This window comes from Vigna radiata, chromosome 7 (genome assembly GCF_000741045.1).
Source record: "Vigna radiata var. radiata cultivar VC1973A chromosome 7, Vradiata_ver6, whole genome shotgun sequence".
Classification (NCBI taxonomy): domain Eukaryota; kingdom Viridiplantae; phylum Streptophyta; class Magnoliopsida; order Fabales; family Fabaceae; genus Vigna; species Vigna radiata.
The window spans coordinates 36,876,793-36,938,189 of record NC_028357.1 but is presented as its reverse complement, the minus strand read 5'-3'; the positions used below and the strand labels follow the sequence as shown (position 1 = coordinate 36,938,189).

Here is a 61,397-nt window from a genome sequence, read left to right as displayed (position 1 = left end):
AGAGAAAAGAGAGGATTAAGCAAGTTATAAGCTAAAAAGGAGTTGATTTTGCTACTAAAATGATGCTTAGATAATGGTAAGAATTAGCATTATCAGTACCCTTCAGCCGAGGACCAGTGATCCAGTTTAAAACTCCAAAAGAACACGCACAAGTGTGTCTGACTCAATCTCCTCCACTACCTTTAGCTCACTCTCCTTCAAGCCAATCTGCATGTCCTTGTACATATTGATAAGGGCCTCTCCAAACCACCCAAGTCAACAGCCTTGCCCCTTAGATCGAAACTTCCAACATGGGCAAAGATCCCTTAGTTGTGAAAGGTAAAAGTGAAGAAAACATTTAGGTGAGGGGAAAGATAAAGGGCTTGTAAGACCCCTTCCAGAATGTCACGAGTATAAAAAATTTTCGCAACATCTTCATAAAACCTTCATTTAAAATAATCAAACTTTTTTTGATTCAAACGCAGAAGCCAAGCATAATTATAAACATCGTCTGAAAATCTTAGAATATCACTTTTACATAAAAATACCAAGTCCGAAATAAAAGATCCCAACTATCATTAGCAACTTTGATTCGGTCTTATCTACAACGCCATCTCCCGTACCAGTACGATCATCGTAGGTAAAAACCACAACCACAACATGCAAGGGTAAACAACCAAAACTATCATAACACACAATTTACAATAATCATTTCAAACACTTAATAATATAATCATAAACATTTTCATCACAACATTAACATCACAGCTAAGTCATTCATGATCCAATGTCATTTCCTTGTATTGTGTCGTTATAACATGTTCTCACTAATATGGTGATTTGATTTGTCTTCCATCGCAACTTCAGACTTATCTCTCCAACTTCTCAAGGACTAACGAGTAAAAAGATTTATACTATGTGCACTGATGCACTTTACTTAGCACGAGCCAAAGCCTTTTGGGTGAGACATCTAACCCTCTCGAGTCCTCGCGCAGGAGGAAAGGTGACACTCAAATCTTTGTCTCTACACGAGACTTCAACATCTTTAATGTAGCGTAGTACCAAAAGCTCACACATGACATACCATATACAAGAAAATAAATAGTTACATGTGTCAAACACAATTTTATACACATTCTCAATGATATGCATTTCTCAACCAATCACAAGGTTTCTAGCACAATTCTCATTACCTTTCAAACATAGTCTCAAAAGTATGAATTAACATCAGGAACACAAGGTTTCTAAAAACACCATTATAATGATTTAATTAAATTAGGAAACAAGTAACCTCAAGTGGTCTCCACATAAGCCCACTAAAGTACATCAAACCTCCTTCACACGTGACCAGAAAATTAAGCACGAAGGATCATATTGGATGCATTTCATTTCAACAACACTCCTCGCGCACAACTAAAACGAAGCCATTGGTTTCACTTTAAAAGAAAACATTACTTACTCAAGATCATTTTTAATTCTTTCTCACTTACCACCATGGACCCACCTTATCACTTGCCAACTTTTACAATAAAAACCCTAACCCAAAAAGATATTTTTTCTTTTCTACACAAAAAAAAAAAAAAAAACGACCACGCACTACTCCAATTTAAAAAAGATACTTCATCTTTGGAAATCCTTGACGTGGGACCCATACCTTCCCTTCCAATCCAAAACAAGGATCTTACATTTCTCTTTCTTGGCTCTATCGAGGTGAAATCCTTTCCAATGAACCATCTTCATATTTCTATTCATCAAACCAAAGCACCCACCACATTCCTCACTCATACCACTCTTTGTTGTCATTCACGTAAAAGCATAAAAAAATGTACATCCATGCAAAAGCATTATTTCCTTCTCTTCCTGTGAGCATCAACCTACTTCTATCCTTTTTCTTTCTTTTACAAAGTAAAACATTCTTCCTCCTTAAATCCTTTCAACGTCTATTTTTCATCTTTGACTCTCTCTTTTCCTTTCACCTCTTCATTTTTTCTTCTTCTTATTCTATCCTCATCCACTCCTTGGTCTCTTTCTATCTCACCCATTTTGTACAAAGCAACCCTCTCATCTCACTCTCTTCTTCTACTCTTCTACCACTACAGTGTGAAACTCACCCATATGCACTCTCATTCTTCTTCATTTATATACTCACTCCTTACTTATATCATCAACACCTCTTCCTACATGAAGTCCCAACGCTTTCATCCCTATCCAACACACTTTTTTTATTCACCTTGCTAACAAAGCCAAAGCTCTCACACAATATGCCCCCTAGACAAGAACCTCCTCCTACTCTCCACCATATAATCATCTATATCTATGTGAGATAGAGGTTATTGAGAGCGTCAGAATAAACACCACTACGACGCTTCATACACTCATACATACAACACTTAACACATAATGAGCAAGAAGTCCCTCCTTAGAACTCTTTTCCACACTTTCCATTCATACATGCATATATCAATATATCATAATTCATTATCCATATCTCAAAAATAGTTCGTTCATACACAAACATTTCATAATATCACATAAACATCACATTATACAACATTTTCGTACACATCAAATACATCAAGAACAGAAAATTATTCCTATCAGAGAACCTCAAAAACCTCACCAAACTATTTAACACGACAGAGACGGACCTGTTATCTCAAGCTACTCGCCCAGCGAGAGGGTGCTCAGCGCCCGACTAGCAGCGCTCAATGCTGGCCACTTTGGACAGATGTGTCCAAAGATCTTCAACCCTGCAACAACAACCCAAATTCATCATATCCACCTTCTAATTTACTTTACCATTTTCTTCTAACATTTTGGGCCTTCCAAACATTCAAAATTCACCAACAAACATCACAGATCCTAAAAATCATCTCAAACATCAAGAATTCATGTTCTGACTCTACGAATCGTGTATCCAAAGTCCAATCACGTACAACCATCATAAACATCATATTTATCTCCCAATTCAACTCCTAAAATCATACACATGTTCTACCCAGATCATATCAACAACCTAAACTCATCAAAATCCTATAAACATCTAAACTCAGCACCAAAACCAATATGCTAATGAACAACAGCGGATAAACGATACAAACAACATCTGGTCATAAAACTTTTTCCATAATCATCATCAATACACCGATTCAACCAAAAAAAGAACATAATCTCATTCTAACATCACTCAGTGATTCAGATTACATACCAAAAGCCTAATCTCCTTCTAAATCCAAAAACAATCTCAGAATCATCAAAACATAGGCATATTTTCATTCAAAAGCATTTCACCGATTCAAAACATATGACAATCAAAATCTCACTCTAAAACCATACACAAAATCAAAATCTCGTCCTAAACCCATCAATAGATTCTAAATACAACACAGAAGCATAATCTTACTCTACAAACATAATCAGATTCAAAATCGCCGACATATTCACAAAGAAATAACTCGTAAGAACCAAAAGCCTCAAGGTTAACTCTCCTTGTGATTTTCTCCTTAGTTTGCTTGACAAAAGCTTCGTGGAGACGTTCCCTAACTCAGAATCTAATCTCATGGCTCTAAACTCAACTCCAGGACTTCACTGCTTCAAGATCACGACGCTCTGGTCTCAGGTTATCTTCCAAGCCTTCCCTGAGCTCCTAGAATGTCCTTAAATAGCCAAAATTGTGTTTTGGACAATGAGTTCGCTCGCTCAATGAGCTGCAACTCGCCCAACAACTGGGTTGCACTCGCCCAGCGAGCCAAAAAGTCACCCGACATGATGTCGAGGACATTCCAGAAGGAATCTTGACTTTTAGGGAAAAAAAATCACTCGCCCAATGAGTGGTTCTGCTCGCCCAGCAACGAATGTCTAAATGCAATGAAACAATGCCTTTTGGGTTACTTTCGCAAATTGTTTGTCGTCTAATGTAGGGACAACTAATGTCTAGATGATATTTGATGTTAGGGGCCCCCTAGTCGATGTCTAAAGATTGAATTTATTTACGAAACCGTCACCGATCATTTTTTACGTTGGATTTTTCACTAGTGAAAGGTTAAGGGATTTCTTCACCTCCACAACATCGCCTCGTTTTCTGTGCAACCTACTAACCCTACTTCTTCCATGTCTAATACCGTATGACATTTCATCATTACACCCTTTTCATCATTGTGCTTCTTAAGGGTGGGGGTTAGTATACCTGTCGGACAAAACCAAAATACAAATTTTCTTTGCATAAAATAGACAACTACATAAAAGCAATATGAAGAATGGACTATTGGCATGTCGAGCCTAAGAGGCTAGTTTATCGTATATGTCCAAAGACATATCAACACTTGCCTAGATGTCCTAAAACCTCAAGGTCTGACAATGAACCATGGCGATATGGATTATTACATGTCAATTACTTGATGCACTATGATGACATGACCGTCTATACACTGGCCAGATAGTTTCAGCAGATGGGAGGGCTGGCAAAAATGACAATTAAAGCATGATTAAGTACATGGATTAATCAAAGAGTAATGAAGGTACATAGCTAGATTAGTCAGGTTCATCCAAGTAAAAAGCCTATAAACATAGTATAAATAGCACAAAATACGAAATAAATTCATTAATTATATTTTTTTATTACTTATTGACCACTTGACTGATTTGAATGTCTGAAGTGTCTTTTACAATTACAATCTATTATTCAACTTGTCGAGGACAAGTATCCTTAAAGAGATCAAATACATGTAAAATTGAAAACTTGAAATGTTTGAAGTGATTTTAGAGTCTTTACAATATATATACTATAAAACACTAATCAAATTATAACTTTTATACAAAAATGTTAATATGATATGAATTTTATTTTACTATAAATTTATATGTAAAAAGTATTTAGTATAGACGTGTATTCAAACTAATACGGGTTAATTTTCTCTTACGTTCTGGTGATGAATTCTAGCAACGGGACTGTTTCAACAATCACTTGTCAATTTCGAACTGAGAATGAGAAATCAAATAAGGCACTCAGCTGGAGCTGACTATATTCAGATTGATTATCGTTTTGCGACTCATTCTAATTCCATCTCACAACCGAAGATGGAAACTTTTCTCTTAATTTTTTCGTAAAGTTTTCAACACTCCAGAATATTACAAAGAAAATGAGACGAAAAGTAAGAAAAGTCTGAAAAATATTACATGGTGTCACCATGTTCTACAACAAGATCATGACAATTTAAAGCAATTGAATACAATTTTCTTTCATGCCCTCCAACTCTCCTTCATCAAAATATGTCTTTCTTTTTTGTCATCTTTACTAAAATTATTAGTTATATTATAACTTTTTTTTTTCTTTCTATTTGTTTCATTTCACATCTTTTCAAACACTGGGGTTCAGCTAATTTCTCTTCCTTTCGTGGTCGTGGGTTTTGGCATTGGTCCCCCATGCTTAACTTTTTCTTTTCTTTTCTTTTCTTTAATCACCAAGAGATTCTAGGAGTTCCATGACCATTGGTAGGGTCTGAGGTGCAACATGATTGGGAATTTTTTATATTTGTTTGTCATGCATTCACTCCTTTGCATAAAAATAAAAAATACATCTCTTATACTCATGATTATTATGAAGTTCTTTTTAAAAAATGCCTTAAATTTCCGAGAAAAAAATATTACTCACCTAACATAATTTTATTTCAATACTAATTAAAAATATTAATATAAATGCAATTGAGAGAGACATATCACTCCAGAAACAAACCTTAAAACCTAATTTGGATCGTTGAACATAATTCTCTTTACTTTTCCTTGGTTCTATTTTCACTCATTTTTTAGTCAAGTATATTTTTTCTCAAATTATTATAAAAATTTTCTTTTATTCTTAAATTAAATTATGAAAGATTTATCACTATATAAAATTGTATATTATCAATGGACACAATGTATCACTAGTAAAAATCTGACGACAAATTATGTTTACCAACAGGCTTATGATAGAAAAAATCTTTCAATAAAATGGTCATCAGTAAATTTTACAAACAGATTTAAAAATCTGTCGATAATTACCGATAACCACAAATTTGTCAATAATTACCAATAAATTTTGTATGTTAGTAACATTCATTGGTAAAATACATGATTGGGTTTCTTTTCTCCTCTTTCTCTTCTTTTTCCTTTATTTTTTCATCATCTTCATCATTTGCTTCTCATCCTCATCCTCTTACTTGCCTTCATGTTTTTTCTTCTCTGTCCACCTCTTCCTCTTTCACCTCCTTCTCTAAGTTTAATGACCATGGTCACCATTATTGTCTTTCTCTACCTTTGTGTCATTGATGATTATCGATTTCACCAAAACAAGTCATCAGTTTGTGTCATTATAGTGAGCTTTCGCATCACCATAGAGCCACCACCATCTTACCACCAAGCCACCATTGTCGCATCATCTCCTCCTCTCCTTCTTCTTTTTCTTCTCTTCTTTTCTTCTTCTCACTTATCTCTCCTTAATATGAAAAAAAAAAAAAAAAAACTTTATTAGATTGGACAATATATTTTTCACCCAAATTGATGATGAATTTTTCGACAAAATGGCTCCGACAATCATTGTAATAATAAGATATCAGATTTTAGATTTTAGTTTTTCAATTAATTTTTCTTTTGACGAATTTTACAAAAGGATTTCATACCAACAAAAATATCCATAGTTGACTATAATATAACTTTCACTTACTATTTATTGGAAAGAATATTTTACATAAAAAAAGGCAAAATACTTTTTAATTTAATTCAAGGCTTAAATAAACATATTTAATCTAATTTTTTATTTACTTACTATTTTTTTAAATAAGGTTGGAGTCTGTATAATATGAGAAAGAAACTTTGTAGATATACATCTCATTCATATTTGGTGGAGTGCAAACATTGTTCCTAGTACTATCAAATTTGGAGAACAGATCTAGGCCGAAACTTGCATCAATGACGTACATTTTAAGTATTCAAATTAAGTATTAAAATTTTAATATTGGTTTAGTGTGCTTAATAAATATTGAGGTTCATTTCTTTCTGAAAAATGTTGAAGCTGCACAAGAAATTGGAGATTAGGATTTGTTGTCCAAAGTAAACTTTATATTATTTTCCTGTATTTTATAACAAACTAATTGTTATATTTAACTATTCAATTTACCTTTTTTACTAAAGTTGTGATGTGGGAAAAGACGATGAAATCAAAGATTTTGAAAAAGATGACCAAGCTATACTAAATAGGGACTCAAATGCCATTAGAGAAGCTAAAGGTTGTTAAAAACAAAAAAGAATCTGATATGTCAAGTCTTTAAGCAATTTAAGTATTATTATTCCTATTGACTATTGAACATAGAGACAAACATTGCAAATGTTGTGATATTGTTAATATTTTAAAAAAATATCAGTTTTGTTAATTTTACATTTCTTTTTTGTAGATTTTAGTTTAACAATAAAAATCATATAATTTATGTAAAAATCATTGTAAATTTTACGGATTTGCGAACTGCACTGTTTATGTGAAGACTTTGCGAACTAGATATAGACCTAGAAAACAAATCCATTTAATGATTATGTATTAATTATATATATCTAATTACAAAATTGTTATTACCATAGTTTTTAAATTAAAAATTAATCGTAATAAGGAAGTTTATATATTGATTTACGTGAGTTGATCTAACTTTCTTCTTTTACATATATTTAATTCTTAAAAATAAAAAAATAAAAATCAGTAAATTCATTTTATAATATTAAATGTTTTTAATAATATACACAAGATTCTAAATTCAAAGTTTATATATTAATAGTTAGTTTGTATTTGTAAGAAGAGGATGTGTTGAAAAGTGATGTGATAAACCTAGTTTATAGGGACAAGAGGAAGCAACACTCTAAATTTCCAACAAAAGGCAAGGCAAAATTACTAGACACGACCATGTCAGCGGATCTGCGTTAAGGATTCCCCACACATAAAATAAAGTGAACAACTACGTGTTTGAAGGACAAGCACAGTTCGAAACACATGCATTCTAGGCAGTCAAATTTTTCAAACACTTTTACTCTTTTTCGTCAAATACCTAGTATTTTCTCCAGTCCTGACATTAACCATTGAATTTCAAACTCCAACCTTATAAAACTGGTCGTTAATCAAACCCATTCCTCTATCAACCACCATTTTAAAACCAGAAAGACAAAATCACAGCTCCTTACGTTCATTCACACAAACAAAAACAAAATTGTTGAAGCATGCAACATTTGCCAGCCAAGTTGTGCCGCAAACTGGCTCGTCCAGCATGCGATGTGTTCATAAACCATCGTGGCATCGACACCAAGAGGAACATCGCGGGGTTGCTATACGACAGTTTGACTAGGATGGAAGTGCGGTCGTTTTTGGACAGCATGAACATGAAACCTGGGGATAGGTTGTTCGATCACATCGACAGGGCCATTCTAGGGTGCAAAGTGGGTGTTACGGTGTTTTCGCCACGTTACTGTGAGTCGTATTTTTGTCTACATGAACTCGCTCTTCTCATGGAGTCAAAGAAGAGGGTTGTGCCCATCTTCTACGACGTCAAACCTTCGCAGCTTGTGGTCAAGGATAACGGAACTTGTCCTGCTAAACAGCTTCGGAGATTCTCTTTGGCACTCGAGGAAGCTAAATACACTGTTGGATTGACCTTTGATTCTTTGAAGGGGTACGTATTTCACGTACTAAACATGAACATAAAACTATAAACAATAATACTAAATTAAAAATACCAGCTGTCAATGATGGCCAAAAATTTATCTTACACTATAATTAATTAACAGTATCAATTTTGTTTTATTTTTCAGTAATTGTTAAATTGTTAATGAAAAATGTTAAATTTGATGCGTTTTCAGGGACTGGTCGGAGATACTGAGAGATGCTTCAGATGCAGTGATGATGAACTTGCTGGAGGTAGAAGAAGAGCGAAAAAACATGAAGAGAAAACAGTGAATACTAATTTTTTTTTCTTTTTTTTATAGAATACTGAACATTATAATATTAATAAGTTATTTTGTTTTTTCTTTGGTCTGTATGTGCTCTCAAATGAGATCCATATACGTCCACTAATTAACATCAATCAATTTATGCCCTAAATTAATCAGCTTAATTGATTGGTTTAGGCTCCAACAATTTCCATTGCCATAATCCATTTATTTTTAATTTTTTTGACACATGCAGCAAGCAATAGGTTTAGTTTCCAATGATCAGTTTGCTTTTCAGGGTTCTTTTGTTGTATCCGATTGGACAATGTCAAGATTCAATTCAATAAATTCTAGTTTGTTCTCCTCAATATTATGTCTGCTTCTTCTATTTTCTGACTATGTACTCATTAAGATATAAAATTCATGAGAACTGACATATATAATTTCTAGCTAATATTTTTATTTTAATAAAACTATGGAAAATTTTAACACAAAATTAACACAAAAATTATGGGATGAAAAAGAATTACTCAGATGTATTATGTTCAATACAAACTCCAACACCAATAAAGAAGTACAATAAAAAGTACATGGAAGGTTGTTTTTGTCTCAACATTTTTCACTATAAATTTATATATATATATATATATATATATATATATATATTCTCTTTTAAAAGTGACTTGTTAATCTTTCAGTTTTCTCCATTTCAGTTTTATTAAATTGTTTAAATAATCTGTAGATACTTTTAATGAATTGAAATATTGTTTTAAACCTCTTTAAGGTATCCACATATCCATATCCACACAGAAGATTTGAGTAATAAAAAAATGTATTTATTATAAAAATATTGATTTAAATTATCAATATTATTGAGACCAAGTGATATATCATTTATGATTTTTAATCAAGTGGGGTAGAGTTTCAACCCTAGTGAAGTTATTCTTAGTATGAAATAAATCATCTAAAGTGGAAGTATGAGTTGACTAAGATGTTAATCATTGTATCAACGAAGATAATTCGTATTAATATCAAGATTATTTTAATCGTCTAAGATAAAACAATAGTATAAAAATATTCCAAATTTTATATTTTTGTTTATTCTATAAATAAAATAACTAAAATTTAATAGATAAATTATTGACGAAGTGTAAGAATGTGAGATTTGTTGTGTCTTATTTACAAGAAACCAAAAAGATGTTAAATTTGACAAAAAAAAAATACTTATAAAATGTTAAATTGGAAGATAAAAGAAAAACAAGGTAAGAGATGTGTAGATATAAAACTCAGACACCCAAGAGAGAAAACCTTATGATTAAACTTATATTAATTAATTACTCATATTTTTTATTTAAGTATTAAAATGAAAGAAATTTTGTTAATTTAATAAGTTTGTGTTTTGTGAACAAAGAGCACTTGTGAGACCGCACACAGCATATTCTGTGATATTTCTTAAACATTATTAAACGGGGAAGACGCGCTAATTAATTGGAAAATTAGGCTCATTCGCATATATTCACTAAACAAATCAACAACCATATCTATCTAATTCTCAACTGATACCGATTAATTAATATTAAATTAATTTGTTCTTGAACTCTATGTAGTATAATTATAAATTCTTTTGCGAAATTAATGATTACATACTCTGTCTTTGTTGTGTTAAGGAGATCCTCTCTCACGGTTTAATCATAATACTTTTCAAAAAAAATGTATTCAACTTTTAATTTTAAAGTTTAAAATTCGATTAACATTCAATATATTTAAATAAAATACATAAGATAAAACGAGGATACGAGAGAATCAGAGACAACATAACCATACTAAGGAACCAAGAGATAAGAGGAGAGAGAAAATATTTTAATTTCATGTTTTATATGATTTATTAACATTAAATAATGTGTTTTATAAAAAAAAAAAAGAAATTTAACTAAATACTGAATTAACTATTTATTTTATAATATATTAAGCTTATCAGTAACTTTTTTTAAGGACAAATTCAGAAGAGAGGTTTCAAAGATTTGTCATTTATTTACTAAAGAATCCGTAAATTTAAAAAAGAGCTAGTAGCATTCAATAATAGAGAATGATAAAATATCTCACATGAACTAGAAACTAAAAAGAACTAATTTTGCATAAAAAAAATAGATATAATATATATATATATATATATATATATATATATATATATATATTATTAAAATAAGTTGTTTGTTTTAATCAAATTTGGTGCATTATGAGTTTGTCACTTATTGAGTCAACTCAAATCAACTCAGTTCACTGACTTATTTAATCATAAGATTTCTTTTTAAAGATAATATTTTTTTTTCAAATTCAAATATAAATAAATTCCAATTCAAAATAAAGTTAAACTCTATAGACAATTCAAAATATAAAAAATAGAATACAATCAAAGTATAATACAAAATCTTCTTAAAGTCCAAATACAATCAAAAGTAAGTACAAAAAGCAAAACAAATAAATATCGATAATTTTTTTTTTGTCACTTATCCATCTTAATATTAGAATCTTGAATGAATATATATAATATTTTTCTTTCTTGAAGCATTTTTTTCTCTATCCTCATCTATAATACAGTACAAAAGAGTTTTAACCAATAATATTGAACCAAAAAAATAATAATTAGATAGGTTAGTGAGTAAACCGAATCAACACAAGTTTAACTTGGATGTGTTGAGTTCTTAGTGGGTCGGGTTTAAAATTATAATGTATCAAAATTTCAAATTTTTTTCCAACTCAACCTAGCCGGAATCCGTAATGGATCGAGTTGGCTCATGGGTTTCAACCCTTTTTCACAACACTTATATATATATATATATATATATATATATATATATATATATATATATATATATATATATATATATATTTGTAGTTTACATATAAATAATTTATTGATTAATAAGCTTTTGGATCTTATTTTTTTAAAATATTTTTATAATTAATCTCTAACAAATATGTTAATTTTATTTTTTTACTTATTATTTTTTAATTGAAAATGTTGATGTGTTAATTTTAATAATATTTTGTATTATGAAACACTAATTCCGAGAATCGGTTTCCTCAACTTGGAAGAGATCGGTTTGTAGGAACTTGGTCTAAAAGAGTTTGACCTAAAGAAATTTGGTCCGAAAGAGCTCGACCTATAAGAGCTCAACTTCAAAGTCGACCTGGAGGAGCTCGGATTATGAACTAGGTCTGGACAACTTTTCTTAAAGGAGGTTGGCTTGGAGGAGTTGAGACTATAGGAGCTTAAACAAGAGAAAGTCAGTCTGAGATCTTAGCTTGGAGAAGTTTTGCCTATCCCAAAATACTCATTGTACTTGATTGACACATGTTCTAAACAATGGCTTTTTTAGTCATTTGCATATATACTGATTTGATAGTTCAGTGCTTTTAAAAAATTGGAACACGAAATTTTAATTTCGTGCTCTTAAATATTCATCGATTTAACAGGTTTCCAGTTCACTAATTTTGCAGTTCTTCTCTCATCTCAGCTCAATGATAATCCTTTCCCTTTAAAGCTCGACATTAAATTGATGGATGGGCTGACAAACGTGGCTTGTGGTCGTGCTGATGGACTGATGGGATGGACGATCTAGAATGATTACTAGGTTGGTTGAGTTGGCCAGAATGGTCGGGATGGAAAGGATAGACTACATGGACTCCCTGGTCGGGCTGCACTAGTGCAAAAATAGCATTTAATGTGACGCATTTAACGTATAACAAAAAAAATCCAACATAAAAAATGATTGGTGGCAGTTTTATAAATAAAATGTCATTATAGAATGCGGTTAAATGGGTCCCCGACATCAAATAAGGTATAGACGTCGAATGGTTTGCATAAAGAACTGAAAAGTCACTATTTTATTGTCTTTAGACGTTAGGGTCGATGTCTAATTCGAATTTGGCTTTGGCTCCCCCCTCCACGGACGTCAAAGATGTCTAAAAATATCTCACTTTAGATGTCAAAAGCCTTTTTTGCAGTAGTGCTGGCTTGATGATTGATCTCGCTTAATAGTCAGGTTGGTTAGGATGGCCATGCTGGCCAAATTGGCCAGGGTAAACGGGCTGACGGGATGACCTGTATGGACTGGCAAGTCGACTTGGTCTGGGTGGCCAATCCAGATTGACTGGTTTGGTTGGCTTGATGACCGTGTAGAAGGATTAATTGATCTTGCATAGGTGTTCAGATAGACTAGATAGACTGACTGACCAAGATGGCCATGCCGACTTGGTTGACGGGATGACCAAGTTGCCCGAGCTGGTCGAGCTATCCAAGTTGGTCGTGATGAAGGAGATGGACAAATTAAATGAATGGACAAGATGGATCGACTGACAAATCTTTTCTGGGTGTTTGAGATAGATTAGATGGACCGGTTTGCCCTGATGGCCAAGTTGGCTTGATGGTCTTGTTGATGGGCGGCTGGGTTGGTCGAGCTGGCCAAGCTTGCCAGGTTGGCCTAGATGGATGGGCTGTGTGAATGGCCTTGAAAGATTGGCTAGCCAATATGGCCTGGGTGTCTAGGATAGATTAGATGCATTAGTTGGCCAAGATGTTCGGACTAGCTTGATGATGATGTTACCAGGTTGATGTGATGACCCATTTAGCGTGATGGTCAGGTTAATCATGTTGGTCGTTCTATCCAGGTTGACAAGTATGGTCGAGATGGACAGGTTGGGTGAGTGATCGACATGTACCGGTTAGCCAAATTGACTTGGGTGTCCAAGATAAATTAGATGAACTGGTTGGTCAAGATGGTCGGGCTGACTTGATGGCCATGTTGACAAGCTAACAAGATGACAGATCTGGATAGGCCCAGCTTTGTCGAATGGATTGGATGGTTGGATTGATTGACTTGGTGTGGGTAGCCAGGGTAGACCCGATGGAATAACTGGCTGGGTTCGCTTGATGGTTGTGCTGACAGGATAGCCAATTTGAAGAGACGGTCGGGATGGTCGATTTGGTCGGACTGTAGGAGCTCAGCCTGTATGAGTTCACGCTATACAATCTCGGCTTTGAGGAAGTCAACCTAGAGCACTCAACCTAGACGAGCTCGGCTTGGAGGAAGTTAACTTGTAGGTGCTCAGCTTATAAGACCTCAGCTTGTAGGAGGTCGGCTTGGAGGAACTTAGACTGAAGAAGGTTGGCTTAGAGGAGCTCAGATTGTTAAAGCTCAGCCTATACGAGCTCATATTGTTAAAGCTCAACCTATATAAACTCAACCAAAAGGTGGTAGGCTTGTAGGACATTCTCCTGTAAGAGGTCGGCTTGTAGGAGCTTGACCTAGAGAGCTTGGCCTGGAGAGTCTGGCCTATAGGAGCTTGGCATGTTTGTCGGCCTAGAAAATCTTAGCCTAGAGGAGCTCAGCCTAGAGAGCTCGGCTTGGAGGAGGTTGGCCTGGACAGTTCGACCTCGAGGAGCTCAGTCAAAAGGAGCTTGACCAAACGGACATACCGTACAATTACTTTAATAATAACAGTTATAACAGTACACCCAATTTTTCATCGTATCTCATTACATAATAAATTAACTACTTTATTATTTGTATATACAAAATGAAAACAACTATTAAAAACAACAACAACAACAAAAAACATATGCGTACGAATGGATCACTTAACTAATTGCTATAATAAATTGTTCCAAATTTTATAAGATTATGATATCAAAATTCATGCAACAATTCTAAAAATTAATTGTTAACAATAACAACAATGGTGCACTACAAATTATGCATTAACATGCTAAGTTATCATTTTTCATGATAATATAATAATAAATCCTCAGTACAACAATCAATTTGCACGACATTACATCCTAAAGTAGTTAATACTTTTATTGTCTAATGTTGATTTGAGGTGGGTCCATACTAGGTACTACATTGTTTATCATCTTAAAAAAAAAAAACAAAGTCAGGAAACCTTAGTTAAAATATTTAGTTGTTAACAATTTAAAGACATTAATAACTTAAATTATGAGTTGCATTGATAATGGATTTGGCTTTCTATTCACATTGTCTACAAACATTACTAAATTATAATATATATTTAGATACAAACTTTATCGTATTAAACTAATTGGTTTTATAAGATTCAATTAAGTTTCAAATTTACTTTTTCAAGATAGTATAAAAATTGAATAAGGAATTATCTAAGTTAAATTAGTTTGGCCTATTATGTCACTTATTCCTAAGTTCTTCATTAAATCTTATGCTTGAAGTTTTAACAATATTTAAATATATGACTAAATGATAATATATCACCTTACCAAACTTATTTAACACTTTAAATATAGATATTTTCATTAATTCTTAATTGTGGATTCATGTTTATTCCATACTTAGGGTTATAAGTTCTTTAAAGCCTCGAGAGTCAAAGACTTAAAACTTTTCAATGTAACCCTACTAGGAAAGTGGAAATGGAGATTAGGAAAGGAAGAACCTAGACTACAGAAAGACATCCTTATGTCAAGATATAGGTCATCGAAGAGTATTAAACGAGAGTAATAATCAAATTAGAGGCTTAGGATGATGTCAGATATTATGATAACGTGTGGGCATGGACAAAGTGATAATTGGTTTAGCAGTAGAATTTGCTGGAAAATAGGATCAGGAAATAAAATATGATTTTGGGAAAACGCTTGGTTAGGAAAATTTGCTTAGAGGGATATATATACCCTAAACTCTTTTCTCATTCAAACCTAAAACATGCTACACTAGGGGAATTTGGGTATTGGTATAAAAACCAATGAATATGGAACCTCAAATGGATAAGATAGTGGTTTGAATGGGAAAAACCACTTAATAATGTAATGTAGAACCAATTATAGGAGTGTACATTAGTTAAGGATAGTGATGATGATTAAGAATGGAAGGATGAAGAAACAAAAGGAGATACGATAAAGTCTGCATATAAGAAGTTACAAAATGGAATCAAAGGTGATGATGAAATCATGTGCCATAAGTTTTGAAGAATTAAAGTGTTATTAACATCTAACATTTTGCATGGAGTGATGTTAAATAAAGTCGCAACATACTATAATTTGTATAATAGGTATAGAATTGAGAACTAGAATGTGTAGAAATAATGAGGAAACAATAAGTCACATCTTTTTTAGGACAACAAATTACATATAGAAACTATGTGATAGTTGGATTGGGATATTTTTTGTACATCATAAAAGAGTAAGGGAACATTTTCTATAGTTTCAACTTCCAGGCCTATGTAATAAACACAATAATGTATAGAGATGTACGTGGATGATGATCATGTGAAATATTTGGACTTCAATGAATATTTAGGAATCTTAAACCAAGAAATATTTATCCTAACACAAAGCAAAACTTAGACATTGGATCATAAATAAATATCTAAAAACAACATTCTAATACTCAAATTAGTGTTTTAGCCCAATTATATGCCTACAAAAAATGCACTTATGAGTATGTAAGACAATTTTAACATATTTCCTATGTATGATGATAACTAAAAACTATATTTAGTGTAGTGGGGCATATGATAATAGTATATACAAACATGCATTGTCTTAGCTCTAAATTTTGAAAGTTGTCTTGATAAAATGTAGGATTATTTTGTGTAGCTAACCCTTTCGTAGGTTTCAAGTTTGAGAGAAACCAACAACCATGGTTTACAAACACAATGTAATACATCTAACACTATAAGGTAAAGACATCATGGGAACAAAGAAACTAAAACTCTTTCTATATTGTACTAAAATAGCTTAATAGTACATTTATCATCTTGTCAAGAGTATCATCAACAAAACAAATGAACATTTGCTATATTGTGTTGGATTTTCCTTATTGTGGGAGGACAACCAAATAGTATCTTACTATATTCTTTTTTTTTCTTTATATTGTATACAGGTTGGGGCAAACTAATTATTCGGTTAATATATTTTTTTTTTGTAAAAAAAAATTACCAAAATAATTTTATAAAATCAAATTAAGTTTAAAACTATTTCCTTAATACTTATTATATAGTTAATCATTTCATGCATTAATTGAAATTGATCTTCATGTTCTACCTCTTTAAATTAAATGACAATATATAATTAATCATTTCATGCATTAATTGAAATTGATCTTCATGTTCTACCTCTTTAAATTAAATGACAAAAGAAACCATTTATATAAAAGATCACTCTTCTATAGTTAATTCTTTATCATATATAATTAGATGTATATGTAGATTTAATTACTAGGTGTACCGTAAGGGTCGGACGGTCAGGAAGGACAGTCGGTCACGAGGAACTGTGCGACGATCCAATCAATACAGGTAAGGATCTATCTTGAAGTGGTCGGTTAAGAGGAAAGAAGCAGTGAGATTAAGTTAAGGTAAATCGAGATTAAAAGTATTGGACTAGTTATTGGGCCATGATTAGAACTTTACTAATCCTAGGCCCATGGTAACAACTATAAATAAGAGGTCAAAGGTAAGAGGTGGTTGGTTACATTGAATGCACATTTATTCCTAGAACTCACTTTCTCTCTCCATCTCTACCTTTTGATTATTCGCTGACTTGAGCGTCGGAGTGCCTTTAACAGGTATCCGGCCGGACTGGATAGAAGGAGACCTTACATCGATCAAGAGGAAACGGAACGAGCGACCAGCGGAAAAGGACGAAGTGACCGGACGTTTGGAGGAAATTGTGTAGGAGGAGTCGGACAACAACACCACCGGAATACTAGGTTATAACGGAAGGCACCTAAAATAATTAATTAAAGTGATTAAAAGATAAATATATAAAACATATAAAATCCCAATGAGTTTGTTCAATCAATCATTCATTTCTTTCATTAGTTGTCCTTTTATCTTACCATGTTTAATGATATTGAGAAGCATTTTCACATCCCATGACTATATGGTAAAATATTGCTTCTTTATATAATATTTGTATCACAAATATCCTTAAACATGTTTTCTACATAGATGAAATTCTTAAATGAGATAGCATGGTGGTTTCTACATCCATCATTACACATATCAATATAGAAAAGTAGGCAAATATTATAAAATTGACACCTTATTCTATATGACATAATAAGTGATATCGAATACTTTTGTGAAAAGTGTTTTGTGTAATAACATAGTTCACTTAAAGAAATCTAAGCGTGCTTGGAATTCAACTAGCTTTAATCCATATTAGGAAGAAAGAGATGTGATTAACAATCCCTAATTTTCGACGATTCCGCGCAAAATCACGCGTTGCTTTATTGTAATTTTTGCATAGTGCTTATCCTTTTCGTTTTCTACGCCCAATATTAAATATAAATAACTACCATTCAACCACCTTTGTTGAAATTGAGATGTGATTGCTTTATTAAAACTGAGTTTTTTATTACCTTAATTGATTATATATGTGTGTATATATATATATATATATATATATATATATATATATATATATATATATATATATATATATATATATATATATATATATANCCAACAAATCTTGTTGCATACAAGTACGACATTGGTAGATACAGTAATCGAGTGTGACACCACATCCTTCCCGGGTGGAAAGGAACACAGTAGGGAAGCAACCAAATCTCCGGCTGAATTGGCTTCATGCCGCTCCATTCGTATACGCCAAGAACCTACCAAACATGTTTATCAGTGGAAATTATGGATCAAGTGAACAAAAAATAAAAAGTTATGAATTTACAGAGAGCCAGAGTTTGCCCCATGAAGGAATGTGAGTGACTCCACCACGATGAAGAATCCAGGCCCTTGCTTTCTGCATGCTACCTTCTCCACCCTCCACTTCTTCTCCAAGCAATCTCAAGCTCACATAGTTCAGAGCTGTACAAAACATTGTGCTGTGCCCTTCTATATCCAACCCCCACCCTCCATCTTCCTTCTGCATAACCAAACTCATCCATCTTAATTATATACCATAACTCATCATATATATATATATATATATATATATATATATATATATATATATATATATATATATATATATATATATATTAAGATTCAACTTAATATTTTAGTTAAATTTTTATTTATTAAATATATTTAAAAATTATATTTTTTTAATTAGATTGAGTTATTACTGTTTATTTTTCTTAGTTGAATGATATGATTATTATTTTGTTATGTAATTATTTATTTTCAAAGGTTAAAAATTATGAGTGATGAATTTAAAATGATATTATAATTAATATAAAATAATGAATGACTTTTATTATTCTTATTGAAAATATATTTGATAATAATTCAATAAAAATAATAAGAATTAAATATGTTTTTGGTTTGTTAATTTTTAATAAAAATTGGAATTAGTTTTTTTTTAATTTGGTTTAATTTAATCTTTTTTTTTTAATTGTGTAATTATTTTAATCAAATCTTGTTAATCTTATTTGATTTTTTTAAAAGTATTTGTCAATTAACATTGAATTAGAAATATGTAAATAATTCAAAACAAACACATTTAAATTGTCAAATAAACTTAATAACATTTAACTAAAATAATTAAATTTACTCATTTAAAAAATTAGAGAACTAAATTAGGTCAATATTTTAAAAAGGTAACTAATTTCAATTTTTAATAAAATTAAAAAAATCAAAAACATATTTAATATATTGATAACAATTAAAGACGGTCGCAATAACAATTTCATGTTCTTTGAAAGTAATGATTTGGCCACCTTATTATCTAATACTTTTTCAACAATATCCATAAAAGTTATTTATCATTTTACAATAATTACAATATGTTTTTATATTAATTACATAATTTCTCATAAGTGAAGACAATAAATAAGCAAGTGAACAAATATTATAACAATCACATGACTTAGCTAATAAAAAATTTAATGACATATACTCAATTTAAAAATATGAAAGTTTCAATATCAATAAATTTTTATAAGAACTCAATTATAAAATACTCAAATTTATCACGAAATTTGTCTAAATTATATATATATATATATATATATATATATATATATATATATATATATATATATATATATATATATATATATATATAGTGTTTTTTCTTCGCTCTGAAACGTACACTTCAAAATATGAAGAAGAATGCTAGTTTGGTGATAATAATAAATAATTAGAGTGGAAACAAGTCAGATTCAAAATATTAACTTTACCTATTTAAACTCTAATTAAACTTAAAAGTTTATTTGAGTCTCTTACATACTAGACCTATAAGGCTATCAACCTAAATAAAAGTAAGGAGGTTAATTGAGATAATAGGTATGAAAAGTTTGATTAAAGGACAGCAAAAGTAAAAGCATGCAATTTCAACAGCTACTACCAACATGTTTGGATGTGACAAGGGTCGTTTTCCTTCGACAGACCACGCTCAAAAACTTTTGACGACCATCATGAACGGCTACGTGGTATCATTATTTTTAATTACTCATTTACTTTTATAATTAAATAAATTTTACTCTAAATTTGATAAAATTTCAAAGGTTTAATGTTTGGGTAATTCTCTATTTTCGTTTAGAATGTTAAATAGATTTTTTTTTTTTTATCCGTGTTTTAATTGGGTTCTTGTTTTGTAAAATTAAAACTATTATATGTTTGTCGACAAACAACTATTTAAGTTTAGATTACGTGACATGGTCAATGTATTGATTAATCAGTAGCATTAAAAACGAGTTTGAATTGATTTTTTTTATTAAAAAATGAATTACACAAATGTTAAACTAGATGTACTCAAGGGAAAACTGGGCAAATTAAAAAAATTTAAGCGCCAATTGAATAATCAAAATCAGAATGGGGAAAAAATCGAGGTTCCATATTAGGGTTCGTGGGAGAGAAAAAAAAAAGCGTTCTTTCTTGACAAATACTTGAATCGATCATGTTAAATAAGCAATTACCTATTTTGAGGAAGAGGTGCAAAATGGGGTTGCAGGGTCTACTTATTTGAAGACATTGTGAGAGCTTAAGGGTTTCAAGGAAGCTGGGTACCCTTTCACTGAAGAGTTTTATTCCTTGTTTCAATCAGTTTATGAAAAGCAAGTGTCAATGTTGAAGAAACTACAGACCAGAAAGCAAAAGCTTGATAAGAAATTGAAGACCCTCAAGACACTAAAGAGAATCTTAAATGCTATTTTTGTTGTTGTCATCGTTTCTGTATTGAATAGGGTCTCAAATACTATTTTTGTTGATCCACAATCACAAGGTTATAATAAAACTGATAGAAATTCTGGAAAATCATTTCTTTTTATTTGGAATGTAAGTAGTAAGTGATGAGCTAGAGAACGTTCTGTAATACAAGAGGGCTTCGGCTACAGAAGTTAATCTTGATCTACCCCTTCAACACAATTGTTATGTCGTGCATCTCCAGCGAGGAAAAAAAGAAAAGAAATTAAAATAAAAGGAATAAAAAAAAAGTTCCCTAAAGAGGCCTATGTCGCTTGGGGCCAACTTTACCGTCAGATTTCACAGCACCACTAGAATCCCCTTCAGAAGAAACCTCCATGGATTTGGTACAGGAGCTTGAAAGATCCGCATAAAGTTCAACCACTCTTCTGGTGTCGTTGTTAAGCTCCCTAATAAGGCCAACGTTTCTGCTGAGATTGTCAGGGACCTTGGACTCATGATTTTGGTTTATCTCATTGATGAGTACCCGGTTCTGATCCAAGATGTCCTGGACTTGAACAAAGCTTTTCTTAAACGTTTGCAAGATCTTGTTATCAATCTGTGTATCGTTGCCAAGACCAGGTTTTTTTTCTCTCTTACAAATCCTAATTCGGAGTTCCAATTCTACCCGTAATCAGATTTTGATTTCTCAATTGCAGGGCCACACTTAAAATTTTTTAATTTGCCAAGTTTTCCCTTGAATCATCTGATTTAACCTCTGTGTAATCCATTTTTTAATAAAAAATCAATTTAAACTTGTTTTCAATACCACGTTTGAATAATCAATACACTGATCAAGCCATGTAACCCAAATTTAAATGGACGTTTGTCCAATTTAACGGCAAGCCTCTAATTCCTTCAATTTTACAAAACAAGAACTCAATTAAGACGTCAAGAAAAAAAGGGATTTGTTTGATATTCTAGACGAAAATAAGGACTTATCAAAACATTAAACCAATTTTAGATAATAAGGCTAAACCTAAACTTACTCTAGATCAATTTTAATTACCAGTTTAATCTTTTTGAACTATTACTCTATTGTATATCTTCTTGTATATTTCAAAAGATTGAAATTATAATATTTTATTATTTTAAATAAGTTTGAGTGGTTATTAATAGTAAATATTTATTTCAGTCATTATCATATTTTTTAGTTTCTTTTAGTATTATTATATTCTTTAAGAAGTTTTATTCCATTAGTATAAATGATGGCTTGAGAGAAAAATTATTCAAAAAGTTTTTACTTTTTTCTTCCTTTTATAAACTTTAGGCGGCTATGGTTGTTAAAATGATTAATATGACTTTTTATAAATGGTTTCATTTGTCTAAATATGATTATGTTAATATTATTGGCATCTAAAAATTTATCAATTATTTTTTATTACATAAAAATTTTTAAAACAAAAAAATAAAATAATACAAAAGCATAGAGAACATATCAAACTTGTAAGATCCAGAAAAAAAAAATATTTTCATAGGATAAAACATATAGATAAAGTAATACATATTTAAATTATTATTATTATCATGTTAAAATGTTGTGATAGTTTGTTGGATTTGAAGTCTCGTATTAGAGGGTGAGGTTTTTGGTTCAACTTTTATCTATAATGTTTTGATTTATGTTCATTTTCTTAGTTATGTGTGAAAATGTGAGGCTTTAAAGTATGAACTAAGACACTCTAAAATTAGGGTTAGACGTAGTGGGTGTATAGCAAGGATGTTTCTGATCAATGTTGACATTTTAGAAAATTTTGCGAATTTATAGACATCGATTATAAAATAATCGAAGCATATACCACTTTTGGCATCGATTAATCAAGAACTGAAGCTGAAAGGTACGCCAAAATTTTCAGAACTTTTCTAAAATCCCACTATTTTTTTTAACAAGACACGACTTTGATTATTTGAATAATTGTTGTCGTATCTACTTTATGCTGCGGTTTCCTAAACAACCGAGTCTGAAAGGTTGATCAAAATTTCAAAATTGTCACTTTTTTTTTGGAGGACATATGGCCTCAATTATTTAAACAACAATTATTCTATCTACTTTCGCCACTGGTTCCCTAAAAACTGAGATCAAAAGGTTGATCAAAATTTCAAAATTGTCACTTGTTTTCTAGGAAGGCCATATGGCATCAGTTATTTGAACAACCATTTTCATATCTACTTTCTTTATTAGTTTTATAAATAATTGTTGTCATATGTCTCGTCTAAGGTTATATTAGCAAAAGAAACGCAAGCTACCATTTCACACTTCTCTTCTTCCTTCCTCTGCGAATGAGTGTCACCATCCACTGCTCGACTCACTTCGCCTTTGAAATTGAAGGTTACCCTCACTGCTCGACCGTCGTCACTGCTTCGCACCTCGTTGTCACCGTTGTGCTACGTTAGTTGCTTGTTGTCATCGTCGCTTCATTCGTCTCTGCCATTATGGTGAGTGTGATTGTCATTGTTTTCTTTTTGTGTTTGCATAATAGTGCATATTTAACATATTAACTCACGTCATATGCTTCAGTTTTGGTATGCAATTGTAGATAATGGATTGGTTCATGATTCAGGTAGTGAAAAATTCTACGATGGTTCATGTAAACCACACCCTGTCTTTGATTGGGCTTATTTAGTTTGTTCCTAGGTTGTTTTAGATTTTTACTCTACAATAAAAATAAAACTTAATACTTTTGTTTATATTTTGAAATGTTTTGATCAGTGCAAGTCTTGGGAGCTATGTGGTGTTGGATAATAACATGCAAACAAGAGATGAACAAAACGCACTCCCATGTACTCCTTCATTTCTGGCCTTAGTTATTTCTATAATCGAAGTAGAAAATGATCTATGATAGTCGTTCTTCTCACAACCACTACTGTAGACCCTTAAAATTAAATAATTATATTAAATCAAATATAGTTTATTGCCTGAATTGTTTATGAAATCGAAGTAGAAAAAGGTTTATGACAACACTTCTTCTCACAACCACTGCAATAAACCTAATTTTTTTTATTTTTATTTTTTTGGTTTTTCTAACTTAAACAAAATGTGGACCTTTTTGCTTCGGTTTATAACTGATACTAAAAACCTTCCTGTTTTTTTACCTCGTCTTAATATGTTTCGCTTGTAGAACTGTTATCAATTGTAAAAAAAAAATCTTTGTCGTATCTCTTCTCTGTACTAGTGGAGACTACATTGTGATCATATACGGAACAACTGTACTGGTGGAGACTACATTATGATCATATAAGGAAGAAGAAAAGTATTGTCTATAAAAGGAGTTAACTAGATTTTTGTTTATGATTTTTTTTTATAAACTTCTTATTTAGATTTAAATTTGGTAATTGTGTTTTATTTTGATGAAGTTAAAATGTTTTAACATTTATTGGATTTTTTTTATTTATTCACGTGGGTGTTCTATTAGGAAAGGTAAAATGATTTTAACATTTTAAGGTTTGTTGCTTTTGTATATGAAAATTATTATGTTATTTGGATTGGAAAGTAGTATGTCCCAGGTGTTAAAGTGTATAAATATTATTATTGTATTTAAATAAAATTTTATGTGGTGAATTTTAGTATTATATGTAGTTTGTAAAGTTTAAAGATTATAGAATAATTCGAATGTATCAAATGTAGTTTATAATGTTTTATAAAGATTACAAAATATGTATATTGGTTGTTTATTATGGATAGTGGGATAGATAAAGTCAAATGCAATTTTAGTCTTTTTCATATACGTATTCATAATAAAATTTTAGAGATATTTAGAATTTAGGTGATATAGGTTTTCTTGTAAATGTTTTGGTTTATGATTAGGCATTTCCAATTGGATTATTATAGTTTATATTGTATGTAAAACTTGAAGTTTTGGCTCATTGAGTGATCTGGGGCTTGGTGTTTTAATTATAATTGTTGATAGGAAAAGAAAGTTTATGTCAGATGACTTTACATATATATTACTAATGGATGTTACATGTGGAGATAATTTAATATATATAAAAGTATTATTTTATTTGAAAAAGAAAAGTTGTTTTAAATATTATGTATGATAAAAATTATGTATGAGATTAATTTCTCTTGTCTTAAATATACACATAGGATTTTCTATTTATAATAGAAGAAATATGAACTAAGTCCAAAATATACAAATAAAAAATAATAACAAACTAATTAAAGAAAAAGATAAATATAAAATAAAGATAATATATTTAACATTTCACTTCAAGCTAGTGTATACAAATCGTACGTATCAAGCTTGATACTAATATATTCATAAAGACTTACAAAAATATCTGCTTTTGCACTCAAGTGACAGTAAATTGCTAATGATTTGCAAGACGACATAGAAGATGAAATTCAAACCCAAAGACTCCCCATGAGCAACAAATATGGGAGGTTGCTCCATGTAAATCTCTTCTTGCAAATCGCCGTTTAGGAATGCATTGTTGACATCCCGTGGATAAAGAGGTCATAGTTGGAAAACCACAATGGCTATAAATAAACTAATAAAAGTCATCTTTTTCATGGGAGAAAAAGCATATATGGACAGATAAATGGTGACAAAAAAGAGGTCAAAAGAGACGACGGTGGAAGAACCCATGGGTGAACATGAGCGAGAAACCATAAAAATCCAAGATTCTCTAATCAAGGCACATGAAAAAAGGAAAAATAGCAATCTCGATGCTCTGAATAGCTTCCTGAGAGGAGAAGGGTCGTGTGACAACACACAATGAACCTAAAAGAGGAAAACGAGCAACCTCGATGCTTTGAATTGCTACTACACATGCAACTATGCACGACGGAAAATAGAGCAAATCCACAATTTCAAAAGGTGCTGAGAGCGCGTAGGAGCTCTGATGAAGGTGTCATTGATGGCATTGTGGTCGCCTGGCTGAGATGATCAAAGCCATGTGATTGTTGGTTGAAACTAGAACTCCGGTAGTGACAGCAGTAGACGATGGCGTTTTCGACAGCGGTAGATATCGTCGTTACCGGCAACGGTGGGTGTAGTAATAAAGGGAACAAAAAAAAATTCCTCAAAAGAACCTTAGGCTCTAGATATCATGTTGAATATAGTAAAAATTATGTATGAGATTAATCTCCCTTGTCTTGAATATACACATAGGATCATCTATTTATAATAGAAAAAATATGAACTAAGCTCAAAATATACAAATAAAAAGTAATAACAAACTAATTAAAGATAAAATATAAATATAAAATAAAAATAAATGAGAGATTATTTTGTTTATAAATTTTTTTAACTGTGATGTTGTTTATGTATAGCATATATTAAAGTTAAAAGAGGGATTTTTTTTAGCAACTTGGCTTAAATTATATATATATATATATATATATATATATATATATATATATATATATATATGAAGTTTTGGTTTTGTTTAACCATTACAATGATACTTTGTTTTGTGGCTATAAAGAATTAAAATATATAATATTTTGTAGCTTTTAATTTTAAAAGTAATTATTTTAATTGGGCATGGTTCTTTTATTTTTTTTTTTGAAAAAAAAGTAGTTTGTAATTCAGATTTAACAATGGCAATTCTTTGTAAGTAATATTGTTAAAATGGATGATTCGGTCCGATCTGGCTTGACTCACTACGGGTTGGTCTCTTAGTGAGTCAATCCAATCTGATTCACTTATTAGTAAGCTGAAAAAATTTGAATTTGGTTCAGTCCACCACGGGTTGGAGGGTTAAATGGGTTGACTCACTAAGTCACCTAATTACAAGTTTTTTTTAATATTTTTTTTTTGTAATTCAAATCTAAATATATTTTACTCTAAAATGATGTCATACTCTAAAGACAATTCAAAATAAAAAAAATATATATCATACAATGCAAATGTAATCCAAAAGCAAGCGAACAAATAAATTTGTAATATTGATAATTTTTATGTCACTAATCCATTTATAAGATTAAAGTCTTGAATAGATAAATCCATAATATTTTTCTTTCATCAAACATCTTTTTCTTTGTTTCCATCTACAATACAATAAAAAAGTGTTAACTAATAATATTGAAACATAAAATAATAAATAATTAAATTAAATTAGGTGGGTTGGTGAGTCAACTCAACTCACCACGGGTTCAACCCGGGTGAGCAGGGTTCTAAGTGGGCCAGGTTGAAAATTGGTCTGTACAAAAATTACATTTCTTTCAAACTCAACCTGGTCCAAACCCATGGTGGGTTGGGTTGACCCATGGGTTTTAACCCATTTTGACAACATTATTTGCAGGTTTTGATTATTAAACTTTGTGTTGTAATTAAAGTTTTTTAGTGATACTCGTAGCGAATTTGTTTTTATTTGGTTTAGAAATTTGAATACAATTAGTTTTAGAATATTAATAATTTTTCAGAAAGAAAGTTGATTATTTAAAATAAAAATTGGTTTAAGAATATGTGTATATTAGACATAAGTTATAGTAATGATTTTTTTTTTGTGCAAGTGAACTTTTGGAAATTTGACTAGTGGAGTAAGATGAATTTGGTGATTAATTGTTGTGTAATATATGGTTTATGATAAATAAGTGCCATACATTATTTTTTTTTCATTTATATTTGTACAATAACATTGTTAATATAGTTGTGTGTTAAATTAGGAGCATTGAGTGTCGTCTTAATTGTAATTGCACATTGTAATAATGTGAGTAAAGTTATGTTGTTGTTTGATAATATGAAATGAAATATGTGTTATTATGAACATAATGCTTGCATATGTGATGTGATGGTGCCAATGAGAAGCATGTGCCTCAGTTATACGTGAGGAGGCTTTAGGAGCTAACCCTAAGGACTCCAGTTGTGGTCTATGGAAGAGTAGCGACAAGTGGTGGACTCAACGTAACTATACTAGAGGTGAACTTCATCGGGGAAGTTATCTGGGAGATGGTCGGATGTGGCACGTGTGTACTTCACCTATAAGGCTTGAGGAAGAGAAGGAGAAGTAGGCTCTATCCAGAGACTCCTAGGGAGTTGGAAGGAAGAGTGGTTTTAGCTCTAGTGGTGAGTTAATTTTGGATGTTAAGCTATATACGAGAGTTATGTTGATGATTGAACCTTTTAGGCTAAGTATACATGTGGATTCATTGTATTTGGATGCTACAACAATAAATGTTATTTGATTATGTACTATTGTATGGATTAATGAAAGATTGAATAAGACGTGTTATTACTATATATTTATAACTTTAATTATTATGTTTTCTTTTAAGTTAGCTCATCCTCGCAAGTTTGTGGTTGTGGTTTTCATCTATGAAGATCATATGACTTGTGTTATACATGAGCATATAATGTGCATGTGGTGGTTCAGATGCACAATAACGAGGAGCTTGAGGTTTGCTTTGGGAACGAATGCTCTTTTACTTCGGATGTATTTTGGATTGTTGGAAGTCCCACATTGACTAAAGATAAGACCAATTCAGAGTATATAAGTGGGTGCAAACCTCATATTACAAGACAATTTTTTAGGGTTGAGTTATGTTTAAAGTTCAATTCTTAACATGGTATCAGAGCTAGGTTAGAGTCTATCCTAGCGATATTTGTTGTTTGTTGGGCATATTCCACTGTCGGGCCGTCTTAAAGTACACTTATTAATATGGATAAGTTTTAATTGTTGAATATTATTTATTGTTTTCTTATTATTTGACATAAATTGTATTGAGTGAAACATTTATTTGATGAAATAAGTGAACGTTTTAATTTTATTTTATGATGCAAAATAAATACATGTAGAATATCCACCAAAAGTTTCTATGTTTTTAGTATCACCTTGAAGGGATGTTACAAAACTCATGATAAAATTTATATTTCACAAGACATAGGCAAAATATACCTATTATGAAAAAACATTCTAAATAAATATATAGAGGTAAAACATTAAACCATCTATATTATTCTTTATGAATGAAAACTAAATTAACCAATTTATCAACATAATGAATTATTTTTTCACAAAAAACATGAGAAATTTTGAACCTAATGTGTAGGAAAATGCAAGTACCAATTTCATCTCACTCTAAGACTCTAAGGAATTAATGATTAATCCAAAAAGTCATAATAGACCAAAGATAAATCATTTTCCAACTAAAGCCTTTGAAAGCCTTCCCTCCAAGCATGCTTTAAAACATAAATGTCCTTCATAAACTCAGCATAAATAAAAGCTTATACCCTTAAAATAAAGTTGGAAAACTACTCACGTATGTACCCGAATTTCTTCAAAAATACTAATATATGAAGCTAAATTAAGATAACCCCTAGTTACACTATCAATATTCACCTTAAGCTAATTAGGATATGAAACTTATCAATTATGTCCATAAATGAAACCACCTTATTTTTCCTAATTTGAATACTAAAAATTTTCAACACCAAAAAATTAGAGAATATTAATTATATATTTTTAAATTTATTTCCAATCAAACATAAAAAATAACAAAAAAAAATACAATTAAATTTTAAATTTTACTATAATTTTTCTTCTTCCGAATCATTCAAATAACCACATTATCATTTAATAACCGTAACTTCACTAAGAAACCATATTTTGTTATTATAAATAATGACTTTAGATAAAAATTCTATAATACGTTTGTTCTTATTTCTATAAATGTTTGGATATAATATAAGGTGGTTGAAAATACATTTTATAAATGGGTCACTTTTCTCCAATTCACTTGATACTGAATTTGAGAATTATTTGTCGATTCATAAGAGAATTGTTTATAAAAGAAACCTGGTATCACTTTTTAATATAAAATCTTAAAAATTAATATTTATGAATCTTATTTTTCTTATGTACTATATTCTATTTTATTTTAACTTATTTTAACTTATACTTGGAAGAATTTTAAGAAAAATATAAAATTTTATACTTTTATAAATATTTTATTTTTATTTCATGCATTAAATAAATGTAAAATGTGTCTTATCATATTCTTTTTATAATAGTGTTGTGAGTTTTATTGTCCCGAGAAAAACAGGTAATGTCCTGAAATGAGAATTTTAATTTGTTTGGAAATTAGAAGTGAAGCACGTGGAATCTGTTGTTTCGTGGATTCTACTGCTGCTTTGAACAATGATTATTTTCACAATTTTTGACAGATAGATATTTTTTATTATTTTATGGGTTAAATATGTTTTTATACTTTTAATTTTTAGTGAAAGTTAGAAATATTTTCTCTTTAAAATTTTGGTCTAATTTAGTTCTCTATGAATTTAGTCCTTTTAACCAAATTTTGTTAACTTTATTTGATATTTTAAGTACTTTTCATGATAGCATTTAAGTTGTTTACATTGTTTGACACATTTTTGCTTCAGTGCTAACTGAGAAACGTGCTTAAAACATCAAATAAACCTAACAAAATTTGGTTAAAAGTACTAAATTCATACATTTCTAAAGTTGGAAGACTAAATTAGGCCAAAGTTTTAAAGAATGACTAATTCCAATTTTTACTGAAAGTTAAGGGACCAAAAACATATTTAACCCTTATTTTATTAGTCTATTTAAATTTAGGAAAAAGTTTTTTTAATAATATATTTTTGACAATCTTTTGACAACGTATATGATTGAGTCATTTAACATAAATTCAAACAGATCAATAAAATAACACGTGTTTTATTGTCAAAAAATTATTAAAAAAAATTGTTAAAATATCATCATCTTTGAATTTATATTTAAAAAAATATTTGAAATGTACCAACTATTATGTATACGATGTGAAAAAGTTATTTAACTGTTAAAAGAACTTTTACCGATTTTCCGATTGATAAGCACATGTGATTCTCTTATGTCTGTGTTCTGGAAAATGTGAATAACGCTACGGTTGTTAATAGTTTACTACAACAATATCTGTTGGTGGCAGACACTTGCTTCTAGTTAAAGCTTTTTTCTTTTTTCTTTTTTTTTTTTTCTTTTCATGACCATTCAAAACCAACAAAAGGGAAACAGGTTTTCTCTCATTTCCACTATTGATTTTGGCGAGTCCCCACGTTCTCCTATTGACCTTTGAATGGTCTTTCATTCTCTATAATTTTTTATCTTAATATTTGTAAGGTTCGTTTAATCCAATGTTTTATTTTTTATTTTTTTTAATTTAATTTTCATTTTGTTTTAAAATATCTAGTTTCTTTTTTGTTAAATTGGTTTTAAGACGGTTTTGAAGTGGTAGAAGATGAAAATAAAAAAAAAATCATTAAATCCTTTTATAATAAAAAGTTAAATATGGCTTTAATCTTCTTAATTTTAAATAAAATTAAAATTTATCATTTTTTAAATTTTAATAAATTTTTATTTTAAATTTAAAAAGTGAAAGTCCTTTTAAATTAATTATATTAATTGTTTAATTTGTCAAATTTTGTTTCAAACTAATATTTAAACTAAAATGTATGGAACATTATAAATAAATCAAATATTATTTTAAAATATGTTTCATACGTCTAAAATTTTAATATAATTAAATTAAAAAAAAATCATATTTAAATTGTTTGACAAAATTTAAAAATTAAAATCGTATTCAATCCTTAAATAAAATAGGAACCAAATGAGGAAAAATAAATATATAATCAAAATAAATGAACCCCACCAATAGCGATTCTTATATTTTTTTGTCATATATTAATTAGTGACCATGTAAACGTTTGTCAGAAACTATTCCAATATCTTATATTATTCTAGATTTAAGGATATATGACAATTTCATAATTATTTGTTCCCATTTTATGTTATACGTAGTCTTGTTTTATTATCATCGGTTAAAAGTTCTTAAAACTTAGAATTGATATTATTGAAATATATTTTTATAATTTAAAATTAGTGAGAAATTAAAAATTGTGTTAAAATAATTCTCGATTGGAATCTGAATATAAGCAAGAATAAAATAAAATAAAAAATTTGATCGTATTAAAAGTTAATATGACCCCTTGTACATCTAAAAGTAGCGTAACCAGTAAAGTCTAAGAAAAAAATCACAGAAATAAGCCAGTATTATTTATTATTTTTTATCATAATACAAGAATACACGCTAATGTGAAATTGTTAACGTATTTAGACTTAATATGTACGCTTTCTTTGAAAATAAATCGTCATATGCAAGAACATTAGCTTCTTCTATTAATCTTCACTTGCAAGAAATATAAACCAAGAACATAGTGATAGAATTTTAAGAATAATGATACTTAAACAACATTTTTAGACAACATTTAAACATCATCTACGTGTCATTATGTGAATAGTCCAAAATTACTTCACAATCAATAATAATAATTATAAATACCATCATAGACCAATCACAAAATAGCACGTAAATAATATTCAAATGTTGTCAAAAAAATATTGTCTAAGTATCATTATCTGAATTTTAATTAGTTTTATCATCTAGATTTTCGTAGTCACATCAAGAACAACATAGTCCCCTCGAATTGTCTACATCAGAACATGTAATGTTCAACATTTCTAAGGTATTCCAACCACCAAAAAATGTCTCTCACTCAACTGTTCCAACAAATTTAATAGCCTGCTCCATCTACCTATCAACACAACACCATTTACTATACATTATCTATTCTTAGTCATCACTCATTCAACACACACATATATTTATATATGAGTAGATTACACAAAAGATTTCATACTATTTTTAATATAAAACTTTAAAACTTAAAATTTATCTGTTTATTTTTCCTTATATATCATTTGATTTTTATCTTATAATATGAGACCAATTTTCCCAAGGGGACAGCAGCCTAATTGTTTTATGTGACTTGGACTATACATAAAACGTATATGGTCCTATTACGTAAAAACAAAAAACAAAAAATTTAAAACTACAACATCCTAGGCCCATGTTCTCTGCAATGCTTCACATGTCTTAACATGCCAAACTCAGACCCAATCTTGCTATTTGGTCTGCACTCTTCTTATTCAGTTATATATATTAAAGTTGAGTTGGTGAAGATGGAGACAAGAAAAAAAAATTATTTCTTTCCCTCACATAATATATAGTAATGATTTTTTATACTTATATTTTTTATATTCATTTTACACTATTTTTATTTATTTTTTATTTTTTTTTTCTTAAAATAATATAAAAGTTTATACTTTTATGACTATTTTATTCTTGTAACCTATGTTAAATGAATGTAAAATTGTGTCATAATACCATTATTTCATATAATAAGGCATAAAAGGAGAGGAAGTAGATGGTTTTATTTTTTTTATTATATATTAATTTATACTATGGTTATTTAGTAATTGTGTGTAATTAGATAATTGATGTCGTGATATTAATATTCTTTTTCTTGACATTAGTTTTAGATATTCTAATTATAAGAGAAACTATGTAAGTTTTTTTGAAAAAAAAAAAGATCATTAAAGGTGATGTTATTAAAAGCTAATTTTAAATTTATATGTAAAATAGTATGTGATATTAAAAAAAAAAGATAGAGAAATATAAGTATGCATAAATATTATAGGTCAAGTAAATTTAAAATAAAAAAAAATATACTCATATTTATTTTATCATAAAATAGGTATATTAAACATTTAAAATGTTTTATGCTTAAAAAAGTAGTATGTTCACGTAACTTAAAAATTGTAGTTGTATTGTTCCTTTCTACAATATGATGTAAGCTTTTGATTTAGTAATGAAAAATTATTTTGCTAAAATTATTTTTTTGGAGTCTTTAACAACTGGTGATGGTGATATGTATAGGTAAAATTGACTTAAAAATGTTGTTAGTTAGTGTCAAAATTAATAATTGAGTATAATGGAAAATTTAGTTGCTGACCCATTATCAATAATGAATGATAAAATATAGGAAATTGATCACAAAGTTTATCAGAGACTAATTTCCTTCATGAGCTAAATTTAATTGATATTTTTTTTATTTTTCTTAAGTTACCTTTTAGGTGTTTATTCTATCATTTTCTTTTATGGTCAGTTTACTACAGAAATATAAAGAGAAGAAATGTATGGGAAGTATGAAAATGAGACACAAAATCATAACAAATGAGATCAAATTTTACAAAAACAACTTTTGGTGATAAATTGCCGTGAAAGGAAACATAATTATTAAATACGAACCTTGATCGATGGGCTTGGAATAAAATATTTATCTTTTATTGTAACATAATAAATCATTAAAATATATCAACATAAATTATAAGTAAACATTTACGAATATATTATATTATAATTAAATGAATAATTTAAATAAAAGTATTAAAATAATTAACATAATAAAGTAAAATAAATACTTTGTTAATATATATTTTATATTAAAAGCTAAATAATTAAAAAATATCAAAATGATAAATATAGTTAATAAATTAATTTAAATTTTGCTGATTCATTTTAATACATTTTTATTCATTAAATTTTAATAATATTTTTTATTGTATTTTAAAACTTATTTTAACTTTAATTTACAATTTCAAAGTTTTAATCTTACACTAAATTATTTTCAACATTTATTAAATAAATTATTTTATATATATATATATATATATATATATATATATATATATATATATATATATATATATATATATATAACCAAATTTATGAGGATCATTTCAGAGAAGGTTGGATTATTCTTCAAAAAAAAAAACATATCATTACATTGCAATAATTATCTAATTATATAGTTTATGGTCTAAATAGAAAAAATGGTTTACATACATTTTAAAATTTATTATCATTTACCATTGAATAAACGGAATTAAAATTAATATTAACTGAGATATAAATTCACAACATTAATTCTTTTCAATCTTAAAACTTTAAAATAATAAATTTAGGATCGTTTTTAATTATAAAATATTTAATTTTCTTATTTTTAACTAAAAATTTTAAAACAATAAATTTATGACACTTAATTATTTTATTATAATAAAAATTTTTATATATAAACTTACTTTTATTGCAAACAATCTCTCAATATTAATATCTAATTTCCTTTTAAGATTTGAGAAACAAAAAAAAAAAAAAAGAATACAAATTAACCACTCTTTCTTTTTCATTTTCTCGATAAACCGAGTTAAAGTCAAATTGGACTGACAAAAACTAATATTAATAAGGTATAAATCCTGAATATTGATTTTACTTTACAAGTTTAAAACACGAGTCTCTTATATTATATAATACATAATTTTCTTATTTAAATTTCCAAGAATATAAATTCTGAATGATATCGTATTGATTTCTTATTTTACATGAAAAATATAAAAAAGAAAATAGGGAGCATAAATTAATGAGACATTCTTTTCCATTCCCTTTGTTAGGTTAATTATGCTGAAATGAGTGTGATATAGAAATATATAAATAGGACAAAAACAAACTTTGAGGTTTCTGTGCCTTCTTTTCATGAAGCCATGCACATGTGAAGCTTTCACAATCATAACAACTGGATGAGATTCCCTTATAGCATCATCTGAATGCCATGGTTGCCAGAAATTAAGTTTTTCTTTTTTTATTTATTTATATATATATATATATATATATATATATATATATATTTATATATTTCTTTTTTTATTACCTATTAATAAATCCTCGTTTTATTTCCATATTTTGTTTAGGTCATTTCCACTTTATTCTAACAAATTTTCGAATCACATAAATGGATATTAGGTTTTGTAACTCTGCCTAAAACATAGTTTAATCATGTGACTTCTATCAAACAAGAAAGTTACCTTTATCAGAATTATATATATTCCAATTTCATTTTCCATTTATTCATATATATACTTATAAGTTATGTGCAAAACTTTACTAATTTATTCTTGCAATACATGCATATGACAATATGTTGTTTCAATATACATTATTTTGTCATTTTTGCATTCTTTTATCTTTCCTTTATATCAGAAAATATAAAAAGCTTCTCAAATTTTCAACATACTTTATTGTATGCTTTAAAATTTCTTCATCTTGTCTTTGTATGGGACAATATAAAATGCTTGAAATTTTGAATTATTTTCATTTAGATTTCCTACATATATATTGAATTAATTCAATTTTTTTGAACTTTTTAAATTCTTAATTTAAAATTAGGTAATTTAATTTGTATTTTAAATTGATGAGGCCTCACCATTAGTCAAAACTGCTCAGAATTTCAGTTTATTTTAAAATTCTTTATTGAGCAATGTATTTTCTATAAATATTTTAGTTTTTTTTTTTCTAAAAATAAATTACTTTCTAAACTTTGCAAAACAAAAAGGCTGAGAAATGTTTTTCTTTAAATTAAAGAAAATGATTCACTGTAGTTATTCCGAGTCTCTTTAAATTGATTCTGGGTTTAAATTTCTCTTAAGTAGTTTTAGCCTTCATTTTAGATTTTGTTGTACCAAACGTACACGCACCTTCTATATACCAAAAAAAGATGACATAGTATTTAAATTTTTGTTAAATGTAGAGTAATTTCGATTTCATCAAACGTATACAAAATTTACCAATGCAAAGTGCTGAACGTCTTCACAACTAAATAAAAATTCATTATAATTAATTTCAGGATTAAGTATAAGTTTTTTTTTTTTTTTTAAATTTCAAAACTAACTATTTCTTATATAATTACTTTAGAATTACATGTACATTATATATAATCACCTCCTTTTAACAAGATTACCATATAGTAACACAAACATCAAAAAACACATAGACATAACAAATCACACAAATTTCCACATAGTTTTTCATAAGGGTGTTGTTATTCAGAATAGGTGTTGATGTGAAATTATTAAGGAAAGTTGTATGGTGAGTGGCAAATCATCAAAAAGATAAAGGGAAGATAAATTGAAACGAAAGAAAACAACATTTAAAAAGTGTTGGTGTTTTCTTTCCATCACATTATTTTTAAGAGTCTTAACACACATACTTTGATGAATTATGTCCTTAAGAGAACTAAAATCATGCATTTTAATTTAGTTCTATTATCAGATCTAATATATTGATTTTGGTATCGAACTCCTTTTTAGTATAGACAATGAAATCAATAATTAATTTTCAAACAATATATTTATTTATTACAAGTAATAACCATATATAACCTAAAAAATCATCAATAATGATAATAAAATATTAGTAATCACACACAGAAAGAGTGTTTGCAAGATCCCCAAAATTCATATGTAAAACATCAAAGATTTTAGAACATGAAAGTACACTAGTAGGGAAAGAAAATTTTCTTTATTTTTTCAAGTGACAAATATAAAAAATATTAGAAGTATCAATAAAAACATAAGGATATTTATTCTTTAAAGAAATTAAGTGTTCATGAGAGGGATGTCCTAAATGAAAGGCCATAAGCATGTTTTTGACAATACAATTAGAATGTTTGATTTGAGATTTAGACTTTTTTATAGGAATATCACAAACTTACAAACCAACATGCAACTTGACTAAACCAATCCTATCTTTCTTGTTGTTGTCTTGCATAAAGCAACCATCAAAAGAAAAGGTCAATTCACAGTCAAAAGAAATAATTAATTAAGAGATTGATATAAGATTGAATGTGAATTATGACAGTGATAGAATTTTCATTAGATAAACTTATATTAACAAGGTTGAAGTGTTTGTAGGATGAAAAATAACATAAGGATGTGCATATTGTTGGGTCTATCGAGGAGGATGTTACATGTGGGATACACAAACACTAAAACTATATAAATAATTGACACCACTCTCTACCCAAAATCTTAAGGTTATGAGTTAATGGGTCTTTCATCTTTATAAGGTTCTACTTTCTCATTTCTATCCAATGTGGGACTTAGACTCACACTTAAATTCCCAACAATCTCCCTCTCAAGGGTGAGTCCCTTCCACATAGGTACACTCCCCCTCCAACGGAAGCAAACCAACCACAACCACGAGTAGCCCTTTCCAAGGGTCATATCTTAATGGGACTAGACAAACCTGACTCTGATACCAGAGTTGGGTCTATCAAGGAGGAGGTTACTAGTGGGTTACACAAACACCAATAACATTTGAGCCAACTACATAAAGGATTGACACCACTCTCTACCCAAAACCTTAAGGCAAGGGTTAATGGATCTTTCACCTTTACACATATATGATCTATTACTCTCGAATCAAGGATCCATTAATTCTTGTTCATGTTAAATTTAGAGACAAGACTCATATTATCGGTTGATGAATGAACAATTGAAACAAATCCAATTTGATCGGCTTGGGTTTGAGCGTTGTTTTTGAGTGACGTGTTTCAATATATCAACTAGAATATGATATTGTTGAGAGGGGTGAGGCAAACATCAACAACTTTGTTACACTTTTTCTATTTTCCAATGCCTTTTAAGTATTTTATTTCTTGATTAGGGAAACCATTCTTGGATAGAAAACTATCTCGGTATGACCCAATTTACCGCAATATGTGCAAGTTATGGATCTTTTAGTAACATCACTAGTGCAAAAACGCTGTTTAACGTTACCCAGTAGACGTCGGTTTCCTAATAACCCGACGTCTATGACTGCACGGTGGCATTATCGTAAATAGATTGGTAAACTAGACGTTAGTGTCAAGGTAAGGCGACGTCTATGACATTGTAGACGTCGGACCTGCCGTAAACCGACGTCTAATTGCCTGAAGTAGGTCATAAGATAGTCAATGGACGTCAGTGTTCCCGGGGTCCAACGTCTACTGGGCTGCAATTAATGCTGATCACCTAATTCTTAGGCGCTTAGACGTCACTTAGTTAAAAGGCGACGTCTAAGGCCTGCTTGGAAGGCGGGAAAACAAAAAATTCTTCAACGTAGACGTCGGTGATGATGGCAAACGATGTCTATGTGCCTGTAATTGATTATGTTCACAAAACTCAAGGGACTTAGACGTCGGCTAGAAGGGCACCGACGTGAACTTCCCTGACAAGAAATCAAACGTCAATCGATTCAGCTTCTAGACGTCGAATAGACGTCGGATCCCCCGAAACCCGATGTCTAATGGGTATTCAAAAAGTTAGTATTAATGTTAACTTGAACGTCATTTTAGTTAGATACCCGACGTCTATGTGACTATAGACGTCGGTTGTCGTAGCAACCGACGCCCCATTTCATTTTAAATAAATCGCAGACTCTTCGCGGCATTCAGTTTCTGATATCACGTCTTCCTCTTCTCCTTTCTCTCTTGCTTCACCTCTTCTTTTTCTCGCTTGCGACACCTCTTCTTTTTATCTCTTGCGGCATTGCATTGTTGTTTTCTGATAACGTCATTGTCTTCCTCCTCTCCTTTTTCTCTCTTGCGGCATTGCATCTCAGGTGCGTGGTTTTTACTGTTACCATTTAATCTTTGTCAGTCTTTCATCGATTATATCTTCTGGTTCAACTGATTAAATTTGTTTTCTTTGTGTTGTGTTTTAGTGTAGTTTTGTTCCTTTTTTGGGGTAACGTAGTAACACATTCTCCCTTTGCTAGCTGCCTCCCAGAAAAAGCGGCGTCTGGTGAATTTCTTTTAATCATTTCAACCCAAAAACAACCCTGGGTCGTTGCCTAGTTATCGTTTCACCGTGAGTTTTTCTTCTTGCGGATGAAAATGGAACTAAGCAACAACCCAGGTTCGGTTTTGGGTTGAAAAGATTCATAAGAAATTCAAAAGTCGCAAGCTTTTTTCTGGGGGAAACTAGCAAAAGGAGATTGCGCTACTAGGCTATCCAAAGACGGGAACAAAACTGCACTAAAACATAACCATTGTATTAGACGTTGGTTAATGCAAAATCCAACGTCTATATGTGCTCTTAGACGTCGGTCAATATCATGTTCGAAGTCTTTATGTACTCTTAGACGTCGGTTATTGCTTTGTCCGATGTCTAATTAGTGTCTTTAGACGTCCACTTAAACCAGTGTCGACGTTTATTGACGTCGGTCATGGGCACTAATTGACGTCATTATAGACGTCTGTGTTTAGGATGTCTGACATCCCTTTGACGTCACCGGTTTAGACGTCGGTTGATTAATAGACGTTAAAAGTTCAAAATAACCGACGTTAATCAGTATTTTTCCACTAGTGCATTATGATTAATATTTTTCATAGCAGCAACTAAATTACCAATTTATAATTGCTTTTCTTGATGGATAACTCAAGAAAAAAAATCTGTGATATTTGGAATAGGCTCCATCAATAATACATGCATGTGATTTGATATCGTTACAATCTTTGAGAAATTCTGTTGCTCGATTTTCCTTCTTTTTTTTTTTTTTGTCATGACATGTAGAACTTGACAATATGTTCTGTCTTGTAGGCACAAACAAGATCTAGCTGAAAAGTATCTAACTTATCTTAAACAATCTTAATCTAAGACACTCAACTCACCTTGTGTCAGAGTAGCAGCTTGAACTAAAGATCAAATATGCTAGCTAACTTTTCTTGAGAAAATATGTTCTTTAAGTTGTCCAAGATGTCCACTACTTTGTCCATCCAGATTATGCTTTGGCATATAGATTCTTAGATTGAATGAGGAAACCATATATGATTGCATCAATTTTAGGCCAAAAAATTTGTTATTAAGAAAGCAAATAAAATAAAGGAAAGAAGAAAAAAAAATCCAAAAAGAAAGTAAAGGAAAGAAGAAGGATAATAGTTAAGTAACAAAGTTCTAGAAGAACTTTAATACCATAAAAAGACTACTAAAAAAATCCATAAAAAAATTGAGAGGAGAGCAGACACAGAAACACGGAACAAAATCCAAAAAGAGAAATCAAAAGACAAAAAAGAACGAAAGGAAACAATAGAGCTTATCTATATTAAAAAGAGAAAAAACAAATTGTGTATTCTAATTACAAAGAGGATGTACAGTATAAAAAACAAAAAATAAATAAATAAATAACTAAAGAAGGACAAAACAACAATAGAGGGTATGAGAGCAAAGAGTGACCCAATAAATTATCACCTTTGTTTTAAGAAACTATTGAGTTTTAATTTAGAGTTGACTTTTATCCATTTTAGATTTTCTATACAAAGAGTAGAAAACTCTAGCCAAGTTTAATTAAATCCTCTTTAATTTCATTAATGTTATCGCTTTTAGCTTTTATTGTATAGAGGAATACTTTAGACAACTACGTAAAGAATTAAATGTTTGCTAAAATAATAAATATTTATATTTATAATTAAAATTTATAATAAATAATATGTCTGTATATAAATTTATTTTATATATGATTATAATAATTTAAATTATTATATATGGTATATTCAGTCATTACAATTTAAAAAATATTTAAAATGATATAAATTAAAGATAGTTTTAAGGTATCATTAAAAGAAAAGTAGTTCAAGATATTTGACAAAAACATTTTAATTATTTTTTAAGGTATCATTATTAAATAACAAACAGTTTAAAAAAAAAATAGTCATTATATTGACTAACAAACAAATATATCATTTTATAAATTAAAAATTATTAATATCTAAAATAATTTTTATCATAAATAAAAATATAATTGATTTATGAATTAAAGTTTACATTGATTTCTAACATTAGTTATCAAAATTTTAACTACTTGATGATTCTAAATTAATTTATAATTTAGACATTAATTACTCAATAGTTAACATTTGGATGGTTAATGTTAAACACCAATCTAGAATCTAATTCAAAAATTAATTATAATTTTTTATTCTTAATAAATACTATTATAGATATCAATAATTTTCAATTTATAATATGATACACAACTTAGTCAATAATAACTAATTATTTTAGTCTTTAAAATTGATTACTATTTAATAATTTCGGTGTAATTATATGAAGAGTATTTCTCTGTGCACCTCACCCATCTCAACTTCCATCTCTCTATTTTTTTTTTTTTATTTTTGTCCATGTTAGAGAATCTGTACTGCTACTTTTTTTTAATTGACCAGTTAAACAATTAAAACCCTATACTACTCATTCCTTTCTCCTCACTGTCGTATTTCATATTCCCAAACCCTACACCCCATTTCTCCTCTCTTCTCACGTGCCCCCTCCCCTCCTCCCTTCCTCCCTCATTTGCTTCTCGCAATCTCACTTGCCTTTCATTTTAAATAATTAATTTCATTTTAGTTTATATATAGATTTTAGATCATTAAATACGGATTACATCTTTCATAAATTTTCCCGCCCTAACTCTAATTTACATACAGATTTTATATACGAAAAATCGGTAGATAAAAACCCGTATATAAAATCCATATATAATTCATTTTTCAAAATCCGTATATAAAATCCGTATATAATATTTATATTATATACGGATTTTAATCCGTATATAAATATTAGTCGGTAATTCGAATTTTTCTTGTAGTGATCGTGGTGGTGTTGTGGTAGTGGTGAACTCCTTTGAAAAGTGGTGGTTCTTCTTCTCACAATTTGCATCAAGCTTTTTGTTTGCTTGGGTGTCCAAGTTGGTTCTGATTTCCTTAAGCGCATATCATTGTATTGTATGATAGATAGATTGTATGATGGATGATGGATGGTTGAAGTGAGGTAGAAGACTTAATATACGTTTGTATGTGCTGTGATGCATTTTTGGGTTGGATTTGTTATAGGGACGAAGGTCAGAGGCCTTAAGCGCACTTCTAAGTGCAGTTAAGGCCTTCTCGGCATTCCATTGAGAGTAGGTAATTCAATGTGTGATAAACCAACCATCATTACCCATATGGATGTGTCCATAATTAAGCTGATGACAGATGCATGATTGTTATCCAATTCTATAATTAAGGTTTCTATTGATACTTTTATTGATGATGAGGATCTGGGCAGTAATTGTCTTGGGGAGGAAGTTGGTAGTGCAATAGTCACACCTCCAAAAAAGGAAAGAGTAGAAAAAATTTTGATGTTGGGTATGGTGTCCCAAAATATAAACTCTTTGGTTGTCGATGAAGAAGTTTAACCTCATAAATTGAGGATGATGATTTGATATCGCTAGAAGGTGATCCGATTATTGATAGTTCTCTTTCAATAGCTAGCGAGAATAGTAGTTTTTGTGGAAATGAGAGATTTAAGGACAAGAAGTTCCATATAAATAAAAAAGCATCAACACTGTAAAAATTGTTGCCAAGGCTACCGAATGTCGATACACCCTTGTTGGAACATTATTAAACCATCATTATAATTGTACATGCTTTAATAAATGAAGGATAAAAATGTCAAATAGAATACATAGACTGAGATGGTGAAGAGTAGGAGAAACTCTCTAGTATGAAAAGTAGAAAAAAAAAAGTATTGTATTGAAAAAATAAATAAAACTTAAAATTTTTAACTCTCCAAATATTGATTTACAATATATATTTCAAGTACAAACTAAATAAAGCAATAAAGGCTAAATGAACATAATTTGATTATAATAAATTCGACATAGAATAAATACTTTTAAAACCCTATCAATAATAATTTATCCATTGAAAACGTAAAGTGGTATATTATTTGTTTATCTTAATTCACAATATATATATGAATAGATATAATTGCTATACAAAATAAATAAACCAATAAAGGACATAAATGAACTTAATTGAATTATGGTAAATTGTATATGAAATAAATAATTTAAAAATAAAAGTTCAAGAAAAATTTCACGAACAATACATTGAAATTAAATAATTTGTCTTTTTATATTTATTTACTAAAGTATAGATATCGATAGATATATGCAGATTTACCTTATTGGCCTAGGGTGAACTATACGGAACTTATTTTACTATAATGTTTAAAGTAAATTCGATCTTGAATCCAAGCAAAATATATTCTAACGTGTCGGAGCATCGTGTAAAATGATTTATAGTTGAAAAGTGTATCCTACCGTATATTTCTTGCAAAAGATACGTTATACTTGTAAAAGAAAATAATATGGTAGAATGTTCCTTTCATTCTATCATGTTTTCTTGGTTACATTAAGCTTTAAAAATGGTAATATAATACTTTATATTTTAAAAATAATTATTTTAATTCTTTTAATTAAAAATATTACAAAATATTAAGTGAATTCCGGACTATTTAGTTTTTATAATTTTGTAAATTTTTTTATTCATAAATTTAAAAATGATTATATTTAGCTTTTTTTTTAACAAAAAAATATATAATATAATGAGACATTTGGAATATTTTATCTCATATACATATCTTAATAAAGATTCAGACAAAACAAAATAAAGAAAAAAAAAAAGAGAAGACAAGTTCAAAAACCTTTGCCACAAATGAAGGTAAAACAACACAAAGACTTTTTCTTATCTTAGCCTTTGTCATTAGTGAAAACCAAATATCTAATTTGTATTACTTTAGCTATTTATCTTTATTTGATGTTTATTACTTTTAAGAGAGTTCATGTTTTTCCTAGTGATTCAAAGGTTTTAGTCCTAGATTTTTCAAACTATAAAAACATAGCTATATAAAATTTATGTTTGATTGATAATTATGTAAGAGAATCTCACTATGAGTCAATGCAAGCAAAATATGACTCGATATCCTAAGATATATTTTTTCATACATAAAACTCTTTAGTGTTGATTCTCCAATGTAATCAATTTTTCCAACAAGTATATTGGACAATTTATAGTACAACAAATGTCGTATCTATAGGGATTTGATAAAATACACAACGTTCAAACTTTTTTGATTTGAATAAAACATTTTTTGGTTGTATGAGAAGTATGAAAACAAATATAATGTATAAAAAGTGTTGATTTAAGGAAATAAAGATTTGTTAAAATAGTGTAAGTAAAGGGTTGACTTTAATATGACAAAGACGTGTTTGAAGTTAGATTTCACCATTTTGTTCCTCTCTTGATTCAATCATTATTTACAAATATGCCATTTTTCATGTCCAATGAGTTTTCTTTAAATGTAACTTTAGGTCTATTCTTCGAACTCAGAGCTTAAGATCATCAAACTTCAATATGATTCCTCAATGACTACTTGAATGAATAACTTGTATTAAGATCAAAACTTTATAACCAGCTAAAGCCTTACATCTAGTCCTAGCACATAAAAGCAGGAGAAGAATTAATTACACCACACATAATGACAAATTTGCATTGCTAATTTGGATTAACCCTTGTATTAGTTGAAATTTGGGTGTCTTGTTGGTGTGCAAGTTGTTATGCAATTTGTCCAATTTGTACTTCCATATTTCTTACGAATGCCTTAATGTTCTTATGATTGGAAGTTGACACTCGTATGAATTGAGCTAGAGCATCTTCAAGCTTAGGTACTCCATCTTGCAACTAAGATTGTTGTTCTTGATAAGGTATGTGTGCAGAGTGCCTATTTGATGTTCCTTCATCTTGCCTCTAACTAGAATGTTGATTGATTTCTTCACAAATTGTTAGAACAATTATTAGGTCTCTTGTTGTTATTCATGTAGTTCACTTCCTTTTCATTTTGAGTTTCTAGTGTAGAACAATAACTTTTAATAATCACCCTGAGCATAAATCACAACTCATCACTTGTTGTATTGAGCCATGAGAGCATGGCTCAAGCTTCAACTTTCATATTTGCATTTTAAATTCTTCTATTTGTTGCGAAATAATTTTATTTTATGCCAGAATGACCTCTTGAGTTCCAAGCTCTAAACTTACTCTTTTATAAGGTTGGCTTCTATCATATTGAGATTGGTGGTCACTAACTACTGATGATTCAATGATCACAATGGCTTCTTTACATATTGAAGCATCATAGTTCTTCTTGCAGATGCATCCTGGTTTAAGGTATAAGTCCATTATAAAGCATATTAAGTTGTGTCACATCATCAAATCTATGTTTAGGATATTTTCTGAGTAAGGCCTTGTATCTTTCCCATGCTTCACAAAATGATTTATCAATTCCCTGAGAAAAAGTTGCAATACCAGATTTTGCAAAAGAAAAAATTGTTGTATGAAAAAAAATTCTTCCTAAAAGCTTATTCTTCACATCGTCCCAATTGATTAAGCTTTGATTAAGATGTGATTACAACCATATTTTATTTTTATCAATGAATGAAAAAAAAATATATTCGAGATAATAAGTAGCATCTTCATTGTCAGAATCAATTCCAAGAGTTCCACAAAATTCATAGAATGTTAAAATATGATTAAATGGATCCTTTTGGTCCAAAGCATCAAACTGGTTTGTTGTAATTATGAGAGTAATGTATGCTTCATTTCCACACCTTTGACAGGCTTTATAATCCTTGAAAAGTTATGTGGAGCTCATCTTCATCCTCTACGACACAACTATCTTTGGTGCTATAAGGATTCATTTGATCTGGATGTACCACAATATGATGAGGGGACATGGACTTCCATCGTCGATCGCACGCACACCTTAAATCTTTAGTAACTTGTCTCCTTACTTTTTGAGCAAGTTGTTCCATCATCTCCCAAGTCATAGGTGTCTTAGAAGTGTTGGGTCGAGGAGATGATACAAAAAATATTCTCACACCCACACCACAAGCAGTAGTACACACATGACTAGAGTGTTCTTTAGTACCAATAGCAATGGTCAATATGTCACGACAACCAAAACTACCTTTTGAACTTTGTTCTACAAGTTCATCCTATAAAGAAGAACATGTTGTTACTCATAATACAAATTGGAAAAATTAATAATGACATCTCTATAGTGATGGGTAAGCAATGTATTACCCCCATAGAGAATTTCATGCAACAATTCAAGCAATTTAGTGAAACTTCTATTGGTCCATACATTTCTTGCCTTGATGTTAAATAATTTTAATATTGTTGACAAACATGTGAATCGTGTATAACCAATATATGAATTTCTGAATCATCTTTCAATGAATCATACATGTGTTTGCGTTGAAAATTTGCTTCTCCAATATCAATCATATTCTTCATGTGATCTTCATTATACATTTGACTCTTGAGATTGAAAAATGATTAAAAGGTTTACAACTTCACCATGCTAGGTCCACGATGTATAACTATTTAAGAAACCATCACAAAGAAAATGTTCTTGTATCAACTCAATTAATAGTCATCTCTTTTTCAAACAATTAACCTCAAGAAATAATATTTTTCTTTCACAAGTCATGCATTTCACTGAGCAAATTGTAGAATCTCTTCAACGTCATTTTCATACACATCACTAATTCGACTAGCATTTACCCAACTTCGATCCATTATTACACAACATAAGAACTTCATTTATGCATACAATCAATCTTTTGAAACTGTTGAAGTTTAGTATAATGATTTTCTCTATGACTTTATTTAATTTTAAAATAATTAAAGTTAAAAGTAGAATTCTAAAGTCATTGTCAAGGGTCGAACACTTTCGAACTCAATCAATATGTTCAACTAAAAGAAAAACAACTAACAGTTACAAGGAGATGGAAGAGATGGAAAACTTTTGTTAATGTGGTTACACATCTTGGAGACAACCAATGTTGGTAGAGCAATGCTTAATGGAGCCCCTAAAAACCAAGGGAAGGGCAGGAACAACAAATGGGATGGAAGGGCAAGTAGCGACAATAGGATGATGGGATGTAGGATTTTTGTGAAACCACCTTGAAAATCACCAATGGAGGTAAAACAACCCTTATTGGAGCCCTAACAACCCTTGAAAGGGCAACGACAACAAATGAGATGGATGGGAAAGCAATGACAACAAGAATAAGGGTTTTCACAAAACCACCTCCTCGGTGCAGCAGGCAAAATGACTGAGACCTAAGACTCTTTGGTCGCTTGACTAGGTTTATGAGGCAGTGTGACCGAACAACGGTGTGGGGTGTAGCGGCATGAAGGAAGGAGTACACTAGACTCTAACAACAGAGAGGAAAGGAGTATTGTGAGGGCTTCAGATCAATGAAACTCATGACCTACAATGACTTCTAATGGAGGACTAGCAATGACTTCGAATGGACGAGTGTATGAAGTGCAAATAGAGGAGCAAAATGAAGAAGTGAGGAGCGTGAAAACAAAGAAGACAAAATAAGGGAAATAGATACGTCTTTGAGAATATTAAGATATTACATTAGTTATCATGGTGAATTGATGTAATATCCAGTTTAATTTAAAAGAAAAGATGTTTAAACATATTTTTAATTTTTTTTTTTCAAAAATGGTGTATTACATCAATTGTTAACCGATGTAATATAGTTCTCAATAATTACATAATTGCCATTATACAATCAACTACATCATTTTTATGATAAATGATGTTATATCCTGTTGTTATTTCATTGATTTTTCCTAGTGTGAGAGTAATATCTCTTTTACCCATTTTATTCACTTCAATACCCTTATGTAAAAGCCTTGTCATAATGATCACTTTTATACTTTTAGGTAATAACCTTGTCAATGAAGGTATAGTTTTGTCACTCATCTACCTTTTTATGAGTCATTACCTTTTCGACTTCAATATGAGAGGTGACTCAATAATGTCTTCATGTTTCTGGATGAGAGACTTGTTGAATGGATTTTCTGGGAATTCTTTCAAAAAGGCATTTACAAGTATGTCTTTGTTCAATTAAGGATTCTAATATTAATATTGTAAAATTGTGGTATGTATTCTTTGAGAGGCTAACTTAATTATTATTTTTACATTACTATTTAAGGGAATTGACCTTGTTTATGATAAATTAGGCAACACAAATTGAATAACTCTTTAAGGAAAAGATGAGGTTGTTGAGTAGCCATTGAACTAGTAGAAGGGAGTGAAGTATACTAGCATGCACACAAACATCTTGCATTATACCACATTACACACACACATATATATATATATATATATATATATATATATATATATATATATATTATTGTTACAATTTTTATGCCATATTATTTACATGCACATATATATTATTGTGATTTTTTCTTTATGTCATATTATCTATGTAAAATATGTGAAATATAATGCTAGAATCTCATGCCAACTAGAAATAATATACGAATTTATAGTATGAGTGGATGCACGTCTTGTAAAATTAAGATATTTTTAAAATTCATTTCTTAAAATTATATCAAAATCATTTAAAACCTATTAATATTTTTTTGACATATCAAATTAATTGTTATTAGATTGTTATCAACCTATCTATTAATATTTAATCTTATATTAAACATGAAAAATGTGTTAAAAATCTTCCATTAACTAAAGATAAAAACAAATTTATTATAAATTTCACCTTACAGATAATTTTGTATAATTGATTTAAACTCAATAGTAAATAGCTAACATTGTAGAAGAATTTGATTAATGAGTTTAAAAAGTGGATCTGTTCCATCACATGTTTGAATGTAAAGCTGTGTTTAAGAAGAATGTATAACTGAGATGAATGAGTGGTGATAGCTGTGAAGTGAATGTGAGAGATGGTTGCTAGTTTTCATGAGAAAAGCATGACATGAAAAGCGTATAATTCCTAAACTCTTGAACCCTTAATTTCCTGAACACCACCATCCCCATTCTCCTTCTCATTCCATGGTCCCCACACCACGTGTCACACAATCTCTTCTCTCAGAAAAACCATCCTCATCCCGTTTTTCTTAAGTCATCATGCATACCAAAATTTCACACACATCCACCCAACCTCCCTTTCTCAATCTTTTTCCATCTCGCCGCTACTTTTTTCCAAACTGAATGCATCACACAGATACACAATATCAGTATCATGGACAGCACCGATTCATCTTCAGGCTCTCAGCACCCACACCTCCCTCCAGGCTTTCGCTTCCACCCCACCGACGAAGAACTCGTCGTTCACTACCTCAAGAGAAAAGCTTCTTCTACACCCCTTCCCGTCGCCATCATCGCCGACGTTGATCTCTACAAGTTCGACCCTTGGGAGCTCCCAAGTATGCAACTTTTTCACACCCCACTTCATCTTTTCATCCCTTTCTTCAAACCCATCTTTTAAATTCTTCTCTTTCTTCTATCATCGGAACCTCCTGTTACAAATGCAAAACTGTCTGTCATCAGACCTTTGTTTTCGAATGATGTTTAAACAATATTGATTTTGATTAAGATTGATTTTAAAATAATATTGTGTACATTTCACGTTTTACTATAAAAGTTATGGAATTTTTCTTTTATCTACTTATAAGTTAACTGAATTGTTTTAGCTTATAATCAACTATGGATTTTTGAATCAATCTAGCAACATGTAGTCAATCCTATTTCTACGTGAATCTAAAGAATTTGTTTTGCGTTGCAATGCTTTTTCCATTTCTGTTTCTGGTTTTGTAGGTAAAGCAACTTTTGGTGAACAAGAGTGGTACTTTTTCAGCCCGAGGGATCGGAAATACCCAAATGGGGTTAGACCCAACAGAGCTGCTACTTCTGGGTATTGGAAAGCAACCGGAACTGACAAACCTATACTAACATCTGATGGGCACCAGAAAGTTGGAGTTAAGAAAGCACTTGTTTTCTACGGTGGAAAGCCTCCAAAAGGGGTTAAAACCAATTGGATCATGCATGAATATAGGCTTGTTCATGATTCCTTTAATTCAACCTCAAAACCCCCTCCTCTTGTTCCTCCAAACAAGAAAAATTCCCTCAGGGTGTGTACATATATATATAACAATGTTTTTTTTAATTGTTTTTTTTTTCAGATAAGTTATACTTTTTATGTTTTTTGTTGTTGTAGCTTGATGATTGGGTGTTGTGTCGAATATACAAGAAAAGCAATAGCACCACCGTAACAAGGCCACCCTTGATGGAACATGGAGAGGAGCTTTCAATGGAGAACATGCTTCCAACGATGTCAACTTTGTCAATGGCTAATAACAATACTCAAAACTCTAAACCTCCGTCTTCGAGGAGTACGAGTTATGGAGCACTGGGACTTGAAAATGATGACAACTTCTTCGATGGAATCTTAGCCGTTGATCATCAGAGCATGCAAAGTGGTTCTGATTCTCACCTTTTCTGTCCAAACTCAAAGGGTACCAACTTTCCTATGAAACGTGCTCTCACATCACAACAACTTTGGAACGAGACAGGGTCTCCGGGATCATCTTCTTCTTGTAAGCGATTCCATGGTGATCTTAACAGTGGAAGCAGCAACGCTGAGGACAACGATTCCTTTGTTTCCTTGCTTAGCCAGTTTCCTCAGAACGCAACTTTTCAACCAAACGCGATTCATGGCTCCGTTGGGAATGGTGCGCAGAGGCAACAACAGTTTCAACTTCCTGGTATAAATTGGAACTGATCCATAATGATATTCTGGTTTAGCTTAGATTACACACACCTGATGAAAAAATGTCACACCATTATATTTAGCATTATGCTGCTCTTAGTATTTTTCACTTGTAATCATAACATGCAGAAAATACGAAGATATCAGGCTTTAGACATATGTTATATGTATGATTATAAAACTTGAAGTTTACAAATTGTACTGGATTGAATTTTATACAACCTCGTAATAAAATATCTTACATAGTAGAAAGGACTGACAGTTTGAAAACTGGATTAGCCTGGTGAATCTAAAGTTCTTCTCTTAATCAATAGTTAATCTTTATGCTATGCGTTTATACATTAGTGGAATATTTGCCCTCACTAATCGTAGAACAGAGTGTGTATGTATGGCTTAATAACAATAGTTTCTTTCTGATTATTGTTGAAGTGAAAGTAGTTTGTCACAATTCTTTGATGGAGATGAGAGATACGTAATGAGGTGTCAAGTGAGTCCCACATCGCTTCTTTGTTTTTCAAAGAAGAATCTCGTAAGGTCGTAACCAACTACCTTTTTCTATCAGTACCAACTACCTTCCTTACTAATGTTTTCGGCGTTACGGTAAAATAGACATGCATAAAAGTAAAAGGATGAATTAGTTTATGATAATTTTTGTATTTTAATCTACATATTTAAAATTAATTTATATATATCATTTTTAAAGTAACTGCCTAAATTAATAGGAATTAAAAAATTAAAGTTAAAAACTAAAAATGAGTTTTAATTATAAAAACATAAAAGTAAATTTTTGAAAAGAGAGATCAATTAAATGATATAAACAAAGTAAAATCCTTATCCTATTTTTGTTGTCTTTTATCGCGTACCATATCTTCGTAGAAGGTGATTTAAGCAAATGAAAATCATTTTGTGTGAAAGTTTCTTGGACACTGATACTTAAATATATTAAGGAAAATGATATTTTTACATTAATTTTTTGACATTATTTTAATACTGTACATGTGTTAAAATGTGGTTGGACGATTTCAATTAAAAAAAAATTGATTTTTTTCTTTCAAATATGTCTTTATTTCAGTTTTTTTTAATTTGAAATCGTCCAACCATAGTTTGACACAATGTTAGAATGGTGTCAAAAATTAATGTTTCCTAAATATAATGTACAAAGGTTAACATCATGCAACCTTTTCTACTGGAACAACATTTAATGGATATTTGAAAGAATTTTGACTTTGTAATTCTCACCACATGCAGATTGGGGATGAGATTATTGAAATACATTTTTAAAGAGTAATAATTATAGTAAATAGGGTAGGTTGTGGTTGATCAATCCAACCAACAATTAGAAGAATGTAAATTAAATCAATTAAAATCAGCGGTCCATCTTCAAAAACATTTTAGGATATCAAAATTTTATCTATAAATATATAAAAATTTGAAAGATCAAATATACTATAATTAAAAAGTTATATATATATATATATATATATATATATATATATATATATATATATATATATATATATATATATATATATATATATNATATTGATTTTTAGAAAAACGTGAATTAACATAGAAAACTTAAAACTTAAATATGATGTAGTTTATTACATTTACATCTTCTATCAATGTTATTATTATTTTAATATTATTATTATTACTTCTATTATTATTATTATTAAATAAAAACAAAAAAGTAAAATAAAAAATAAAGAAAATTTTAATCATTTTTAAAAGTCGGTTAAGATTTTAATAGTTTTCGAAATTTGTAAATTTTTTAATTTTTTTTAAATTGATAATGATTAATAAAAAAGATAATGTTAAAATTTTGGAAATACAAGATTAAATTAAGAGATGAAATAATGGAAGAAGGTTCCAGCTAATTCTGGTGGAGGATGGAATCAACTAGATCTTCTTCTTGGATTGGACAATAGAAGCACGCAACAATGGAAGTTGTACTTGGCAACGCAGCGGAATGGATTGAAGAATGATGATGATGACTGGAGGCCACAAAGACATGTGGAAGCCACTCTCAAGAGGTGTTCAGTGGCTGGAGAATATAGTGGATGGAAGGAAAAATGAAACAAATATGGTTCGGTGATGAGAATTGATGAACCGATGATGGAGAAAAGTGGAATGAAGGTNGAGATTGGGTGCTGAAATGTGATGCGGATGGTGGAGATATGCTAGGATTGGAAGCCTAGCTAGGGAGAGAGGCTAGAGGAAGCTCTCAAGTTCTCTCTCGGTGACCTTCACCAAGAAGAAATTTCTGGACAGAAATCAACAGAATAATTCTTCATTCAAATCAAATGTATTTCTACATGCTGATACAAAGAGTATTTATAATAAAACTCCTAAGCTATGCACGGTGCTGATTGAGGAGGAGAGATGCAGATCTTCAACCACGTGGCAGCAGTGTGGAACGTGTTTAGACCTTCCAGAATCAGCAAGCGTGGCTTGGAAGAAGCAAGTGTATCAGCAGAATCACCTCAGCGTGGGAATCATGCATCAACGTGGGAAATCATGTGTTTTCATGATGCAACCCCTTTCTTACTAAGTTCACCCCCTTCCTTTGTGTAAAATGACTTCTTTATCCTTCTTCTTGGGTTGGATAGTCCATGGTGTCCTAGCCTTATTAGATCCTACAAAACAACCATATAAGTATTAAAAAGAAATCATTCTAAGACTTAGAAAAAGAAAATCAAGAAAAAGTCTTTCTTCACTCCCCTTTCTTAGCCTTAGCTTTAGTTAGTACTCCTTTGAATGGAATGTCCTAAATGGGTTTCCATCATGAAAGAAGAATTGTCTTTTTATGTTTAACTTCGTAGAACAAAGCTCTTACAACTAGATCATAATTATCATTGATAGTCATGAAACAACTTGTCCAACATAATAGTTCCAGGTTTAAAAAAAATTTAAAAATTAAATCAAATAAGAATAAAAATCAAATATATGTTTTTAAAGTTAAAGTTATATCAATAAAATAATTTTAATTTTAGATATAATAATCTGATATATAAATAAATATAAATTATGTTGGGTTCGAGAGAGGAAACTAAGAAATCCAGAAACCCAGAAAAATAGAGAAAAGCAGAAGAGAAAACAGAGAGATTGAAAAATCTTAATATTGCGTGAATATTGTCTCTTACGAAAACAGGAGTTGGTTACAATATATAACCAACTAAAGCACTGAAAACAAACAGCAAAGAAACAAAGCCGAACGTACAACACAAACAACCGGACGGTCTAAATCAGGATCGTTCGAACCGTTCGGAACACAAACTAACAAACGAAAAAGTCAAGTATAAACAACAATTCTCCACCTAGACTTGATTTATTACAAGATAGAAAACACTGAACGACCAAACAATCAGAGACCGAACGGTAGAAACCCAATCCTGGACAGCAACTTAAGAAACTTCTCTCTAGCAAGCGGCTTTGTCAACATATCTGCGGGGTTGTCTTCAGATGCAATTTTGCAGATTTGAACATCACCGGATTCCACTACGCTCCTGACAAAATGCAGCTTGACGTCAATATGCTTCGTTCTGAAATGATAAATCTGATGATTGGCCAGATGAATGGCGCTCTGGCTGTCGTAATGAACACAGACAGACTTTTGATTAAAACCCAGTTCCTGAACCAAACCTTTTAACCACAGTGCCTCCTTAACTCCTTCAGCAAGCGCACAGTACTCAGCTTCAGTAGTTGACAGAGCAACGACTGACTGCAATGTAAACCTCCAGCTAACAGCAGTATCAAACAATGTAAGCACATATCCCGAACGGGATTTCCTAGTGTCCATGCACCCGGCAAAATCAGAATCAACAAAACCTTCAATATAACCTCCACCTTGAAAGTTATTCTGGAAGAGTAATCCAGTATCAAGAGACCCCCTTATATATCTGAGCATCCACTTCAATGCTTCCCAGTGAATTTGTCCAGGATCAATCATAAACTGACTGAGAACACTTACACCATGTGTGAGGTCAGGTCTTGTGCAGACCATGCCATACATAATGCTCNCAATCCCATTTGAAAATGGAACAGATTCCATCTTCCTCCTTTCCTTCTCGGTCTTTGGGCATTGTTCCTTGGTAAGTTTCAAGTGTTGACCGATCGGTGTGCCAGCAGTTTTAGATTCAGCCATCCGATACCTTGAAATTACCTTCTGCAAATAACACTTTTGAGATAAAAATAAGTTTTCGTCCGGTTTATCTCTCTTTATGTCTATGCCCAAAATCCGCCTTGCTTCCCCTAGCTCCTTCATTTCGAAAGCATCACCCAACTTTGCTTTCATCTCATGGATCATGCTTCTGTCACTGCTGGCAATCAGAATATCATCCCCATAAAGCAGAAGATATAACACCGCACCGTCACGATTCAGAGTATATACACAATCATCATAATTGCACCGCTTGAAGTTCAGCTTTATCAGAAAATCATCAAATTTCCTGTACCACTGCCTTGGACTTTGCTTCAAGCCATAGAGGGACTTCTGCAACAGACACACCCTATCATCCACAGCGAAACCATCCGGCTGCTTCATATAGATGGTTTCCTCCAAGTCGCCATGCAGAAACACCGTTCGCACATCCAACTATTCAAGATGCAAATTGCAATGATAACTATTGCCATCAGGACTCTGACCGAACAATGCTTCACCACTGGAGCAAAAATCTCATGATAATCTACACCTTCAATCTGAGTAAAGCCTTTGGCAACAAGCCTTGCTTTGTACCTTGCTTTCTCATCGCCCGATATAGCTTCCTTTTTCTTAAAAATCCATTTTGAACCTACAACTTTCTTACCCTTTGGCAGATCCACCAGTCTCCAGGTGTTATTCTTCTTCAAAGCCTCCAACTCTTCCTCCATAGCACCCTGCCAAAGATGTCGATCGCTGCTGTCAAGGGCCTCCTTGTAACTTTTCGGTTCATCCGATCGGTCAAGATCTTCAGCAGCGTTCAAGGCGTAGCAAATCAGACCTGCCTCTCCAAACCGTTTGGTCGGCTTAGAGATCCTTCTTTCTCTATCACGAACAAGCTGATAGTTCCTCAAATCAACACCAACAACTTTTGAGTGACTTTCATCGCCAGACATACCATCTGTGTCATCACCAAGGTCTGTTCGAATTTCACTCGTTCGGTTCTCCTCTAGCGTCCGAACGTTTTCATCTTGCCCTTCACCCGTTCGGTCTTCCTCAGTCAACGACCGAACAGCTCGTTCGGTAGTATGCTCCACCTCCACGAGAGTCTTCTTCTCGCTTCCAGAGTTTTCAGCATGCATTGCCATCCTTGTTTCATCAAAGATGACATCCCTACTAAGGATTAATTTTGAAGGTTTAGAATCTAACCTCCACAACCTGTATCCCTTAACACCTTCGTCGTATCCAAGAAATACACATCTCACTGCTCGGGAATCCAGCTTATCACCTCTGACATGAGCAAACGCTAAAGAACCAAACACTCTCATGTGTGAGTAATCAGTCGGTCGTCCACTCCATACCTCCATTGGCGTTTTAAAGTTGAGAGTCGAAGATGGACTCCTGTTAATCAGATAAACGGCTGTATTGGCAGCCTCTCCCTAGAAAGCCTTTGACAATCCTGATCCAAGCAACATGCACCTAATCCTCTCCAGAATTGTTCTATTCATCCTTTCGGCCAAACCATTCTGTTAAGGAGTTCCAACCACAGTCCTGTACCTCCTGATCCCTTTCTCTTTGGAAAACACATTAAACTCCTCTGAAACGAACTCCAGCCCATTATCTGTTCTTAGACATTTCAGCCTACAACCCAATTGGTTCTCGATCTATGTGTGCCACTCTTTGAACCTTTGAAACGTTTCAGACTTATTTTTTAGAACGTAAATCCACACTCTCCTTGAAAAATCATCAATTATACTTAGGAAATACGCCCCTCCACCATGAGTTAAGGTTATTGTCGGTCCCCACAAGTCAGCATGGACATATTCAAAGGGTCGTTTGGTTGAGTGTTTCCCTTTACCGAACGGTATCCTGTGTGATTTCCCTAAGACGCAATGGTCACAGAAATCCAGCTTCTGCAGTTTGTCTCCCAGAAGTAAGCCTTGCTTCTCCAATTCTTCAAGACTCTTCTCACTGATTTGTCCCATCCTCAAGTGCCAGAGCTGAGCGGTATTCTCAGTCCCACTTGCCACCGAGACATGACCAATGACAGTCGATCCCTCTAGAATGTACAAGTCATTCCTCCTTCTACCTTTGACAACCACAGAATCTCCATAACATATTCTCATCACTCCATCTTCGACTTTTGTGGTGTAACCTCCAAGATCAAACGAACTAATAGAAATCAAGTTTCTCTTTAGTTCGGGCACATACCTCACATCCTGCAGTACCACCTCTCGATTGTCAAACATCTTCAGCCTCACCGACCCAACTCCTTATACTCGGCAAGCTTTGTTATTTCCAAGCAGCACATTCCCATGCTCTTTTTGATCAAGATTCTCAAAGAACCCCTTCACCGGGCACATGTGATAGGTGCAGCCAGAATCCATGACCCAACTCCTTTGAGAATCTTCAAACGAAGCCACCAGAACTCCAGTAGATTCATATCCCTTAGATGCCTTGCCACATCAGCGATTTCTTGTGACCGAACGACCTTTCCTTTCTCCGGACAGAACTTTTTAATATGACCAATCTTCTGGCACTTGAAACATCGCACCTGTTTCACACCGTCCGGTTTCAACTTCTTCTCTTTTCTAGCCTGCTTCTTCCATTTCCCTTTCACCGAGATCAGTCCAAATGCTACCTCCTCGGTTGCCTTCGAATCTTGGAGCTTTTGGAACTCCTTGGTTTGAATTGACGTCACAACCTCCTCTAACGTGATCACTTGATCTTTCCCGTAGAGCAAAGCATCCCTGAAATGCTCAAAGGTTCTTTGAAGAGCATTCAACAGGATGACAGCTTTATCTTCATCCTCCAACTTCACTTCAATATTCTCCAGATCATCGACTATCTTGCTGAATTCTGCAAGCTGCTCCTCTATCGTTCTTGATTCTGACATCTTGAAAGAATAGAGTTGTTGCTTCAAACACAACCTATGGGCCAGCGATCTCGTCATGTACAGAGACTCCAGTTTCGCCCAAATTTCAGCTGCAGTCTTCTCCTTTGCAACCTCCCTCAGTACCTTATCACCAAGGCACAAGATGATTGTGCTTCTTGCTTTATCTCTCATCTTCTTCTTCTCTTCTTGAGACATCGCAACACTCATGTTCGACTCACCCTTCAATGCTTCATCGCATCCCTGTTGTATCAAGATACCCTCCATCTTGATCTTCCATAGCCCGAAATCATTAGAACCATTGAACTTCTCAACGTCGAACTTGGTTGCCATTGCTTCTTTGAGATTCTTGAATCACAGTCCCACGGTGGGCGCCAATTGTTGGGTTCGAGAGAGGAAACTAAGAAATCCAGAAACCCAGAAAAACAGAGAAAAGCAGAAGAGAGAGGAAACTAAGAAATCCAGAAACCCAGAAAAACAGAGAAAAGCAGAAGAGAAAACAGAGAGATTGAAAAATTTGAATATTGCGTGAATATTGTCTCTTACGAAAACAGGAGTTGGTTACAATATATAACCAACTAAAGCACTGAAAACAAACAGCAAAGAAACAAAGCCGAACGTACAACACAAACAACCAGACAGTCTAAATCAGGACCGTTCGAACCGTTCGAAACACAAACTAACAAACGAAAAAGTCAAGTCTAAACAACAATTATAATATATGTATATGTTTTTAAAAAGTAATATTAGTATTAAAATATATAATAATTATTTTGTAAAATGGGTCGGAGCCTACAATTTGGATAGAGTTACATGCTCAATGAGTCTAGACAAACATGATTTGCCTAGCAAGACTCATTAGTGAGTTTGTCGAGTTTATCGCCAAATCTATTTTGACAATTATAATTACAATTATTCGCCATTTTTTATATATAATAAGTCCATAAATTATTTTTAGTAATTCGTTTTTTTCTCCCATTGAGATAAAGAACATAAGTATTATTTTTTATTAAGTCAGTAATTGGTTATGAATGACCAATCTTCTATTAATAGGCATCTTAAATAAAACTATAAATCTTCTATTGTGTGTCAGAGTAACAGGAGAGATTGGCTCCTTAATTGTAATATTAAATATTCATTATTTTAATACAGTAATATCCATTGAGAAACAATGATAACATTTATATGTCACTACTCATTTAAATGGTCTTGAAAAAAACAAACACATTAAGTCAATTTTAAAAAATAAAACCAAATTAATTTGTAATATTTGTGGACTGACACTAAATAAATGAATAAATTATTGAACGAAATCAATTATTAATCCAAAAATAAATATACAAAGTATTTCAAGTTTATTAAATCTCAATATGAGTAGAAAAGAAATCTGTGTATTAACAATACATAAAAGTCAAATTCAAATAGTTTTCATTTATTTAATACGTCCTTTTCAAAATAACTTTCATTAATGGGTACCTTCTTCCCAATAATTCTCTTTTATCTTTTATATCTAGCTTTAAGGAATTTTCTTTAAATAAGTTTGATAAAATATTTCAATTGAAACAAAATTAAGTATAAATAAAAATATAAAAAGGTGATTGTTTAACCTTTTAATTATTAGACCAATTTATGTATGAGTTCTGAATTGTATAGATTGATTGGTCTATCAGTTGGCCAACCACATAATAAATTAATTTCAGGAACAAATTGTCACTGGATCAATCGAACAGTCAATTACAACGATCATGACCGATCGAAAAAACTAACATTATTGATTAATAAGGTAAAACCATAGTTAGACAATATTGGATCGTGATTGGGCCTATCCAAATCAAATGCCCACATAAAATTATATAAATACAAAAGTAAGGTATAAAGATAGGTGAGTACATTTATTGAACATTTAACATTTAACTATAACAACAGATCGGTAATCTTAAAAGCTAACTTCAGTATCGGAATGCTTTTAGCAGTATCTGCTTCGGCAAGGACTTGGATAAATTTGGAGAGAAGTTGACTCAGTTAAAAAAAAGAGAAAATAAAATTAAGACAGCAAACAATATCAAATTGTAAAAATGTGATTCTCGATCCTACTTAGACAAGTTCTTAAATGGTAACTTTCTATTATTGTGTAGTCACTTGTTTTGTTTAATTGAGAATCAAATTTCCAAAGTGGGTATATTAAATTTGATGACATTAAAACTACTTTCATATGCCAAAAACAAAAACATTGTTAAACAAGAAGTTACATAGCGGGCCTAGCCCATTGAATTATCTATAGACATTATCAGGGCCTGGTAGAAAGTCCACACTCTATGTTTTTATTTTCTTTCTGCACCTCCATGATATTTTTTCCCATGTCTCTATGCAGTTTTGTCGGAAAAAAAAATCTGAACTAAGTAATCCAAAAAGTTCCTAGAAATTAAAAAGTTAGATATTATATTCTAACTTATAAAATATTTTTAATATTATTCAAAAATATAAAATATATTAAAAATTAAGTTTTTAGAAAAAAAAATATAAACAATATAAAATAAAGTGTTAAATATATTTTTAGTCCCTCAACTATCAAGCGATTTTAGATTTTGTCTCTCTTTCAAACTATGGCACACTTTGATCCTTGTCTTTTAGGAAACCATAATTTTTAGTCCTTCAAAAGTAACCGCCGTTAAATTTTGGTTGAACTGGTTAACAGTGTGTCACGTCACTATTTTTTTTCTTTTTTTCTGAAACTATCCTTGCTTGCTTCCTTCGTCTTCACACTCAGGGTTCTTTCCCTCTCTTCATTCTTCCCCATTCTTCTCCTTCTTTTGTTGATGGTGGCGCTGATCTGAAAGGAATCTAGGATCTGATCACTGCAGCAGCAAGCAATGGCAGGGGCATCTCGGCTCTGTTCCTACTCGACATCAAAGGTCGTGTCCTCATCTAGCACGACTACCAAGGTGATGTCTCTGTCGTCGACGCAGAACACTTATTCACCAAGCTCATCGAGAAACAAGCTCCTTTCGCTTTACATCTCTTTTGTCTTCCACTTACTCTAGCAACACAAATTCTCAAGCTACTCTCCTTTTTTATCGAAGGTTGATCCGTAGTCTCAAGATCCAGTCGTGGTCGACAACGACGTCAACATAGCACTGCAATGTCGCCAGCCA

The 61,397-nt window shown here is 31.0% G+C and overlaps 2 protein-coding genes across 2 annotated transcripts; both read left to right on the top strand.

The window, feature by feature from the left end:
• The first annotated feature begins 1,120 nt into the window (after positions 1 to 1,120).
• Positions 1,121 to 9,057, top strand: LOC106766394 (TMV resistance protein N). The gene is made up of 3 exons (XM_022782786.1): positions 1,121 to 1,184; positions 8,258 to 8,660; positions 8,848 to 9,057. Exons 1-3 carry the CDS (start codon positions 1,121 to 1,123, stop codon positions 8,942 to 8,944), a joined length of 564 nt encoding a protein of 187 aa, XP_022638507.1. The 3' UTR covers positions 8,945 to 9,057.
• A 40,454-nt stretch (positions 9,058 to 49,511) lies between these two features.
• Positions 49,512 to 51,427, top strand: LOC106766852 (NAC transcription factor 25). The gene is made up of 3 exons (XM_014651622.2): positions 49,512 to 49,868; positions 50,260 to 50,573; positions 50,660 to 51,427. The coding sequence occupies exons 1-3, from the start codon at positions 49,685 to 49,687 to the stop codon at positions 51,221 to 51,223; spliced, it is 1,062 nt and encodes a 353-aa protein (XP_014507108.1). The 5' UTR covers positions 49,512 to 49,684; the 3' UTR covers positions 51,224 to 51,427.
• The last annotated feature ends 9,970 nt before the right edge of the window (positions 51,428 to 61,397 follow it).

Coding starts and splice junctions, on each gene's coding strand:
- LOC106766394 (XM_022782786.1), top strand. CDS start 1,121: ATGATATGCATTTCTCAACCAATCACAAGGTTTCTAGCACAATTCTCA. Junction 1,185..8,257: donor CTCATTACCTTTCAAACATA/GTCTCAAAAGTA, acceptor TGGCTCGTCCAG/CATGCGATGTGTTCATAAAC. Junction 8,661..8,847: donor ACCTTTGATTCTTTGAAGGG/GTACGTATTTCA, acceptor ATGCGTTTTCAG/GGACTGGTCGGAGATACTGA.
- LOC106766852 (XM_014651622.2), top strand. CDS start 49,685: ATGGACAGCACCGATTCATCTTCAGGCTCTCAGCACCCACACCTCCCT. Junction 49,869..50,259: donor CGACCCTTGGGAGCTCCCAA/GTATGCAACTTT, acceptor CTGGTTTTGTAG/GTAAAGCAACTTTTGGTGAA. Junction 50,574..50,659: donor ACAAGAAAAATTCCCTCAGG/GTGTGTACATAT, acceptor TTGTTGTTGTAG/CTTGATGATTGGGTGTTGTG.